General features: G+C 44.0%; 1 protein-coding gene across 2 annotated transcripts; it reads right to left on the bottom strand.

Annotated features, from left to right (window-relative positions):
• Positions 1-39,201: 39,201 nt before the first annotated feature.
• Positions 39,202-46,436, bottom strand: LOC105035520 (NADPH-dependent aldehyde reductase-like protein, chloroplastic). Of its 2 annotated transcripts, none has more exons than XM_073250422.1 (2): positions 46,410-46,436; positions 39,202-40,265 (listed from the first exon to the last, which is right to left on the bottom strand). In XM_073250422.1, the coding sequence occupies exons 1-2, from the start codon at positions 46,434-46,436 to the stop codon at positions 39,507-39,509; spliced, it is 786 nt and encodes a 261-aa protein (XP_073106523.1). In that variant the 3' UTR covers positions 39,202-39,506. The 2 variants fall into 2 exon arrangements, with proteins under 2 accessions (XP_073106523.1, XP_029117803.1); XM_029261970.2 differs by lacking the exon at positions 46,410-46,436 and having other exon boundaries at positions 39,202-39,370; positions 39,502-40,392.
• Positions 46,437-72,089: the final 25,653 nt, after the last annotated feature.

Below are 72,089 nucleotides of genomic sequence, written 5' to 3'. Positions count from 1 at the left end.
AGTTCCCATAGCGCCGGATGGTAAGAGTCAGAGGATCATAGCCATTGATGTCCCCTTATTAATAAGGTCATTTGGGCTTGGCCTCCACCTTTCTACCATTGTTGCAGCATCTACTATTCTTGAAGTTTTCTTTCTAGATAGTAGCTTTAATGTCTTCTAACTACACTCTCGATAAGAAGTCCTTCGACTGGTTCATCCTTTAATTCTTCATCCTTGAAGTTGAGTTTTTTAGCTTCCTAGCCCTTAGCCTCTACCTTCACTTCGTATATCCGATAGTTATGTTACTTCCAAAGGTCTTTGTTTCTCTTCCTTTGACCTTATGGCCCTTTATAGACATAGGAAAGATAATAGTCTTGAACCAACTAGTTCTTCTTCTCCAAGAGGGCATAAGGTTGCTCCACAAAGAGTCTCTGATGAAGCTCCTCGTGGTCGGGGCTATGCATCTCTGGGATCCGACCATGAAGAGTCTCATCTTGTTGAATCTGACTTGCGAAAATTCTGAATTCAATATTTCATCTCTTCTTCCTTTAGGTTAGTTGCATCTAGTAAGGATGATAGGATTGCCATTCTCCTAAAAGGTTGTGTCACCTTTTATGAGGCACTCCTCTCTGATCTTTGATTTCTTCTTTATCCTTTCATCTATAACATATTAGATTATTATAAGATCCTTCCCACTCAAATAGCTCTGAATGGGATTCGATCTTTGATCGCCTTCATTTTAATTTATGACATCGTCAAGATTTCTCCTAGATGTTCATCTTTTAGGTCTTTATTTTCTTTGAAGCACCCTTACGACAAGGAGTGGTGGTACTTCTCCCCTCACCCGAAGTGTAAGATCATAGCTAGCCTACCATGTTCTATATATAGTGGAAAGAATAGGTACTTTTTTATGTCTTTAGATCAGCCTTAGGGCTTTAGGATCACCTAGGACAAGCCTCAACTCAAGCAGGACACTAGGAGGGATCCTCTCGAAGAGGATCTAGGAGACTATCAGAAATTGATTGATATCCATGTCTCCCAATTCAAGAACCTATTGATCGAGCGCGAACTGTACGACCAGCCATCAGCCACGTTGCTCCTCAATGTATGTTCTTGTTCTTCACACTTATTATTTTGTCTTTCCTCATTACAGGCTTCTAATTCTCTTTTTGCTTTACCATTGCAAAAATGAAGTTAACAATCGATGACATTGAAGCCATGCAAACGAGGGGCAAAAAGATATCAGGCTTGCACCTAGAGGCTGAGCCCTTAAAGAGGAAGAAATTGCTCCAAGGTCGGTGGCTTCTAACGTCTCTCAGACCAAAGTGGAGGTCATGATACCGATTGGTGCAGCTCTGAGACCTTCGAGGGGCGACTGACCTCCTTACGAACTTATTGCTTAGGAGACTGTGATGCTGATGAAGACATTGAGGAAGGACGCATCGGCATTGATGGACGGTCAACTTGCTAGTGGGCTGATGGATCTTCTCATTCTTCCAGTAAATCGAAAGCTAGGAAAGAATCTTTCAGTTGAGAATGCCATAGATGCTAGTTCAATTAGCATCATCGTGGTGAGTTCTTCCTCTCTTTTATTTTTTCCCCCTTCTTTTCTTCTTTTTTTGTAACTCGCATTCCTTATGCTGATGATGCACTCACTTATCCTCATTAGGGAAACCTTAGCGGAACATGATCATGCTAAGGCTTCTCTTGAGGAGAAGTTATGGACAGTTGAGGAGTTGAAGGCTACTTCCAAGAAGGCTGAAAAAGATAAGGTTCGATTGGAGGCTGACCTTAATGAAGCTCGGAGGGTAAAGTCTCGGGAGCAAGATGTCCAGAGGGAATAGTCGAAGAGGAGAAGTGACTTGGCCGATCATCGGCATTATAAGAAGAAAACCGATGCAGCCCTTCTTGCTATTGAGGAGAGGGTGAAGTGGGTGGCAGCTACAGTAGTAGAGTATAAAGCATCTGATGACTTCAAGTCCGAAGTCGCTGAGCGTGCCATCTCCTCCTATCACATCAGCTTTAAGAAGTGTCTTGAGAAGGTGAAGGAATTCTTTTTTGAGGTCGACATCAACCGCATCGTCCTATGGATGAGAGAGCCAGTGGATAACGAAGATGAGAGGATGAGGCTACTTCTCCCGAAGCAGCTACTCGTTCAGATCTCATCACTCTTGCAGAAGCGACGATCACCATGGATGTCGAGGCACTCGCTCCCAATCAGGCATAGGCAAAAGTTTGCTCTGAAGCCATTGCCGATGTCTCTTCTTCGGCTCTAGCTGGAGACTTCAAGGATAACTTACTCGAAGACCAGTTGAATCCAAAGGTTACTGCTGAAGCATAACCTTATGTACTCATCTTTTATTTTGTTTTCATCCTTTGTGACAAGCTTGTAGCAAAAGATCTGATAATGAAATAAAGTATTTTTCTTTTGAAGATTTTCATCTGATGTCCTTTACTTCTTTTATTATCTTTTTGATTATTCTATTCTTGCAACCTACTTGGAAGGCTTGTTCCTTTTGTGGAAATATGGTACACCTTGAAGATAGAAAAAGGTCTCAAAGGCAATTATCTTCGTGACCAAGATACGAGCACTTGCTGAGAACATGGGCTCGTTCTTTTGAGCATACAAAATGGGCTTCAATTGATGCATCACCAAGGTGAAGGAGTTCTTTCCCAACATTGATCCAGCATTCTTGACTTTGATGGATATCGATGTCGAGGAGCTATGCCATAAAGTTTGGAGTGCTTCTTCAAACGCATATTCCCACATCACCAAGACTTCTCTTAAAGTAGCTATCGCCATTAGCAGAACATTGGAGAGTCATGGCTACATTGAGGGACCAAGGACCAAAGCCCCTAAAGATTCGAGAAGGCCGCCCAAATATCCTGAAGGCTCCAATAGTCATAAGAGATCATCAGAGAGATCCAAGGAATGTAGGAGATCATAAGATGCTTTGTATATATTTTGTATCTCTTTTTTTAATGAAGAATGTAGCAGATGAATTTGTAAAGATAACTTCATCTATGAAATAATTTCTTCCATGATTTTTGTTTGCCACTTTTGTGTTTAATATTGAATCTTATTGACTCGAAATAAAATTGTCGTGCATGATGTAAAACATAGGCCAAAGTGACATCAATGAGAATCGAGGTGAATCATAATATTTAGCAACACATAAGTGTTTGAAATGAGGATTGCACTGCTAATTCATTTAATAAAACTCACTGATGATACACCCTTAGATTTTTAGAATTCCAAGTCCGAGGTATAGGAGTACCATCTAGTCCTTCAATTCCATATGATCCCGATCGAATCACATCAAAAATTCGATAGGATCCTTCCCAATTCGAAGCTAACTTGCCTTGCTCAATAGGTTTAGAGACCTCAAATTGATGAAGGACAAGATTACAACATCTGAAGGACTTCGACTTTACTCGAGAGTTGTAACAACAGGCCACCTTTTGCTAATAAGAAGCTATTCTGATCCGAGCTCGCTCCCTCACCTCTTCAAGAAAATTGAGATCGATGCAGAGATGATCCGAGTTTTTATGCTCATTGAAGCTCTCCACTCTAAGTGATGGTAAATCGATCTCAACTAGGATAACAGCTTCTATACCAAAGGCTAGCTTGAAGGATATTTCACCAATTGGTGTTCAAGGTGTTGTCCGATACGCTCGTAGCACACTGTATAGCTCATCTGCCCAAAATCTTTTGCCTTGATTTAACCACTTTTTCAATCCTTGAAGGATAGTTCAGTTGGTGACCTCGACTTCTCCATTAGATTGGGAATGTCTAATAGAAATGAATCGATGTTCAATATAAACTTTTAGGCAAAAATCTTTGAACTTCATATTATCGAACTAACAGTCGTTATCAATTATAATCATCCTTGGAAGCCCAAATCGGCATATTATTGACTTTCAAATGAAGTCTCTGACCTTCTATTTGGTAATTTGTGCCAAAGATTCAGCTTCCATCTATTTTATGAAATAATCAATTGTTACATGAAAAAATTTCTTTGATCTGATGCCATTGAGAATGGACTGAGGATGTCCCATCCCATATCGCAAAAGGCCACAAAGATGACATAGGGGTGAGCTGAGATGCCGGCTTCTACTAGATATTGGCATTCTTTTGACATCGATCGTACTTTTGAAGGAAGTCTTCCACATCTTTTTGCATTAAAGGCTAGTAATATCTTTGACAGAGCACCTTATAGGCTAATGATCTACCTCCTAAATGATTGCCACAGATACCTTCGAGCACTTTCTAAAGTACATAATCAACCTCAGATGGCCTTAGGCATCTAAATAATGACATTAAAAATGACTTCTTATATAACTGGTCAAGGCTTGCCATTTGATTCTTCTTGTCTCTTTATTAGCTGGAGTGGTACCGTTGGTTAAATATTCAATCAGTGGGTCCATCCAACTCGGCTCGTTATTGATCTGGTTGATGCTTGGAGCTTCTTCGATGCTTAGGATCTTTAGATGTTCAATGTAGATCTTCCATCCCAAATCAGTAAACTTTGAAGTGGCTAAGTGGGAAAGTACATCAGCTTGAGTATTCTCCGATCTCAGTATCCATTGAACATCAAGCTTTCTAAAGCTTATGGAGAGATCCTTTATCTTTTGTAGATATCTAAACATCATGGGATCCTTTGCTTCATACTCGCCTCACACTTGGTTCATGATAAGCTAAGAATCAGAGAACACCTTGACTTCTGCACCGAGCTCCTTAGTGATCTTCAGTCCCATGATGAATGCTTCGTACTCAGCTACATTAATTGTTGTACCGAAGTTCAATCCTAATGCATACTTGGCAACCACTCCATCGGGATTGGCCACAATTAAACCTGCACCACTTTCCTAAGAATTTGAGGCTCCATCCACATACAATATCCATTAGTTGTCTTCTATGTCAATCTCTGGTTCACAAGCATTTGTACTTGGCTTTTCTTCAAGGATCATGCATTTGATGATGAAATCTACCAGTACTTGTGCCTTTATTGCAGTACGGGATTGAAATTTCATGTCGAATTCTTCAAACTCGATTGCCCACTTTGTCAGATGACTAGACGTATCTAGTCTCCTCAGTCTTCAAGTGTTGATAGGTTAAAACAATTGTATAAGTTTGGAAGTACGATTGAAGATACTTGCTAGCGATGATGAGCACATAAACTAACTTCTTAGTTCTTGTATATCTGATTTTTGCATCTCTTAGGACTTTACTGGTATAATACATCGACTTTTGCACACCAGCTTCCTCTCGAACGAGAATTGAACTGATTGTCTGTGAGGTAATAGATAAGTATATATATAGTTTCTCACCTTAGATAGGCTTTGACAAGAGGGGTGCCGATGCCAAGTACTTCTTGAGATCTTCAAAAGTAGATCAGTATTCATCTAACCACTCAAAGTTCTTCATTTGCCTTATTATCTTGAAGAATGGGAGGCACTTTTCAATCGATCTAGATATAAATCGACTTAGTGCTGCTATCCTTCCAATCAAGCATTGAACTTTTCTTTTATTGGCCAGATGCTTCATTTCCACAAATGCTAGGATCTTCTCCGAATTTACTTCAATTCCTCACTAGGTCACCATGAAGGCTAAAAACCTTCCAAAGTTTACTCGGAATGCATACTTGCTTGGGTTCAACCTCATTTGGTAACACTTGAGCTCATTAATAGCCTCATTGAGATCGGCAATATGCTAATCATCTTCTATGCTTTTGACTAGCATATTATCTACATACACCTCCATGTTACAGTCAATCTATTCCTTAAAGATTTTGTTGATGAGGCACTGGTAGGTTGCACCTGCATTTTTCAATCTGAATGGCATCTCATAACAATATAGCCCTTATTCAGTTACAAAGGCTGTCTTTCTTCATCTTTTGGTGCCATGTGAATTTGGTTGTAATCTATGAATGCACCCATAAAACTTAAGAGCTTGTGGCCCAAAGTAGCATCTACCAATTAGTCTATTCTTGGCAAAAAGAAATATTTTTGGGGCAAGCTTTATTTAGATCAGTGTAATCAATGCAGATCCTCCATTTGCCACTAACTTTCTTTACCATGACCATGTTGGCAATCCATTCCAGATAATGTGCTTCTTGGATGAATCCTATCTTAAGGAGCTTATCAACTTCCTCTTCTATCACCTTTTGCCTTTCTGGAGCAAAGCTTTTCTTTTGCCGAATAGGATAATGATGAGGATCAACATTCAGTTTTTGTGATTACATTGGGGGAAATACCTAGTATATCAAACATCGACTAGGCGAACATATCAACATTTGTTCGAAGAAAGTCATTCCACTGCTTCTTGAGATATTTGGGACAGTTTGGTCGGGATCGCTTTCTACTTTTATCTTAATGAGCTGCTCCTCTGTTTCATCTCAGCTTTCATCCTTATCTTTTCTTAAATCCAACCCTTCAATTGGTTGAAGTCTATTTGGGCTTACTTCCTTAGACTGTTGCTATGAAGCACTGTCTAGCAACTACCTGATCCCCTCATTTCTCCAGTTCTATTCTTTGTTGGAAAATGGACAAGTAGATAGTATGTTGAGACAACAACTCTCAGAGCATTCAATCCAGATTGCCCTAGGATTACATTATATGCTGAGGGTATTCAAACCACAAGGAAGTTGAATAGCACAATTGCTTGCCAAGGTGGTTTTCTTGTGATTGCAGGCTATTCCATTTTCCCTTCTATAGCTATTGAGTCACTAGAGAATCCAACCAGCAGTGCATCAATTCCCTTGAGTCATTCTTTGGGCAATTTTATTCTTTGGAGTATATCGTAAAACAAAATATCGGTAGAGCTTCTATTATCAACGAAAATTCATTTTACATCATAATTTGCTATTGTCATTGAAACAACAATAACATCATTATGAGTTTGAACTCTGCCTACATCTTTGTTAGAAAATGAAATAACATCATTGGAGGAGAGGTTGCTTCTCCGATCGCTGCCTCTTCTGGGCAAATCCTTTAGCTTCTTCACCTCCTGCCCCTGCCACCTGCAAGCCCCCAGATCATGTTGATTATACCAGGCATCGGGTTGTTATTGAGATTGTCATCCACATTGGTGTTCTTTCGATGTGATCTCTACTCGAAACTTTTCTCGTTTCGAACATACTTCCCAAGGTATTCCCAGTGGATCAAATCTTTAATCTCATCCTTTAGCTGGCAACATTCTTCAATGTCATGGCCGTGATCTCGATGGAAGCAGTAGTATTTTTTTCTGTCCCTTTGGTTCGGTGGTGCCTTCATTTTTTCAGGCCTACGTATGTAGTCTTGGCCTTCGATCCACATTAAAATCTGAGCGCATGGGGCAAAAAGTGGAGTGCAGTCGTGGAAGCGCTACTGGCTACTGGGGACTCTTCATCCTCTTTTACTTCTAGAGGTGGATTTCTCCCCTTTCTTTCATGCTTCGCAATCTTCTTCACAGGCTCTCTTCTTCCCACCATTCTTCTCTCCTTCTTGCTAATGAAGGACTTTGCGCTCCTTAGCTTGTGCATATTTTCATGCTCAGACAAAGAGATTGGTGTAGTCCTTCAAAAAATTTTTATTGAGGAAGAAGATCAGGCATTCATCTTTGAGTCCCCACTTCATTGTTGACATAGCGACGGACACGTTGAAGTCACGAACTTCAAGTGTGACGACGTTAAAATGCACCATGTAATCTCTTAGTAATTTTTCTTCTCTTTGCTCAATAGAGAAGAGGCTATCATTGTTCTTCGACTATGGCCTTTGGTTGCCGTAGTGCATGACAGACTTCTTTCCCAACTATTTGAAAAAGTGGATCCATCCTCAAGGGAGACTGGAGAACCACTCTCTCGCACTCTTTTTGAGAATTGCTAGGAAGGCAAGGCAAAAGAGGACATCGAATGCCCCCTACAGCATCATGAGAACTTTGTATCCCTCTAGATGGTCGAATGGATTGATCGAGCCATTGTAAGGCTTGAATCAGTTCGCTCAGGATCTCTCGAGAGAATGGTGGCTGGGTGTTGAAGCTAAAGCCATCATTCTGTTGATCACTCCCCATCTAAAATTCACCAATACGGCATTCCAATTCTCGAACCTTTCTCTCGAGATCATCTTCACGTCGAGAATAATGTTGGTGTGGAGAGTGTGGAGAGAGGCTCAAAGTGGAGTCCTCTTTGGATGGCTCTGGTGATCAATATCTTCAATCATCTTTTCTTGAACTTCGATGGTGTTAAAGCAAGATGCATAGAGCCGGTTCAGCCAATCAAGATCGTCAGCATGAGGCTTGAACCAAATTTGTGTGCTAGTGTCCTCGTTCTGACCCTTATACATGGGTCCAACAACTATATTGAGATGAGGCTGCTAGAGAAACTTGTATCCTCATCGTGCCCTGCTGTAGTTACAGTACAACAGCTGTGAGCACTTGGACTTATTCAGTCAGAGCATCAATCAGGTCCGGATTCAGGATCATGAATTATCGGGAAGGCTGTTCCCCAATGGTTTGCGCATCATGTGCACTGTGCAGAGATGACTTTCGATACGATCAGGTTCTCGCCATCTTTTTTTTAAAATGGGGTAAGACCCTTCTTCTAACACCAATCCGTTGCTGCATCTCTCCAATAGCTCAGGCCGCTCATCTAGCTAGAGTGGGCAGACACCAGTTAGGATCCTAGTCATCTGCAAAGAAAGTCCGCGCACACCGAAGAAAGAGGTGAGGGTTTCTTCGATGGGGGACCCTCCGATGCTTTAGTTAGTGACAGTCAAAGAGGGAGAATAATAGAAGAAGATAATGAAAACAGTAGCAAGAGATAGTATTCAGAAAGTTCTCCCCTTTGGCATCCCCTTTCTCTTTTTACAGGAGAAGGTTTGTTAGGCGGTTAGCAACCACTCGAGCCAGAGTAGTGGGCTGTTGGCAGGTTGTTGGCGATTGGTTTCAGGGCCAGCTATCTATGCTGTTATAATCGAATGCTACCTCAGAAAAATCTGCACACCAATGACTTCTCATAGCTTCCGAACCATAGTATGGTTCGTAAAGAATCATAAAAGGATAGTATCCTACAAGCCAATCGCATAGATGATGCGATGGGACTGTTCTATGTTATCTCCATACTCATGTACATGACATTATTTATTGATAACTATAAAAAAGATATTATGTTTCATCATATGCTATATCTTATTTATGACATAATTAAGATTATGATGAACCTTATAGATTAGGATAATGATTTTAGGACCATGATAAGATCATGTTAGTGAGACCTAAAATCTTAATAGCCCTGATCTAAAGCTTTTCCCATCGTAGGATCTTATGTATGCTCGATGGAGAGGATAGTTGATCTCACAATCACTTATATGAAAATACTAATATGAGAATATAGGTGCTCATTGGAGAATAAGTTCACTGAACTGATCCATAGAGAGAACATCTGATGGAGTCTTACTAACATGTCAATAGATAATTCTCTGATGGAAGTGGTGTCAGTGACCTTTAGACCTAAGATCACTATGGTACCATACGTATATAGATCTATATCTTGATCTATTTTCTAACATGACTCTTTGAGACATGTGAGATGTTCTAGATATGGTGAAGTGTGCATAGAGATTGTGAGTGGTCAACAAAAAATCGATCACTTCTTATAAAAGGAAAGAATATCTTATGTGATCTCATAAGATAATGACTCAAAAAATTTTTGGCCAAAACAAAATAAAAATTAAAATTTCTAATGTTTCATAAATCGAATCATCATCATCATCAGATTGAGATACATGTGGATAGATATTAGGCTCAATATGATTTCATGCCCATAGCTTATCTAAAATATTGATTGATCGAATGATTGAATTGCACAGTAACTTTCTACTAAAGGATATTTTGGTTGTTCTATCAAAATTCTTCTAGATAGTCATGACACGTTGCTAGACATCAATCTTGACTTGTAGATTCTTATAAATTAAAGAGTTTAATTCAGTAATTAATTTAAAAAAAATTTAATTAATTATAATGCATGGGCTTAACATATCTTGGATCTAATTAATTAGAAGAGTTCTTATTAGATTAAGTTGACACAAGTCTGGACCTACTGCTGGCTAGATGTGAAACCCAATGAGTTACACATAAAAAAGAATTGATCGTGGAGTTATGATTAGGCATTGGAGGACCTAATTGGATTTAGTTTAAATCTTAGTTAGGGCCATACGCATGCTAGTACATGTAAAACCCTAACTAATCCCTCAAGAACTTTGATTAGTCAAAGATTGATTAATTAAAGATTTGATTTTGTCAAAGATTGACACAATCAAATCCTTATAACACAAACTCCTAACTAACTTTGATTGTGTCAAAGTTTGGTAACCAATAGGAATTTAAATGCCACCTATCTCTTTTCCTATTTAAGAGTTAATGCCCTCTTGTAAGATCTATCCAAAAAGGCCCATGCCCCTTGAGATTTCACGTGAAAGAGGCTTAATGCCTCATTTTTGTGCGCACATGAGAGGGTTTTGCATGAAGGTTTTAGACAAGATCCTCACGCCATAAATCCCATAATGCCTCCTTGTGACATCACACACTAAAGGGGTTTTCCTACCTTAGTGCCTCATGTCCAAGGGTTGGACACCCAAGAAAAGCAAGCCAAGAAGAGTTCTTGGCAGAGGAAGAAAGAAATCAAGAAAGATTCTTGGAAAAGAAAAAGGAGAGGGTATGCTGGATTCTTCGAAAAAGGATTCAAAAAAAGCCTGAAGGAGAGTCCTTGATTCATTTCTGTGTGGATCACTGTTGGAGGACATACACTTGGAGTCTTATGAATGTAAATCAAGAAACCTGCCAATCAGCGATTAATCAAGATCTTCTTGGAGATATCCTTTTTTTCTTAGATGTTTTATTTGCTATCTCTATCTATTTGATTGTGATCATCAAAATGATTTTGGATTCTAGGATTTGCATCAAAAGGCTTTCAATTGTTAAATCCATGAAAAAAAAATTAAATTCCCATATTCCACTGCAAATACGAATCTCAACAGTGGTATAAGAGTCATCCTTAATTGATTCAATCAAGTATTATGTTATTGTTGTGATATAGATTAGATCTAATTCATAATATATCACATTTGATTTTTCACATAATGTTTTAATTGTTGATTTATTGCATTTATGTCAAGAACAAAATGGTTCTATCAATGATCAAACCTTGGGATGAGATTCCATGACTTTAGGACTTGTATGACAAGTTTGGGCAGCATATTACCACCTGATTTTTCTATAGAATCGCTGCCTTGTGCATATGATGTGTGGGATATAGAGCTGTTGCATGTAATGCATGTGCCTAAGTACCAAGGCAGCCATGGCTGGCCACCTGAGATTGGGCAGGACATAGGGCTGTTGCATGTAATGCATGTGCCTAAGTACCAAGGCAGCCATGGCCTGTCACCTGAGATTGGGCAAAAGTCATGGTGAGGCATCTCACCATGGTTCATGATCAAGGCACATGGGCAGCTGCAATTTGATCCATTGAAAAGGTGCTTCAAACACAATTTAAGGTTTAGAATGAATTAATCTTGATAGAAATTCATTATCCTAATGAGATTAGGATTTATGATTAGAGATCAACTCAAATTCATATCCTAATTGGATTAGGATTCTTGCTGAATTAAAGTTGACCAAATTATCATTGTTCTAATTGGATTAGGATTTGAATCATAGTTGACTAAATCTTTGTAAACCTAATTGGATTAGGATTTGTTTAAGAGTTGGTTAACTTAAGTCAAAAGGTGACATGTGGCTGACCCATAATTGACATTGCATCAAAAGTTGAACCTATATGACAATTGAAAATTCTGATTGGGTCAAGAGTTGAATCCAAATCAAGATTTCATAATTATTGGCCCAAGAGTTGGACCAAAGACACATGTAAACCCTAGGTAGGTCTTGCGCCCAAAAAAATAACATCATAATTCTTAGTGACATATGCATGAATAATATCACAACTAGAATAACATAAGTAGCTTAATTTAATACTTTATATAATTATTATAAATTGCATGATAGATGGTTATGGATTAAAAATACTGATGTGATAGATGTATATGTGAATGTATCTATGATGACTGAATGTATAGATATATTTGCAATTATTGTAATTTTAAAATAGGGGTTGGATGCTCCTAATGCATTCATATTTCTGGCTATATTTTTCTTTTTCCTTCCTATACATTTTACAACTGCTGATTGGAGTTTTTACATATTAATATAAAAGGATAGAAATATTTATTTGTAAATAAATAGAATAAGTTTCTTTATATTTACGAATAAAGAAAGAAGATGGAGTATTCATCAAGTCTTCATGAAAATAAAGACAGGACTACCAGGCAGGTCAAGAGTAGGGAAGCATCAAGATCAACTATGAAATAGCCAAATCTATGGTGTTCCTAGGATAACACCCGTAATCCACCTAAGTAGCTCGAATAGATTACATTAGAGAAAAGTCCATAACCATCCATTTTAATTTATACTCTTGTAATGGTAGTTAGATGAATATTATGCTTGTGATGGATATATATATATTATGGATGTGCATGAGACCAGATAGACCAAAATCTCTTTCAAAATCATATTAAGTCACAATGACGAAGTGTTAAGAATATTACCCATACCTTAATGCTAAGTAATTGAGTATATCAAGATCTGTAATGAGTTTGTTGTACTATTCACAAGGCTTGCTATGAGGACTGATATGATATTAACTTAGTACATAATGATACTTATGGTATATTTGAATGATGTTGCCTTGTTGTGTGATCCATAAAGATGGTATTATTCAGATATGACTATATGAGAATGAAAGATATGACTTAATAAAAATATTGTAGTTTGTTATGCTATCTACAAGGCTATAACTGTTTTAGAGGTAAAAAAGATGTTGAAAGTTGCATAAGATGCAATTGGTAAGAATTACCTATCTTTGAACTCATAAAGATTTATTGTGCTATCCACAAAGCTTTTATGAAGAATTAAGATCTCAACCCCACTAAAAAACCTACTGATAGAGTTTCTTGTTTTCCATATTAAAGGGCAATGGAATTTGCCAATAAGTAGGAGATGCAATTAGATAAAAGACCTCATCTAATTGTGCATGCCATCATGAATAGTCTGTTAATGTATTATTCTTGTATATTATAGATTCATCTACATCATGACACTTCACTTACACTGCGTAGCATACTTGATGCCAACAAGCTGATCGAACCAAACTATGTGAACTAATTGCGGAATTTGAAAATAGTTCTTATTCGAGAGAAAATCTTCTATATCTTTCATACTTCTATCCCGATCTGATCGGGGATGATGCTACAGAGGAAAGAGCTGCTTTTTAAAATGTGATAAAATGACAGTACCACTGTCAAGTATATCTAGTAGCCTCATGAGCAATGAATTGCAAAGACAACATAAGAGCATCCTCAGTCCATACTTCTCAATCTAAAAGACTTATATGGAGAGCATAGGAGAACTGTTGGATATGAGATATCCAAGCAGTTGTTTCGTGCTAAGATGAGTGATGGCACATCTGTGCAAAACCACGTGCTCAAAATAATTGACTTGATCACACGATTAGATCAGTTGGGTCTTGTTATGGATGGTGAGCTAAGCTAAGATATATTCCTATAATCACTCCCAAAATATAGCATCTCCAAGGAGAGGAATGCGAAGAATGTCTCTGCCAAAAGTACCTATTTCTACTGCATCAAAGTTGGGTATTGAAAAACAAATTGCAAGAGCTGTCTTGCAATGTGAAGCAACAAAAGAATTCAAAGATTGCATCTGCTAAAGAATTGTATATGATACAAAAAAAATTTATTATTAAGTACGTCAGCTTCAGATTCTTAGGTATTAGATACCATATATAGTTTCCACTTATATAAATCGTTGCAGGGATTGTATAAAATGAGAAAGCTGGAAAGTGACTCTGAGCAGATTGGCGCTAGTGGAGAGTCCATCTAGGCCAAGTCTATAGAAACCTATATGTTAAAGTTGCCTTCGGGCAAAGTTATGTGATTAGTAGACTACTATCACATGCCTGAAATCATTAGAAACATTATTCCTATACTGTTGTTACTTGAACATAGTTCTGAAATAAAAGAGTAGACAAAGATTGCTCTATTTATCAGTCCAATGAATTTTATGGATATGTTGATAATGATCTCATATTTCAATCGCTCAATAATGATGTTTTTCATGTTGATGAAAATAAGAAAAGAAAGATATGAAGATCACATATCTCCAGCACTATCGACTTGGTCATATTGGTGGTCAAGAATAAACAAGTTATACAAAAAAAAAAGAAATTGAACCATATGATTTTGAATTATATGGAACTTGTAAATCTTGTCCTATGGAAAAGATGACCAAGACTCCATTTTGTTAGATATAGAGAAAAGACAAGTTATTAGGGCTCATACATATGAATATTTGTGGCCCAATGACAACACAGGCCAGAGATGAATACTCCTACATTTTTACTAATGATTTGTCAAGATTTGGATATATGTGTTTGCTGAAATAAAAGTCCAAAGCCTTTGATAAGTTCAAGGAGTAGCAAAGAATGGTTAAAAAATAAACTGATAAAAGTATTAAAGCTCTTTAATTTGATCGAGAGGATGAACACTTAACTAATGAATTTCTTAATCATCTTAAAGAAAAAGGAATCCTCTTTGAATGGACTCTTTATATACCACAATTAAATTTTATTGCGCAAAGAAAGAATCGTACTTTATTGAATATAGTGTGGTCCATAATGTACTTCACAAATCTTTCGATCTCATTCTAAGGATATACCTAAGAAATCGCTACATATGCTTTAAACAAATTATCATCTAAATCTATCTCTAATACACCATATGAGATATGAAAAGAAAAGAGACCGAGCCTCAAACATCTAAAAATATAAGGCTACCCTACTTATGTGAAAAGAGTTGATGGACATAAGCTCAGTGCAAGATCAAATAAGTACAGATTTGTAGATTATCCTAAGAAGGTATGTGATACTACTATCATTCTACTGAATAAAAAGTATTTGTCAGTGGGCATGCCACTTTCTTGAAAAAAGAGTTTATGTAATAAGGAACAGTGGGAGGATAGTTGAACTTGAAAAAATTCAAGACCTGCAAATAATCCCACAATAATTGTGGAGAGTCTACAAATTGATCCTCAATCAGAAGTGTCCATTGATGAGGCACAACCATAACACCTCCCCTCCGAAGGTCAAAATAGAGTACATGATATGAATTTATCATTGAGAATAACAACAAGCCACACATCATTGAGAATGATGATCTCATGATCTATTCAAAAATAGTAATGAGTAGTGATTCTAACAGTAGCTTAAGATTATAAAATCCGAAATAGACTCCATGTATACCAAGTATGGACTTTGGTTGATACGTCTGAGGGTGTGATCCCAAGAGGCTGCAAACGGACTCACATCCATTAGGATTTTGCTTACTATAGCTACATCTCTGTCCGAAAAATTTATCTCTAGTGGGAGGACAAATCAAATATGTAAGCTAAAGAGTTCTATCCATAGATTAAAGCAGGCATCGAGAAGTTGGAATATCCATTTTAATAAAACAGTCAAATCGTTTGGCTTTATCAAAAACGTAGATGAACCATGTATGTACAAAAAGACAAGTGGTAGTACTGTTATCTTTTTGATTTGGTATGTAAATGACATACTAATTGGAAATGTGTCTCAATATTACAATCGATCAAGGCTTGGCTATCACAGAAGCTTTCCATGAAAAATTTCGATGAAGCATCCTATATACTTGGTATAAACTATAAAGATCTATAGGGATAGATCTAAAGAGGATGCTAAACTTGTTCTAATCTAGGTATATAGATTTTATGTTGAAGGGGTTTAACATGGATGGATGTAAAAGAGTTTACTTACCCATAAATCATGGCATATATCTCTCTAAAAAGATATCTCCTAAAACACCAGAAAAGACAAAAAAAATGAGCACAATCCCTTATGGTTTGGTTGTGAGATCGATTATGTATACTATGCTATGTATCAAGCCTAGTTTTGCTTATACTTTAGGCATAACAAGTAGATTTCAGACAGATCCCGAAAAGGATCATTGAAAAGTCGTGAAAAATATTCTTAAATACTTAAAAAGTACTAGAAGAACAATGAGTTGGAAGACTTCCAAACAGCAGACTATAGCTAACTCAATTATTGAGGTGGAATACATTATTGCAAATAGAGTTGCTAAGGAAGAGCCTGATGGAGTTCATCATTGAGTTAGGTGTGGTTCCAAAGATTGAATATCTTATGCCACTTTATTATGATAAACTTGGGCTGTTTCTCAAATAAAAGAAGTAAGGTTTCACCAGAAATCCAAACACATTCTAAGACACTTCCACCTTATTTGTGATGTGATCATAAAGCGAGTAGACACCAAGAACATCATAAAGGACCCATTCACTAAGACCTTGTCACTGCAGTAGTTTGACCATCACCTTGATAGCATAAGCATTAGGTATAGGAGTGATTGACTTTAGTGCAAGTGAGAGCTTGAAAGAATAATACCTGATAAACCAATCACATTGATGATACGATGGGACTGTTCTATGTTATCTCCATACTCATGCACATGACATTATTTATTTGATAACAATAAGAGACATTATATTTCATCATATGCTATATCTTATTTATGACTTAATTAAGATTATGATAAACCTCATAAATTAAAATAATGATTTTAGGATCATGATGAGATTATGTCAGTGAGACCTAAAATCTTGATAGTTCTGATCTAAAATATTTTCAGTCGTAGGATTACTGAGTCGGGATCAATGATATCAGTAAGATTGGCACATCCTATATATACTCGATGAAGAAGATAACTGATCTCACAATTACTTGTGGGAACACTAATATGAAGATATGAATGCTCATTGGATAATGAGTTCACTGAATTGATCCACAGAGAAAAAATCTGATGAAATCTTCCTAACATGTCAATAGATGATTCTCTGATGGATGTGATGCAAGTGATCCTTAGACCTAAGATCATCATGGTACTTTGCATATATGGATCTATATCTTAATCCATTTTCTAGCATGATTCTTTGAGATATATATAGAAAATTCTGGATATGATGAAGTATGAATAAAGATTGTGAGTGGTCCACAAAGAATCGATCACTCCTTATAAAAGGAGAGAACATCCTATGTGATCTCATAGGATGATGACTTAAGAAATCTTTGGCTAAAGTAGGATGAAAATTAAAAAAAAAATTTAATGTTTAATCAACTGAGTCATCATCATCAGATTGAAATATATGTAGATAGATATTTGAACTTGACATGATTTCATGCCCATGGCTTATCTAGGATGTTAGTTGATCGAATGATTGAATTGCATGATAACTTTTCACAGAAGGATGTTTTGGTTGTTCCATCAAAATTTTACATCTTCTGAATAGTCATGACACATTGCTAGACATCAACTTGACTTGTAGGTTCTTATGAATTAAAGAGTTTAATTCAATAATTAATTTAGAAGAATTCTAATTAATTATAACACATGGGCTTAGCATGTCTTGAACCTAATTAATTAGAAGAGTTCTAATTCGATTAGGTTGACACAAGCCTAAGTCTACTGCTGGTTAGATGTGGAACCCAATGGATCACATACAAAGAAGAATTGATCATGAACCTATAATTGATCATGAACCTATGATTAGGCCTTGGAGAACCTAATTGGATTTAGTTGAAATCTTAGTTATGGCCATATGCATACTAATACATGTAAAACCCTAACTAATCACTCAAGAACTTTGATTGGTCAAAGATTGATTAATCAAAGGTTTGATTTTGTTCAAGGTTGACACAATCAAATCCTTAAAGCACATGGACTCTTAACTAACTTTGATTGTGTCAAAGTTTGAAAACCAATAGGAGTTTAAATGCCACTCATCTCTCTTCCTATTTCAGAGGAGTTAACGCCTCTTATAAGATCTATCCAAAAAGGCCCACGCCCCTTGAGATTTTACATGAAAGTGTTCACATGAAAGAAGCTTAACACCTCATTTTTGTGCACACAAGAAAGGGTTTTGCGTGAAGGTTTTAGACGCCCCAAGATCCTCATATCATAGATCCCATAATGCCTCCTTGTGACATCACACATTAAAGGGGTTTTCACGCCTTAGTGCCTCATGTCTAGGACACCTAAGAAAAGAAGGCCAAAAAGGATTCTTGGCAAAGGAAGAAAGAAACCAAGAGACATTCTTAGAAAAGAAAAAGAAGGAGAGGGTGTGCTGGATTCATTAAAAAATGATTCAAGAAAAGCTTGAGAGAGATTCCTTGATTCATTCCTATGTGGATCACTGTTGGAGGGCACACACCTGAGTGTCTTGTGAATGTAAATCAAAAAAACTGCCAATCAGCGATCAATCAAGATCTTCTCGAAGATATCCTTTTTTCCTTAGATATTTTATTTGCTATATCTATCTGTTTGATTGTAATCATCAAGATGATTTTAGGTTCGAGGTTTAGATCAAAAGACTTTCAATTGTTGAATCCATGATAAAAATTTTAAATTTTCACATTCCACTGTGGATCTGAATCCCAACAAATCGGAGCAAAGATGAGGTGAGATCCTCAAAGCACTAATGATGTAGACCTCGTCCAATTGCCAACCCCTTATGATCGACTACCAGCCGATGACATCAATATTGAGCAGAACATACATCACAGATTGTCCACATCAGAATACCAAGTGTTCACCATATCTTCGAAGGTTGGACATGTCATCAGATGGACCAAATATTGCTTAACAGAACTGATTCTCCAACTCTTGCCATGTGTAACAAACTGGTGTACTAGATAAAAGCCAATCTAGCCAGCAAGTAGGCAAAGAGCTTGAGCTGAAGGAAGTAGTAGTTTTACCTCACCACACTATATCAAAAATTATCCCATGTGGTCCATAGTAGATAGATTATCACCTCCATAAAAGCCATGAAAACCTGAAAACCTTGTATCCTCTTCAAAATTTATAAGCTTGATCACACCATTTAGGATTAGGCTTTCTATAAGTTGTCCTCACTACAGACTTATAATACTATCTAATAGATCCCTATTGAGATCGGTCAAGTGGACTAAATTTTACAAAAACTTGCCTTAGTGTGGAACATTAACTTGATGCTGAATTGGTTGAATCTATTGGCCTGAAGTTGGTTAATATAAGGGATTCTAATATAAATTATGTTCGGGACCTTCCTTGGGGTATGGAGATCTAGATACCAGTAGCAAATACCTCCAAAAGGGGGCGGCAAGGCTTGAAGGCACTAGGAATTAGGGGCAGCCAAGAAAATCCTAGGCACTAGGGTTTCTTCTTCTTCCTTGGTATTGATGGCTAGGGTTTTGTAAGAGAGATGCTAGGGTGTGTGTGAGAGAGAGAGAGAAGAGAGAGGGGGAGAAAGGCTCTTTTTCATTCCTCTTTTATCATTTGATCTAATTGCATGTATATATATACCTATACAAATAGATCAATCCTAGTCCAAAAAACTCCCATGGCTAACCCAATGTAATTGCACTCAACCCAAGCCTATGTACATCCATGACTCGACATGCTCTCACCCCTTTGGATCAAAATCTAGTTCAAACATGGATTAGCCTACTCAAGACCCAAATCTACTCGGCTTCAAGACCCTCAAGGCCCCAATTCCTAAGCCTTAAGACCGTGAAAGGCCGAACCTCCATCCTAAGATCAAACTAATCCAAGCCCTAAAAGCCAAACCGGTCCTAGACTCATAGAGCCAACACCATGGCTCCTCACCTGACCTCCCAAGATTTGAGAGCACTACATCTGAGCCTACAAATTATCGGTTCCACTTGAGGCTGCTCCCTTGCTGCAAAATTTTGCATATACATCTAATTTGGAGGTGGTAATAGCTATTACAATTGATATCCACCAACCCTTGGATTTTGAGGGATGTGCCACATGTACAAAATATAATATTGCCTCCTAGCCATTGTAGGTGGTGCTCAACTAACCCTTGGAACGGGAATTGATCCTCCCGTTATAACTCTTGTATTAGCAGTATTCCTCTTCCTACTTATCCTCATATCTACATGCCAGAGTTCCACCTAGGCTTCAAGGTCAGCCTGTTATTAGCCAAAGCATCAACAAAGATTGGCTCAGTCGGATCTGTAATATTCGTACTTATTGACGGATCATCTTGGACATCTTGATCTTTGGAAATGGAAGATTCACTAGTGCAATATTTAACCTTCCCCTCCTCATAAGACATGTATTTTTGAAGGTCATGTTTCTCCAATATATTGACACTCCTATTGGGATAAATACTCGGACATCCAATTTTAATAGGAACCCAACAATTTAACTCGGTATTTGGCCTACGATATCTCGAGATATCCCAATTAAGATGGCTACCCATGACTCGATCATTGATTTGGCAATTGATCGATTATGTTATTCAAATGTTAGCCGAGTATCTATGATTGTTTGAAGAAAAATAGTAACCCTCGACTCCGAAAAATTAGGAGTCGGAGAATAGTTGCTCGACGTGATCATTAACTGATCATAGCTGCTGAATCGTGAGCCAGAATAATCATCCATTTACAACCCACTACAGACTCATAACTCCCACGTTCCAGTATTGAAATCGACAAAAGTTATCAGATAACGGAAACTCCACCTTATACAAAAGGAGGTAAGACGGGGACCAAGGTAAGCTTTTTTTAGAGATACTAGCTAGCTCTCACATTTGTGATTCTTTTTTACTATTTTCTTAACTCTGACTGACTTAAGTATCGAAGGATACCTCGTCAGATAATCTCTGATAAGAAGACTTACCTTGCATATTCATATTTCGTTCAGGGCAAGGTGCACTTACTCGACCACCAACCGACTATCTCATCAAAATTTAGCAGCAACAGTTTGGCAGGCCAGATAGGGAGGCGACTGCTTCAACAAAGACCCTTAAGAAAAAAAAACATGGCAAAGATAATAGCTCAAAATACATCTAGTTCTGCTAGACGCTCTTTGTGGCATGAAGCAACCCCTGCACAACATACAGAGCCTAATGCTTCATGACCAGTGGTCATTACAGACCAACAATAATTTGCTGCCTTTGTGCAGCAAGTCAAGACTCTAACTGAAGTTGTTCACAATATCTAGCAGATTGCGGAGTAATGACAGCATCAACAACACTCAGAGAAGCCAACACCATAAATTGTGCCATCAAGGCATAGTTGTCGTGCCTCTCAACAACTTCATTGCATCATCCACCTACTCAGCACTCACATCGTGCCGACCATCAACCTGCCCAGCACTCGCATCACGTCGATTCTCGGCCTGTTCGACACTCATCATACTAATTCTGAAGAACAACGATCTCCTCCTTGACAAACTTCCAAAAAGGAGAAAAGGCCTCATTCTCCTTCAAGCTCATCAGGGGAAGACTCCACTCTGGGGTATTCTCGATATTATGATGAGCCTCAACGATGGTTGGACGATCGAAAGCTATGAAAAATCGATCGTCGACTCGCTCAACTTTAAGAAGACAATTGAGGCTCTTCCAACGGTCTCAAGTTCAATACTCATCCTCCATTCTCCTGAAGAATTTTAAACGAGCCAATCCTAACTCAATTCAAGATGCCATAGATGGAGCCCTACGACGGCTCCACCAACCTATTTGACTACCTAAAGAGCTACAAGGCTCTCATACTGATTCAGGAGACCTCCAATGCCCTCTTTTATTTGGCTTTCCCAATCACTCTCTGAAAGACTGCTCGAGCCTGGTACTGCAGACTTCAATCGGGAAGCATCCAACCTTTTGAGTAGTTCGAATAGTTGTTCGTGGCGCACTTCAGCACCAGCAGGAGAATGCTACAAAATTCTGACAGCTGCTTCTCCATCAAACAACAAGGGGAATCATTGAGGGATTATGTGGCACACTTTAATGCCACCATATTGGAGGTCCACGACCTCAACAAATCGATGGCCATCTCGACCATAAAAAGGAGACTTAGAAATTCCAAATTTACATATTCCCTGAATAAGTTTCCTAAATCTTATTCTAAACTTCTTGAGCGCGTGCAAAAGTACATACACATCGAGAAAAGTGCTACTGATTGGCACCAAACTGAAGGAAAAGGCCAAAAGAAACAGATGAAGAATGGATGTCCTACATTTCACCGACAAAGTCCGAAGCCAAAAATCTTCGACTATAGGTATAAGTCCTACACCCCCCTCTTTGCTCCTCATGCACAGATCCTTATTGAAATTGAAAGAGAGAATTACCTCTGACGATCACAACCGATGAAGGCACCAGCAACATCTCACAACAAGAGAAAATACTGTCGGTTTCATCACGATCATGGTCATGATACTGAGCAGTGCATCCAACTGAAGGATAAAATAGAAGTCCTGATTCGTCAGGGTTATCTCAGCAAACATCTACGTAACTGTCCAGCCCAACCACCTACTGACTAACAACCTCAGTCACAACTTGAGGAGAACAAGAATCAACCTATGGCAGAAGTGATCAACATGATTTTCGGAGAGATGCTGCCTGAGGATAGAATGCTTAGAGAACTCGAAGCATCAATGAGGATATAATGACATCTCTTTTTCTAATGAAGATCTTCAGTGAATCTAGACCCATGATGATGCTGCTATCGTTTCTATGATAATAGCAAATTATGATGTAAAACAAGTATTAGTCGATAATGAAAGTTCTACCGATGTGTTGTTTTATAATACTTTCCTCCAGATGCAATTATCTACTGATCAACTAAAATAAGTTAATACGCCTTTAGTTGAATGCTTAGGTGATTCGGTAACCATCGAACAATAACCTCGGCAAATAACCATCCTTCTTAACTTCCTCATAGTTTGAGTACCATCAGCCTACAATGTGATATTGGGACGACCTGGGCTAAATATACTTCAGACAATCGTTTCGACTTATCATCTTCTCGTATGATTTTTGATAAAAAATGGAGTTGGTGAAATGCGAGAAGACCAGCAATTAGCCCGACAATGTTATATGACAATAATCAAAGGAAAGAAGCCCTTAGAAATCCTTCCAATAGATGGGTTGGACCAACAAGAGGAAGAAAGCAGAGGAGAACCTACTGAACAGCTTATTTCAATCCCTCTCAGAGAAGAAGACCCAACAAAGACTATCCAAGTCAGCTCCCTACTGAGTGGACATCTTCGAAAAAAACTTGTGGCCTTCTTGCAAGAAAACACAAATATCATTGTGCAGTCGACCTTGAATATGCCAAGTATAGCTCCTGACATAATCATTCATAGATTAAATGTTAATCCAAAATGTAGGCCGATTTGTCAAAAGAAAAGTAATTTTGCTTCTAAAAGATAAAAAGCAATTGACGAAGAAGTTGATAAGTTGCTAGCTATGGACTTCATTTAGGAAACAAATTATCTGGAGTAGCTAGCAAATATGGTGATGGTCAAGAAAGCGAACGACAAGTGAAGAATATATATTGATTACACCGACATCAACAAAGCCTGTCCAAAAGATAGCTTTTCACTATTGAGAATCGACCAACTAGTAGATGCAATATCGGGCCATCAACTCTTAAGTTTTATGAATGCTTTCTCTGATGACAATCAAATTCGGATAGTGCCCGAAGATGAAAAAAAGATGGTGTTCATCACCGAAAAAGGCTTTGTACTGTTATAAAGTCATGCCTTTTGATCTAAAAAATACCAAGCAACCTATCCATGGCTGATCAATAAAGTTTTTAAAGACCAAATCAATCGAAATATGAAGATTTATGTCGATGACATCTCATGAAAAGCGATGAAGCCTCTCGACACATCGATGATTTAGAAGAAGCCTTCAACGCCCTGAGGAAGCACCAAATGAAGCTGAATCTGACCAAATATGCATTCAGAGTAATCTCGAAAAAATTTTTCGGCTTTGTGATAATAAAATGAGGAATAAAAGCTAATCCAGAGAAAATTAAAGTGATCCTCAACATAAAATCTCCAACTTCAAAGTAGGATATTCAAAAGGTAGTTGGACGTATTACGGCTCTCAGCCAATTTATCTCTAAGTCGGCGGAGCGATGTCTTTCATTCTTCAAAACACTCAGACAAATGAAAAACTTTAACTGGACAGATAAGTGCCAAAAAGCATTTGAAGACCTAAAAATGTACTTGAGGTCTCCTCCTTTATTGACAAAATCGAGCACAGGTGATAAATTGCTCATGTATTTGGCTACCTCTTCAAAGGCCGTGAGCTTGGTTTTAGTCTGAGTACAAAAACCTATCTATTACATTAGTAGAGTTCTATACAGTGTCGAGATGAGATATTCCAAGATCGAGAAGGTCGTCTGCACATTGATTATTATAGTACGACTTCGCCAGTATTTTCAAACTCACCCAATGGCAATTCTAACTGATCTTCCCTTGAAAGCCTTATTGCAATGACCAGATACCTTAAGAAAATGGATGAAATGGATGACAGAACTCAATGAGTTTGATATATCTTATATTCCTTGGTCCTCTATAAAAGCTCAAGTATTAGCCAACTTTATTATCGAATGTACACTTCCTAAGGTTAAAGTGATTCAAGAGCAACCTAAAGAACCAATCATTGAACCATAATGAATTCTACGTGTGGATGGAGCATTAAATTCGCAAGGCTATGGAGCAGATCTTATCTTGACCAACAATGGAGTTATCACCGAATATGCCCTTCGAATCGCTTTCAAGGCTTCGAATAACTAAGCCAAATATGAAGCCTTAATAGCCAGTTTGAAAGTAGCCAAGAGCTTAGAGACTAAAAGTCTTCACCAACTCGTAATTGATGACTAGATAAGTCCGAAAAGAATATAAGGCCCAAGACCCAACTCTTGCAAGATATCTGCACAAGCTCCAAACTTTGAAATCTAATTTCAAATACTTTGAGATATCCCACATTTCATAGTCGGAAAATGCTCGGGTAGACTCTTTGTCCCGATTCACAACATCTAGATACAATGAGTTAGGCAAAATTTTCATCGAACATCTCAATGTCCCAAGTATTGATAATCCACAAGAGGTTCATCAAGTCCAAATCAGTCATGAACCTAGTTGGGTTGACTCGTTTGTCGAGTATTTAATCAATGGGACCTTAACGACAAACCCTGTAGAAGCACAACAGATAAAGCAACTAGCACCTAAGTATGTGCTCATAAACGGGCAATTCTATAAAAGATCTTTTTTCCTACCCTTGCTCAAATGTCTTCGCCCTATCAAAGCTAATTATGCCCTCAGAGAAGTACATGAAGGAATCTATGGTAATCACCTCAGAGACAGATCATTATCTTATAAAATACTTCAGCAAGATTATTATTGGCCAACTATGCAAAAAAATACTGTTGAATTGGTGCAGAGTACGATCAATATCAAAGATTCACTAATATACAGAGATTATCTGCGAATCACTTAACTTCAATATCGACAGCTTGGCCTTTCGTCCAATGGGGAGTCGACATACTTGATCCATTTCCTCCCACGAGTGGGCAACAAAGATTCATCATCCTTGCTATCGACTATTTCATCAAGTAGGTGGAAGTAGAACCTCTGGCACAAATAGCCAAGAAGATGGATTTCTTATGGAAGTTGGTCATTTGCCATTTTAGCCTGCCTCGAATAATCATTACAGATAATGGCCGACAATTCAATAATATTAAATTTGAAGAGTTCAATACAAAATTCCATATCATTCACAGACTTATTTTGGGTGGACATCCATAATTAAATGAAAAAGCTGAACTAACCAATAGAACCATATTACAAGGCCTGAAGATAATGTTAAATCAAGCCAAAAGACAATGGACCGATGAATTATACAACATTCTATGGTCCTATCAAACAACATGGATCCCAATCGGAGAAACACCTTTCAACTTAGCATTTGGAATAGAAGCTATGATTCCACTAGAAATCGGCTTATCGTTGACAAGGGTAGAGCACTATGATGAATCAACTAATTCAAATCATGATGCGCTGACCTCAACTTGATCAAGGAAACATGAAGACAAGCTCAATTGAGGATGGCTTCGCATCAACACCGGGTGGTCCGATATTATAATTTTCGGATGAAATCTAAGATCTTCCAACTAGGAGATCTTATCCTCGAAAGAGCTGAAATCTCTAAGACGACCAAGCAAAGAAAATTATCATCGAATTAAGAAGGTCCTTATAAAATTTCTAAAGCACTCCGACCAAGAGCTTATAGAATCACGAACTTGGACAGCACTGAAATTTCTCAAACTTGGAATGCTGAGAATCTACGTATGCACTATCAGTAACTCCTCATAATAAATTTGTTTTCTACTATATTGTGCCTATAAGTTTGTATGAAAATTAACTATTTAGTAACTAACCGACAAACATGATCGATTAACACTCGGTCATACAAACAAATGTTCGACTGACACCCGATGAAATGTTGGTCTGCTAACACCCGATTAACAAAAGAGCTTATGCCCCAAAAAGAAATGATGATTGAGTTAATAAACTCATAAAAAACTATGGTTCAACATTCTTCGACGACCGACTTGGCTTTGCCGACAATTCTACTCAGAAAAATTTTCACCACTCAAGTTGTTCTTCAACGTATACCGATGATCTCACCAAGCAAAGAACAAATACAATGAGCAATTTTAAAGCACTTGTCCAAATCCTCGACAAAGATCAAACTTGCAAGATCCCCAAAGAGTAGGTCCTGTACAAGATAATCCACATCACCCTTGGGCCCTTCATTGGCCAACCATTTGTTGGTTGGTTGCATTCCATAAACAAAGGAGAAGCTTCGACAACTTGAACAAAACCTTCTTTAACTACCAGATGACTCGATGAAAAGGTAAACGAAAAGGCTCTTCACATAAAGAACTATTGATCCATTTAATGACCGTTAGAGAATTACCTTCCACCTGGTGCTTTGTACTTGAAAAGTACTATGTAAGTACCAAGCCATGCCGCATAAAGTTCCGCTTCAGGGACTAAGCATATCATCAACAGACTGTAGCTACCGCATGAACAACCTTTCCGCATAATCTTTGATAAGGAAACCTACATCAACTGAGGAACTACTGACCAACCTATCAAAATTGACCTTAAGCACTACAAGGGGATGGGATAGCAAACAAACAAAGATACATGAGACAAGGCAGGGTTCACACAAACCCTTGCTGCCACGCTAATAGGATCAATACTTTGAGCATAGAGAAATTTCCTGATCAATCCTTTGAGCATAGAGAATTACCTTCCACCTGGTGCTTTGTACTTGAAAAGTACTATGTAAGTACCAAGCCATGCCGCATAAAGTTCCGCTTCAGGGACTAAGCATATCATCAACAAACTGTAGCTGCCGCATGAACGACCTTTCCGCATAATCTTTGATAAGGAAACCTATATCAGCTGAGGAACTACTGACCAACCTATCAAAATTGACCTTAAGCACTACAAGGGGATGGGATAGCAAACAAACAAGGATACATGAGACAAGGCAGGGTTCACACAAACCCTTGCTGCCACGCTAATAGGATCAATCCTTTGAGCATAAAGAAATTCCCTGATCAATCCTTTGAGCATAGAGAAACTCCTTTGCTAGATAAATAGCCCTATTACAAAGATCATTGATTATTGAAACCGTTCCTTGGAATAAATCTATCATTCCTAGCAGTCCATAGGATCCATCCAGCATAAGCAAGCAAAGATTGTCTCTCAATCTAGTTTTCCTGCAGTAGGAACTGAATAGTTCATTGAGAGACAGTGTTGAGCAACATATCCTAGCTTGATGTGCAAGATTATTCCAAACAACTTTATCAAATGGACAAGTCAACAAACACTTGCTTCACATCCCCATCTGTGTCTCCATAAAGATCACAAAAGCACGATTATGCTGGATAAGGCCTCTTGCTTGTAAAATGACTTTGCAGGGGAGTCTATCCCACTTGGCATGCCACCATAAGAACCACATACCAAAGCCTTCGAAATCCATTAGGGCTCACCATTTAATTGATGATAATAGTCCTCGTAATTATATTATACACCTTCAAAATGATATTCAGAGCCTTGTTTTTTCCCAGGTTAATCGATCCATCCAGCATCCTTTGGGGAGTGGCATTTTAAAAATATCCTTTTTTTATTGAGGAAAAATGGTTGCAAGCTTCTGAATATGAGAATGTCCATGTATTTTACTCGGTCAACACATCAGCAACCTTTAATCCCTCAATGCAATTGTCCATGTTAATTCAGATAGGCGTAGAGTTCACAGCACGTGCAAATCCGGGGCTGATTAAGCAAATCAATATCCTGCCCATTGCTAATGGTCCATAAGAAACCCTCCTGAATAACTAAGCTTGCTAACACAGATTTCCAAATAGCCAAACTTACAGACCAACCCACACCATAATGACTCAGTATTAAGAACAAGACTACCATCAGCTTGGCGTTCATACAGACTGAGGCCGCCCGTCTTTTTGGTTTGCAGATCTTTCCCCAGGACATTAGATGCAACTTCCTTTTTTCCATACAATAACCTAGAGAAAGCATGTAAGTTCAGCTTTGATTCTGTCTCAAAATTCTCATTGCCACTGAACTTGCATGTTTCTTGAGATAGCACCTTCCAAGATGACCATCTGGTTATGGGATAGCACCTTCCAAGATGACCATTTGGTTATGGCGTTCTTAAGTCTTAACAACTAGTATAGAGCAGCTAGAATAAATCTCAGGTGTTCTCATAAACCAAAATTTTCCTACAAGTTTTTTCTCTAGATCATCTTTGCATATACAACATGTTGGGTACAAAATACCCACGGCCGAAGTTCTCAGCAGGGTTAGCCCTTGCGAGCTCCGCCCGAACTCCTACGGGAGCCGAGCTCCATTGCCAACTTCAACTGCCGGTAAGATCCGCCCGGACTCCCACGAGAGATGGGCTCTGTCCACAGCTCCAACCTCAAGAGGGACTCCGCCCGAACTCCTACGGGAGCCGAGCTCCATCGCCAACTTCAACTGCCGGTAAGATCCGCCCGGACTCCCACGGGAAATGGACTCTATCCACAGCTCCAACCTCAAGAGGGACTCCGCCCGGACTCCTACGGGAGCCGAGCTCCGTCGCCAACTTCAACCGCCGGTAAGATCCGTCCGGGCTCCCACGGGAGCCGGACTTCGCACCTAACTTCAACTGCAGAAAGACTCCGCCCGAACTTCTACGGGAGCCGGACTCCGTCTGCCACATCAACTCTGAGAGGACTCCGCCCGGTCTCCTACGGGAGCCGAGTTCCGTCCTCGACACCAACGGCTGCAGACAGACTTCGTCCGGACTCCTGCGGGAGCCGGACTCTGCCCACGACCCCAACTGCAAGTAGACTTCGTCCGGACTTCTACGGGTGCCGGACCTCGCTACCGACTCCAACCAAGCTCCGACCGACAAGTTTGGACCCCCTGACAGGCTGTATTAACGGCCATAATTCTGCTCCACTCCCTGCGGCGGACCCTACGCGACCCCATTACTCTCTGACAGGCTGTATTAACGGCCATGATTCTGCTCCACTCCCTGCGGCGGATCCTGTGCGATTCCACCACCCCCAGATGAGTCGCGACAGCGGACACCGCTCCGCTCCCCGTAACTGATCCCGCGTGGCAAGCCACGGCAATAGCCACGACCCCGCTCCACTACTCTCCGCAATAAATTCCTCCTGACTCTGGGCGGCCCACTACCAGACGGTTACAGGCGTCGCTATCAATCTGTTGCCCTCTCCGTCTATAAAAGGGAAACCCCAGATACGTTATTCGATAAGCTCTCATCTTTCATCTAAAAACTCTGCTAAATTCTCCGTTCGAGCACTCCATTCTTGTTGAGGCAGAGAACTGACTTGAGCGTCGGAGGGTCTTGCCGGAGCAACCCCACCTCCGGTTTAGACTTCCTTTGCAGGTCCCGGCGGCGACCGCGACTTCCTCGACTCCAGCTTCTCCGGCGCAAGCGGATTTTTGCACCAACAGGATTGGCGCTAGAGGAAGGGGTGTGTCTTCGCAATACCCTTGTTCTTAAAGGAGCGCTCAACGGATCCACCTCCGATCATCTTATCCGGCACCCACTCCTCCTTTCCTCATCTGATGCCTTCTCGCGAGGCATTCGCACAAATACCTCCGGCTATGGTCGCCGACAAGGAGTGGCCGGACGATCGGCCTCTATCGGATTCCGTCAACACCATTTCGGGGGGATCCCGACGGGAGGCAACCAACATACCGGCTGTATCCCCCAAGCGGCAAAAGGTTGAAGAACCCATAACCTTTACCGAGGAAGATACCCAGGGAGTCCAATTTCCTCATAACGACGCAGTCGTAGTTTCCTTGAATATAGCAAATTACGACATCCGTCGCATTCTTGTCGACAACGGAAGTTCGGCCGACATCTTGTTCTACGACGCTTTTTCAAGAATGTCCGCTCTTGGCGGTCATCTGAGGCCGATTTGCTCCCCCTGGTAGGGTTTACTGGTGACGCCGTTCCGACGGAAGGAATGATAGCTTTGACTGTGGCCACGGGTCAATATCCAAAGCAATCCAGGGCTCTGGTGAATTTCTTGATGGTGAAGGCGCCATCCGCCTACAATGCAATCCTTGGCCGACCCGGCCTCAATGCTCTCCGAGCTGTCGTTTCGACTTACCATTTGAAGTTGAAGTTTCCCACCAACCAAGGGATCGGAGAGGTCCGGGGAGACCAAGCCCTGGCCAGACACTGCTACAACATCGCCTTGCAAAGAAGCGATCAGGCTGACCCCTGTCCCATCGATGGATTGGATGCTCGCGATGACCTCACCGAAGAAAGGGGCGGCCCAATCGAAGATCTGGTACCAATCCCTTTGAATGATGGGAACGCGGAGCATGTGGCGCTAATTGGCTCCAACCTGGGGGAGGAGGTGCGGACGCGTCTTATTGATTTTCTACGAAGGAATGCGGACGTTTTCGCTTGGGTTCCAGCAGACATGTCGGGGATCGACACGGAAGTCATGGAGCATCATCTGGCCGTCGATCCAAAGCATCGACCGATGAAAGAAAAAATTCGGAGTCATGCCTCGGAGAGGCAGAAGGCGATAGCCGAAGAAGTGGATAAGCTCCTCAAGGCCGGATTCATTAAGGAAGTCAATTATCCCGATTGGATTTCCAATGTTGTTCTGGTCAAAAAAGCAAACGACAAGTGGAGGATGTGCATAGACTTCAAAAAGCTGAATAAGGCTTGTCCAAAGGACAGCTACCCCCTTCCCAGAATCGACCAACTGGTGGATGCGACCTCAGGCCATGAGCTCCTCACCTTTATGGACGCGTTCTCCGGCTATAATCAAATTAGAATGGCGTCGGAAGATGAAGAAAAGACAGCTTTCATCACTAATCGCGGCCTTTACTGTTACAGGGTCATGCCTTTCAGCCTCAAGAATGCGGGCGCAACCTACCAACGATTGGTGAACAAAATCTTCAAAGAGCAGATCGGCCGAAACATGGAGGTCTACGTGGACGATATGCTCGTAAAAAGCAAGTCTTCCAGAAATCATGTCGCCGACCTCGAGGAGACCTTTGACGCTCTCCGAAAGTATAGAATGAAGCTGAACCCAACTAAATGCGCTTTCAGAGTAACCTCAGGAAAGTTCCTGGGCTTCATGGTATCAGGGCGCGGGATTGAGGCCAATCCAGAGAAAATTCGCGCCATCCAGGAGATGACCGCCCCAAAGTCGATCAAAGAGGTTCAGCGCCTCACAGGGAGGATAGCGGCTCTTAATCGCTTCGTCGCGAGGTCGACCGAACGGTGCTTGCCCTTCTTTCAAACCCTCAAGCAGCCGAAGAACTTCTGTTGGACCCCGAGTGCCAACAGGCGTTCGAAGAGTTGAGAAGCTACCTTAGCTCACCCCCGCTGTTGGCAAAGCCTGAACCTGGGGAGGAACTATTTTTATACCTAGCAGTCTCTCCCATGGCCCTCGCGGCTGTCCTTGTCAAAGAAGAAACGAAAGTCCAGTGACCAGTCTACTACATTAGCCGCGCGCTGAGGGATGCCGAGACCAGGTACACCAAATTAGAAAAACTGACCTACGCCTTGTTGGTTGCAGCTCGAAGGCTCCGTCCCTACTTTCAAGGGCACACCATGACGCTACTCACCGATCAACCGATCAAGGCGGTTTTGCACCGGGCTGACACCTCCGGAAGAATGGCAAAATGGGCGATCGAGCTCACGAAATTCGACATCAACTACAGACCTAGACCAGCAGTAAGGGCCCAAATACTGGCAGATTTCATAGTAGAGTGCACCATCCCAGAGGAGGCCGAACCTGAGCAAAGCAAAGCTGACGACCTGAAGTCTCAACCGAACTCCCCCAACGAAGAGGCCAATCCCTCCGATCGCTTTTGGACCCTCTATGTGGACGGATCTTCCAACATGTCGGGCGCAGATGCAGGCCTGATCTTGGTCAGTCCAGAGGGAGTCATCGCGGAGTACGCTCTGTGTTTCGAGTTCCCCGCAACAAACAATGGAGCAGAATATGAAGCTCTGATCGCAGGACTACGGATCGCCAGAGAGCTGGGAATAAGTCAGCTCTAGGTGCACAGTGACTCTCAACTGGTGGTGGGGCAAGTCAGCGGGAGTTACGAAGCGCGGGAGGACAGTATGGCCAGATACCTTGAGAAGGTAAAGGAGCTCACCCCCGCCTTCAGCAGCTTCAACATTAGACAGATTCCAAGGCTGGAGAATACCAGAGCCGATCTTCTCTCCAAGCTGGCGACATCGGCTCCGACTGAATTGCCCAAAGGCATCCTCTTTGAAGTTCTAAAACACCCGAGTACAGAAGAATCGCGGCCCGTAATGGAGATCGACCACGAGCCCAGCGGGGTCGACCCATTGATAACCTATCTTAGAGATGGAGTTCTCCCCCAGGACGCGAAGGAGGCTCGGAAGCTCCGAAATCAAGCCTCCTGGTACAACCTTTATGAGGACAAATTGTACAAAAGATCATACTCCTTGCCCCTCTTGAAATGTCTCCGGCCCTCGGAAGCTGACTACGCCTTGTGGGAAGTACATGAGGGGATTTGCGGAAACCATTTGGGGGCTAGATCTTTATCCCACAAGCTGCTCCGCCAGGGATATTACTGGCCAACGATGCATCGTGATTCGATTGAATATGTCAAAAAGTGTGATCGATGCCAGAGATACGCCAACATCCAGAGACAGCCCACCATCGAGCTCGCACCCTTGAGTGCCCCATGGCCTTTTGCGCAATGGAGGATGGATATCCTTGGCCCTTTTCCCATGGCATCTGGGCAAAGGAAGTTCCTCCTCGTAGCGATCGACTACTTCACCAAATGGATTGAAGCCGAACCACTAGCAAAAATTACGGAAGCAAAAGTACAAGATTTCGTCTGGAAATCGATCGTGTGTAGGTTCGATCTGCCTAGAATCTTAATCACTGATAATGGACGACAATTTGCGAGAGCGAAATTTGTCGAATTCTGTGAAGATCTAAACATCTCCCACAACTTCACATCAGTAGCCCACCCCCAGGCGAACGGCGAAGCTGAGGTAACCAACAGAACCCTTTTGCACGGGATTAAGACAAGGCTTGAAAAAGCGAAGGGAACTTGGGCGGACGAACTTTATCATGTGTTGTGGGCGTATCGAACTACTCAGAGGCTACCTACGGGGGAGACCCCTTTCGCTTTAGCCTTCGATACGGAAGCCGTCATCCCCATCGAGCTTAAACTCCCGTCAGCGCGAGTCATGGCGTTCGACGAACATCAAAGTTCGCAAGGTCTTAGAGCCAACCTCGACCTACTGGAAGAAAGACGGGAGATAGCTCAGGTTCGGATGGCAGCCTACAGACAGAAGGTTGCTCGATATTACAACGCCCGGGTTAAGAACAAAGCCTTTGGAGCGGGAGATCTAGTGCTTCGATGAGCCGCTGTCTCGCAACCTCAGGACCGAGGGAAACTTGCCCCAAACTGGGAGGGACCGTATGAAGTCAAAGAAGTAGTCCGGCCCGGAACTTATTATCTTAAGAAACTCGGAGGAGCCGACCTCCCGCGACCGTGGAGCTCGAAAAACTTGCGGATGTACTACCAGTAACTTCATTTTAATTGAAAATCACATACCTATATGACCTTGGACAATGCAAACAAACTGTATCAAAAACAAAAGGGAAACCTCATCCCAACAAGGTCGAAGGCCCGATTCCATTTAGACCGGATGGGGGGAGAGGCCTTACAGCGCTCTAATGTGCCCCCACAGCCATGTCAGGAACAGAAGGAGAACCTCGTCCTGACATGAGCAAGGTCGAAGGTCCGGTTCCATTTAGACCGGATGGGGGGAGAGGCCCTACAACGCCCATATGCGCCCCCACAGCCCTGTTAGGGACAGGAGGAGAACCTCGTCCGAACTTGAGCAAGGTCGAAGCCCGGTTCTGTTTAGACCGGATGGGGGGAGAGGCCTTACAGCGTCCTAACATGCCCCCACAGCCATGTCAGGAACAGGAGGAGAACCTCGTCCTGACATGAGCAAAGTCAAAGGCCCGGTTCTTTTAGACTGGATGGGAGGAGAGGCCTTACAGCGCCCTAATGTGCCCCCACAGCCGTGTCAGGAACAGGAGGAGAACCTCATCCTGACATGAGCAAAGTCAAAGGTCCGGTTCTTTTAGACCGGATGGGGGGAGAGGCCTTATAGCGCCCTAACGCGCCCCCACAGCCGGGCCGGGAACGGGAGGAGAACCTCTCCCTGGCTCGAGCAAAATGGAAGGCCCGGACTCCTACGGGAGCCGGGCTCCGTCCGCGACGTCAAGGAAGACTCCACCCGGACTCCTACGGGAGCCGGGCTCCGTCCACGACGCCAAGGAAGACTCCACCCGGACTCCTACGGGAGCCGGTCTCCGTCCGCGACGCCAAGACTCCACCCGGACTCCTACGGGAGCCGGCTCCGTCCGCGACGCCAAGGAAGACTCCACCCGGACTCCTACGGGAGCCGAGCTCCGTCCGCGACGCCAAGGAAGACTCCACCTGAACTCCTACGGGAGCCGGGCTCCATCCGCGACGCCAAGGAAGACTCCACCCAGACTCCTACGGGAGCCGGGCTCCGTCCGCGACGCCAAGAAAGACTCCACCTGGACTCCTACGGGAGTCGGGCTCCGTCCGCGATGCCAAGGAAGACTCCACCCGGACTCCTACGGGAGCCGGGCTCCGTCCGCGACGTCAAGGAAGACTCACCGGACTCCTACGGGAGCCGGGCTCCGTCCGCTATGCCAAGGAAGACTCCACCCGGACTCCTACGGGAGTCGGACTCCGTCCGCTACGCCAAGGAAGACTCCACCCGGACTCCTACGGGAGCCGGCTCCGTCCGCTACGCCAAGGAAGACTCCACCCGGACTCCTACGGGAGTCGGCTCCGTCCGCTACGCCAAGGAAGACTCCACCCGGACTCCTACGGGAGCCGGCTCCGTCCGCGACGCCAAGGAAGACTCCACCCGGACTCCTACGGGAGCCGGGCTCCGTCCGCGACGCCAGGAAGACTCCACCCGACTCCTACGGAGCCGGCTCCGTCCCGCCAAGGACCCCCCCCCCCCCCCCCCCCCGAAGACTCCACCCGGACTCCTACGGGAGTCGGGCTCCGTCCCCGACGCCAAGAAGACTCCACCCGGACTCCTACGGAGCCGGGCTCCGTCCGCGACGCCAAGGAAGACTCCACCTAGACTCCTACGGGAGCCGGGCTCCGTCCGCGACGCCAAGGAAGACTCCACCTAGACTCCTACGGGAGCCGGGCTCCGTCCGCGACGCCAAGGAAGACTCCACCCGGACTCCTACGGGAGCCGGGCTCCGCCCACGACTCCAATCACAGGAGGGTTCCGTCCGGACTCCCACGGGAGCCGAACTTCGTCTTGACTTCAGCGGAGAAAAATTTCGAGCGAAAAGGAAAAAGAAAGGCAACGGACCATGACAGCTACGATTGGAAAACGGACAGCGGTCGAGGTACAGAAAACTCTGCCACCGCAAGGACTAGGGCTCCCATCGGGAGTCCCAGCTTTTGAGGAAGTTTTCGACACAAAATAGGACAACTTACTTAGGGTGACAGAAGCTCGGATCCCCGAATTCAAGCCCTAGGAGGGACCCCAGGCCCGAATGGCCCCAAGTGAGCCTGCAGCCATTGATGGAAAAATGACAACCGGGTATCTTCGAACGGCGTAAAAGTCGAAAAGGAGCTCGGCAAATAACAATCCAACACGAATAAAAGAGGTCGTCGATGACCTTAGGACGACGTGAAAAAGAAAAGAAGAAAAGGAGGAAGAGAGAAGAAAGAAGAATAAAGAAGTTCGACAGACGACTATTCAATGCAAGATGCAGACGAGGTAACAAAATCTCCTTTTCATTTTTCAACCAACAAGGTGTACGTTACAAGACCCGGTGGGCCAGAAAAAAAAATAAATACATCATCGACGACATCGAGAACACGGTTTGGAAAGGATACGCCGGAAGCCGCTTCAAGCTGCAAACTTCTCTTCCCATTTCATGTCCAGTGCGTGTGGCGGGCCTATCGTGTCCAGTGCGTGTGGCGGGCCTATCGGCTTTCGCCCTGCCTTGTTTCGCCCCACCTCCGAAGTCCCAACCTCAGGGGGAAAAGGATGGGATAGATTCTCGGGGGCGGTAAGGGCAACGGCAGCGGCGACGAAGACCTGTTTCAAGAAGAACCGGAGTCACCCTGGGGGCAACGGTGGCGCCAGAGATATGCGTCATCACCGAATACTCCGTGGTAGCCACCGTCTAAAACGCTCCGGTAAGGTCGGCATGCGCTACTTCCACCGCCCCCGCAACAAGTTTTACTACCCCACCATCGACCGCTTCTGGTCCCTCGGCCCCGACGGCATCAAAGATCCTGCCACAGCTTGTGACGACAGCTCTGCCCTCTTGACCAGTATCACCCCGCCTTGCTACTCCGAAATTCTCGGACAGAATACCTTTACCGACGGCCCCCGTTATTAAACCCCTGTTGTTGAAGGAATTCTTCCTTGAGCCCCCTTTGAAACGACGGGGATCCTCAGCGGCCACTTGATGACCGGAGAACTCACCGACCGCTGTTCTCCTCCTCGCCTTCCTCCAAGCCCTAGACATCCCTTCGAGGATGGCCTCCGGGGTGGAGGACATGACGTGGGAACCCCTTAGAGAAGAATCGAGGGACTGAAGATGGCAAGGACCGGTGCGGAGGAAGTGGCTGAGTAGCTAGGCTCTCAGGCGAAAGAAAGGTGCCGTCCTCTCGGCAGGATGAAGCCCCGAAGGAAGAGTAGGGGGTTTAAATAGCCAACGGATCTTAGCGCAGTTATGGCGGCGGGTGTCCCTAGGCCAACTGGTGCATGCCACGTGTCCCGCGTGTCCCACTCGCCGCTATCGAGGATTGACTGTTCGCAAATTTTCGTAGCGCGACGCTTGGGATCACATTCCGGCGGAAGTTCCGAAAAGACTCTTCAGGTCGTCTTAACCAGAAAAAGGGCTCTGACGTGCGCACATTAAATGCCAACATATCCAAGGGCGGTTATGCGCAGGATTCGAGGGGATAACTTCGGCCATGCCCATCTCTCTGTACTTCCTTCATTCGAAATTCAAACTCGAAAGTAGGGGGACTAGTGTTGGGTACAAAATACCCACGGCCGAAGTTCTTAGCGGGGTTAGCCCTTGCGAGCTCCGCCCGAACTCCTACGGGAGCCGAGCTCCATTGCCAACTTCAACTGCCGGTAAGATCCGCCCGGACTCCCACTGGAGATGGGCTCTGTCCACAGCTCCAACCTCAAGAGGGACTCCGTCCGAACTCCTACGGGAGCCGAGCTCCATCGCCAACTTCAACTGCCGGTAAGATCCGCCCGGACTCCCACGGGAAATGGGCTCTGTCCACAGCTCCAACCTCAAGAGGGACTCCGCTAGGACTCCTACGGGAGCCGAGCTCCGTCGCCAACTTCAACCGCCGGTAAGATCCGTCCGAGCTCCCACGGGAGCCGGACTTCGCACCTAACTTCAACTGCAGAAGGACTCCACCCGAACTTCTACGAGAGCCGGACTCTGTTCGCTACATCAACTCTGAGAGGACTCCGTCCAGTCTCCTACGGGAGCCGAGTTCCGTCCTCGACACCAACGGCTGCAGACAGACTTCGTCCGGACTCCTGTGGGAGCCGGACTCTGCCCACGACCCCAACTGCAAGTAGACTTCGTCCGGACTTCTACGGGTGCCGGACCTCGCTACCGACTCCAACCAAGCTCCGACCGACAAGTCTGAACCCCCTGACAGGCTGTATTAACGGCCATGATTCTGCTCCACTCCCTGCAGCGGACCCTACGCGACCCCATTACTCTCTGACAGGCTGTATTAACGGCCATGATTCTGCTCCACTCTCTGCGGCGGATCCTGTGCGATTCCACCACCCCCAGATGAGTCGCGACAGCGGACGCTGCTCCGCTCCCCGTAACTGATCCCGCGTGGTAAGCCACGGCAATAGCCACGACCTCGCTCCACTACTCTCCGCAATAAATTCCTCCTGACTCTGGGCGGCCCACTACCAGACGGTTACAGGCGTCGCTATCAATCTGTTGCCCTCTCCATCTATAAAAGGGAAACCCCAGATACGTTATTCGATAAGCTCTCATCTTTCATCTAAAAACTCTGCTAAATTCTCCGTTCGAGCACTCCATTCTTGTTGAGGCAGAGAACTGACTTGAGCGTCGGAGGGTCTTGCCGGAGCAACCCCACCTCCGGTTTAGACTTCTTTGCAGGTCCCGGCGGCGACCGCGACTTCCTCGACTCCAGCTTCTCCGGCGCAAGCGGATTTTTGCACCAACACAACATATGAGCAAATTTTATAGAATGAAAGCAAAACTAATGTAAAAATCTAAAACTATTTGAGTTATGTAAGATGAATATAACAAATAACATCAATAGGGCAGATTCAGATTTTAGAATCACAACACATACCTTGTAGATAGAAACATGATTGTGAAAGAAGCATGTATGAGCTCATGAATGGTTACAGGATCCTTCCTTCAACAGCTTGGTCAAGAAGATGAAATCCTCACATTGTCCCTTTTATCTCTCCATAGTTTCATTGAAGATAATAGACTAAAGTAAGAATATCATCTCACAAGATAAACATTCCCATCTAAAGTAGAATCAAAGTGCGTACGAATCCAAACCATCACAATCAAATATTTTAGCACGCGCATTGCACATGTCTGCCTACATATGTATCATAGATTGCCAACGAAACAACCCGACAACCCATACATATACAAAGTGCCACCACGACACACAAACTGTTCGACACAATGTCTCAAAGGACGATGACCTACATACCAACAATAATTAAGTAAACAGGCCTATAAGTATCACAGAGAGGAACTAAAAAACCACAGTACGAGGAACAAATGTAATAATTATAAATAAAGTGAAGACTGTCAATGTTATGAAGTCCCGTACTTAACCTAGACGTAGCCACCGTTCGCGCGGATGACCTGGCCGTTAACCCACTCGGCGGCGTCCGTAGCGAGGAAGCCCACGACCGGTGCGATGTCCTTGGTCTCCCCCAGCCGCCCCAGCGGGCACTCCTCCACCACCTTCCTCACCGCCTCCTCGCTCGTCCCGGCGAAGAAGAGATCCGTCGCCACCGGCCCTGGCGCCACGCTGTTCGCTGTGATCCTCGTTCCCTTCAGCTCCTTCGCCAAGATCCTCGTCATCGCCTCCACCGCCGCCTTCGACGCCGTGTACGCCGCGCACCCGGGCCGCAGCGCCCCCACCAGCGACGAGGACACCGTGATGATCCGCCCGCCGCCACCCTGCTGGAGTCGCTTGGCCGCCTCGCGGCAGCAAAGGAAGGCGCCGCGGGCATTGACGGCGAAGATGGCGTCCCAGTCCTCGACGGCGGTATCGGCGAGGGACGGGTACTTGGAGTCGATCACACCGGCGCACGCGACGAGGATGTGGGGTGCGGTGCCGAAGAAGGACTCGGCCCGGTCGAAGAGGGACTTGACGTTGTCCGGGTCGGAGACGTCGGCGCGGACGGCGACAGCACGAGGAGCGGACGAGGAGGAGGAAGAGTTAAGCTCCGTGGCGAGGAGGTCGGCGTGAGGGGAGGAGGAGGACGAGGCGTAGTTGAGGACGAGGCGGGCACCGAGGGAAGCGAGGTGGATGGCGATGGCGCGACCGATGCCGCGGGAGGCGCCTGTGACTATGGCCACACGGCCGTCGAGGGGGCGATCACCGGCCATCAGAAATTAGCGTTCTTGTGTTTCTTACCGACGGCAGTGTGCGGTCCTGGCGTTGGCAATTTTGTCCGATCCACCCGGTCCGAACAGGATGGATTTTTTTCGATTAAAATACTAATTAAACTCATATATATATATATATATATAATAAATACAATCTTATCATTTAAACACTTAAATATAAAGACCCACCACAAAACCTTACCCAATATCTAAGCTTACCTATTAGGCCGCTCCTAAGCCTCCCACCTGATCGAGACCCTTGTGGACGAAAAACAACCCCATGCCTCCCTCTCGGAGGCTCCCGTGGACGGAAAAAACAAAGGTAAGATCGCGAAAACATAGAAAAGTCAACCAAAGAAAAGGAAAGATGAAAAAAAAAAAAAAAAAATTTTTTTTCAAAAATTTTTTTTTATTTTATTTTTTTATTTTATTTTTTTTGAAGATCTATGAAGAAGGAGAGCACCTAAGAAAGATCAGAGAGTATTAGTGTAAGACTCCGAAGAAAAGAGGATGAGGTCATTGTTGAACTGAACTAGAGAGCTGCTAAGAGTTGGACCGATATAGACTACAAGTGGATCTAGAAAAGAAGTCCTAAAATCGATGGGGTACTCTCCAGTTTAGGATCCTTTGATATTTAAGTCAGTCGGGGCCTTGAGATAGTGGAAATAGAGAAAATGGAAGGCAAGGAGAGAAGTTTTGAGTGAAAAAAATAAGAATTTTAGGTTCGCTTCAGTAGGAGAAAGAGTTCAGTAGAGTCTGTACTATCTAAATTATGAACTATTTTGCAGAGGATACCATGCCCCTCTTTATATAAAAAGGGTTCGCTTAGACCGTTAGAAGGGTTGTTAGGAATTTGTTAAGCTGTTAGTTTGTTATAACAGAATGACTAGTTGTATGGAAATCGCAGGCTATTTGTCCATGTGGTGATTAGCTGCAGTATAGCTAGAAGACAATTGTTGTAGAGTTGGACAACAACTATAATGGAGCTATAGAGTAATTGTCTTTGTTCTAAGTCAGATTGATTCTCGACCAATGTCCCTTGTGGTAGATCAGACAAAAGCTAAGCTAATCATAATACTCTATTGAGATCAAATCCAGATCAATTCAAATCAGTACAAAATCGATCTGAGAGTTAAATCAAGTCGGTATTTTATCGATTTGATCCAAAAATCAATATGATTTTGGATGATTCTTTCTGATTCTATCACATGACTAAGGGCCGATTAAATGCATCAACACATGCCCCCCACTTTTCAAATCTAAAGTGAATTTTTTTTTTTTTACATCAAGTGTGGAAAGTAAGTCAAAAGATCTTATCTGGTCTCTACCATTAATAATAAATATGCCATTTGGCGGGTTGACGGTATTAATCTTTTAAGCATTCGAGACGGCATGTCCCTTTTCGAAAATATCTCATCAGATCCTCTAGCAATTATGAGAGTCTAGAGAATCAAAAACTCATTATTACCTGGAAGATCACATCGATATGGGCTAATTCTCTACTTGCCAGATGTCATCCTATTGTTGGCTATTTCAACTATTGTACGGATCAAGCCTACATGGCTTGATCGGAAAGAGGTGCATTGAAAGATATTTTTTCAGGATCACTGGATTACAGTCAAGTTGTTGGAGCATGATCCCGGCTCCTCCCACGGACCTTGGGTGCAGCGGAACCAGCAACGAACAAATCTGAAGACTTCTGGACTCGATCGAAGGCCCTTGACGAAATAAGTCTGGTTGCTGTCTTCTTCGTCAGCCTTTCGTTCCAGATGAAGAACGCCTCTAAGATCATCTCTAAAAAATTCAAGATCTGGTACCCAACTAGATCAGGCTTGGACCGAGGTCTTCCAATTCGTAGATCTCGAATTGGGGTGTTCTAGATAGGAAAGAAGATAGATAGGACCAGACCTTGCAGATCTGTCCTGCTGCAGCCTTTCCTATAGATCTGTTGATGGAGATCTCACCTATGCCTCAAACGACCTCAGATCAACTCCAGATCTGAGAGAAACTTGTACCAACCTCATAGCAAGAGATTTCAAGTCCTGGACCTGATGTTTGGGCGGCTGCAAGAGAGGGAGAGGCAATGTGGTTGGCGGCACAAAGGGGGAGGGGCTCAAAATCCTAGTGCCTCCCCTGCTTTTCCTGCCTTCTATGGACCTGGCGGCAAGAAACCCTAGGGTTTCTTGCTCCTGGGGTGTAGAGAATAGCTGAAGAGAGAGGGAGAAGAGAGAGAGAGAGACTTGGGAGAAAAAATTTTCGTATTCCTTGGCTTAATCAAATCTATACAGTGCATGTATATATAAACACAGGGTCAAGTGATCCAAACCCAAAACTCCCTTGACCAACTCTATGGGAGATTAGGTTAACCCAAGCCCATGTACACCCATGATTCGACCTAATCTCACCTATCCTGGGCCCAGACCTGGCCCATAAAGAGTTGGTCTCTTGAGGCCCACATAACCTAAACCTCTCAACACATCTCTGAAAGCTGTCCCATGGAAGTACCTTCGTAAGTGCATCAGCTGGGTTTTCCTTGGTGTGTACCTTTACCAGCTCCACCTCGCCATCCTCCACAAGCTCCCTGATCCGATGATACCGAATGTCGATGTGCTTTATCCTTGCATGATAGACTAAGTTCTGTGCTAATAGAAGTATACTCTGGCTGTCACAGTGCACTCTAATGGCCTCCTGAGTAAGGTCCATCTCCGTCAACAAATCGTTCAGCCAAATTGCCTCCTTAGCTGCTTCTGTCAGCCCGATGTACTCTGCTTCTATAGTGGATAGGGCCGTGATAGGCTACAGACTCGATCTCCAAGAAATAGGACCTCCATACAGGCTAAAGATGAAGCCTGTCGTAGACCTCCGGGTATCCACATCTCCACCTAAGTCTGCATCTACATAACCGCCAATCAGCCCCTGAGCCTTCCTGGATATGTCAGAGTATCCCACTGCACCTCCTCGCTGTTTGTAGCAGATGCCAACTCCAACTGAACCCGTCAGATATCTGAATATCCACTTCAGAGCTCTCCAGTGCTCCTTGCCAGGCTGCACCATGAACCTGCTAACCTGACTCACTGCATGAGCGATGTCTGGCCTACAAAAGACCATCGCATACATCAAGCTCCCAACTCCTGAAGCATAAGGAACCATCTCCATCTCCTGAGCCTCCACCTCAGTCTATGGCGCCATGGTCTTCGAGAGTCTAAAGTGACCGGCAAGTGGCAGCTCCACCGACTTTGCTCCCTTCATCCCGAACCTCTCTAAGACCTTCTGTATGTAGTCCCCCTGAGATAGATGCAGCACCCTCCGGGCTCGATCTCTGAAAATCTCCATGCCTAGGATCTTCCTTGCAGGGCCCAAATCGTTCATCTCAAACTCCCGAGATAAGGATGCCTTCAGATCCTGCACAACCTTCCTACTCTTGCATGCTATAAGCATGTCATCCACATACAAGAGTAGAAACACCCTAGAACCATCCTCAAGAGACTGAACATAAACACAGGGATCAAACTCGCACCTAAAAAGTCCAATGCTGCGCACATAGGAGTCAAACCGCTTGTACCATTGTCTCGACGACTGCTTCAGCCCATACAGTGACTTCTGCAACAAACAAACCTTTCTCTCTGATCCTGGATCCTGAAATCGGGTGGCTACTCCATGTAAATCCTCTTCTCCAAATGCGCATGGAGGAACGCCGTCTTGACATCCATCTGCTCCAGCTCTAAATCCTGAGCTGCTACAATGCTCAGCAACACTCTGATGGAAGTATGTCTGACGATGGGAGAGAAGACCTCACTGAAGTCTATGCCTTCCTTCTGGGAGTATCCCTTGGTCACTAACCTCATCTTGAATCTGATACCTCCCTGCTCTGAAGGCCCTTCCTTCGACTGTAGACCCATTTGCAGCCAATGGGCCTCTTCCCCTGTGGCAACTACACCAATCGCCACGTCTAGTTCTGATGGAGAGACTGCATCTCCTCGGACATCGTCTGGACCCACCGCTCTCTGTCCTGGCTCTCAATAGCCTCCTGATACGTATATGGGTCTCCATTCACTGTCACCAGGATATATGACAGCATCTCCTCAAAGCCATATCGGTCTGGTTGCCTGATGGTCCTCTTGGGCTTGTGTAGGGCAACACCGATATCAGTCCTCGATCCAGCTCACTCCTGCTGGACCTCTCTGCCTCGATCATCCGTTCGAGTCCTCTCCACCTGTGGAGACACCTTAGGTAGGTGCTCCACCTGAATGTCATGTCCTCCAGTAGTACCTGTAAGAGGCAAAATCAAAGAGGTAAGCTGTCCAGCAGCGCCCTGCTGGACCTCCTCCTACTCCTGCTGCTCCTCCATGCCTGCTCGCCTCCGTAGGACGACTCCTCATCAAAAGTCACATCTCGACTAATGATGACCTTCTTTTTCAAGGGATCCCACAGCTTGTATTCCTTAACTCCTCGCGGATAGCCTAGAAACACCATCTTGCGTGATATGGCATCTAGCTTGCTCCGCTCACCAGCTCCAATGTGCACATAGGCCGTGCACCCAAATACCCGTAGATGGCCCAGCCCAACTGTCCTCCCAGACCACATCTCCTCTGGAAGCCTGCCATCCAACCTGGTGTGAGGTGATCGATTGACCAAGTAACCCGCTGCGTCAACTGTGTCAACCCAAAATGCCTTTGGAAGCCCTGCCTGCAGCCTCATGCATCGTGCCTTTTTCAGAAGTGTTCTGTTCATCCTCTCAGCCACCCCATTCTGCTGTGGAGTCCCCTTAACTGAGAAGTGTCTCCTGATCCCACACTCCTCACAGTAGTCTTGGAACTCTCTGCTGGTGTACTCCCCACCATTGTCTGACCTCAGACACTTCATGCTCCTCCCCTGCTCCTTCTCCACCTCAGCTCTCCAGATCTTGAACTTGGTGAAGACCTTTGACTTCTCTCTCATGAAGTAAATCCAGAGTTTTCTTGAGAAATCATCAATCAGGGTCATGAAGTATCTAGCCCCATTCCTAGCTGAAACTGGGGCTGGTCCCCACACATCCATGTATACTAACTCCAGAGAGGCTGCACTGCGGGCTGTACTGATGTTGAACTGAACCCTCCTCTGCTTTCCCATCTGGCAAGGCTCACAGATCTCCCTTGTAGCACCATCTTCCAGATCAGAGATGAGTCCTCTCCTGCTCAACTCCCTCAGCCCCTTGTCACCCATGTGGCCTAGGCGGTAGTGCCACATCCTGTAAGCTCCCTGCTGGTCCTGTGTTGCAGCTGCTGTATCAGACTCTCCGATCACCACAGATCTCTCCATGCAATAGAGATGATTGTCCAACCTCCTGCCTCTCATCACCACCATAGCTTCATTGGAGATGTTTAATACTCCACTTCTAGCCCTACTGCTGAAGCTGTATCCACTGCGCTCCAAGTAGCCTAGTGACACCAGATTCTTTTCCAGCTCTGGGACTGCTTTACATTTGTCAGTGTCCTCATAATCCCTTCAAACATCCTCACCCTGACTGTCCCTATCCCAGCCACTTTGCAAGGATAATTGTCGCCTAGAGTCACTGATCCCTCATCTGTCTTGGTGTATGTCGCAAACCAAGACTTGTGTGGTGTGTAGTGATGTGAGCACGCAGAGTCTAGTGTCCACTCCTCTGTGTAATGCCTGTGACCATCTGATATCACAAGTAGATCATCCTCCACTTGCTATCCAGCAACTGCACTCACTGATTTTGAGCCACTTCTTTCTCCTTTCTTGCTCTTCCATAGTGGACACTCTCGCTTGAAATATCCAAACTCGTTGTACTTGAAGCATTTCATCTCTTTCTTTCCCTTCCTGGACTTGGACCGCCCCCTGGACTTGCTTCTACCACTGCCTCTACCTGTCCTCTCCCCTACTGCCAAACCCTCCTGGGGAGCTCGATCTCTGGTCAACTTTTCCCTTTGCTCATTAGACCTCAGCACTGAGACCATGTCCTCATATTCCAATCTCCTTGTCGTAGAAAAGTGCAGTCACCAAAGAGTCATATGATCCTGGCAGCAAACACAAAAGCAACAGGGACTTATCCTCCTCATCCAGCTTCACCCCGATATTCATCAACTGCGTGCACAACTGGTCGGAATCAGACTGCATCCGAAGACTGTACAACCTCTTCTTCATTATGAGCTTGTTGCACATATTCTTGCCCATATACATGGTGTGCAACTTCGACCAAAGACCCTTCGGGGTCTTTTCTTCCAGCACTGAATACAACGCCGCATCTGCCAAACATCCTCTGACCACCGAGCATGCTTTCTTCTCCAACGATGCCCACTGTCTATCTGTCATTCCCTCAGGCTTCTCATCCAAAGCCTGATCCAGATCTGCTTGCACCAGAAGATCCTCCACCTGGATTTTTCACATGAAAAAATTCTCCTTGCCATCAAACTTCTCGAAATCGACCTTCATATTGCTGTCCATGACTGGATCCAATCCAAACAAGCAATATAAAATCAAGAAGTGTAGAATATACCTTGATGGTACCTTGCTGAAAATTTTTAGCACTTGGGATGTTCAACTTCTCGCGCTTGGAACTACTTCCTCACCAATGTGGCTCTAATACCAACTATTGGAGCACGATCCCAGCTCCTCCCATGGACCTTGGGTGCAGCAGAACCAGCAACAAACAAATCTAGAGACTTCTGGACTCGATCGAAGGCCCTTGATGAAATCAGCCTGATTGCTGTCTTCTTCGTCAGCCTTTCGTTCCAGATGAAGAACACCTCTAAGATCACCTCTAAAAAATTCAAGATCTGGTACCCAACCAGATCAGGCCTGGACTGAGGTCTTTCAATTTATAGATCTTAAATTAGAGCATTCTAGATAGGGAAGAAGATAGATAGAACCAGACCTTGTAGATCTATCCTGCTGCAACCTTTCCTGTAGATCTGTTGATGGAGATCTCACCCGTGCCTCAAACGACCTCAGATCAACTCCTGATCTGAGAAGAACTTGTACCAACCTCGTAGCAAGAGATTTCAAGTCTTGGACCTAATGTTTGGGCAGCTGCAAGAGAGGGAGAGGCAATATGGTTGGCGGCACAAAGGGGGAGGGGCTCAAAATCCTAGCGCCTCCCCTACTTTTCCTACCTTCTATGGACCTGGCGGCAAGAAACCCTAGGGTTTCTTGCTCCTGGGGCATGGAGAATAGCTGAAGAGAGAGGGAGAAGAAAGAGAGAGACTTGGAAGAAAGAGTTTTCATATTCCTTGGCTTAATCAAACCTATACAGTGCATGTATATATAAACACAGGGTCAAGTGACCCAAACCCAAAACTCCCTTGACCAACTCTATGGGAGATTAGGTTAACCCAAACCTATGTACACCCATGACTCGACCTAATCTCACCTATCCTGGGCTCAGACCTGGCCCATAAAGAGTTGGTCCCTTGAGGCCCATATAACCTAGACCTCAAGAACTCGAAAGGCCCACAGCCTTTCAACCTAGGGCCCAACTAGCCCTAGAGCCTCCATGAAGCCCTCATGAATGATGGACCTTGGCCTTAGCCTTGGTCCCCTGGGCCTTGGGCACACCACCTGGATCACAACACAAGTAGCATCCATCTGATGGTGAACTTAGTTGATCTAAACCATTGATGCACTCTATAAATAGGCTCATATTCTATTTGAAAATTACTTTACTATTTTCTCTATATGGAAGCTCTATCGAATTTTTTCCAAAGCCTTCCCAACACCATCGAAATTGAAGAAGGAGATTTTTGGCATCACTGAAATCGAAAGAAGGGTCATCGACACTAGAGAAGAGTTCCTAGAGGCCTTTTTAGAATCTTTTTCCTATTCTTTAGTAGATTTCCTTGTTCCCAATCCTTTTTCCTTCTGCATCTTTTAGGTTTTTATGTCTCATCATCTTCTTTTTTATTTTCCTGGATAGCTTTCTCCTTCTTTCTTTTTGCTTATATTCCCCTTTCCACTTTATCTTTTTTTTTTTCAAAAAATATCTTTTGACAATAGTGAGATAAGTCGAAATGACAGAGTAACTTGATCAACCCAACCTCAAATCGAGTTCGAAGTGAAAACTCTACCTTGGACGATAGCTGAGGTCGGTACTTTAGGTCAGGAGGATCCAAAGTCTCCTATAAAGGAATTCTTGGATTACTTCGATCTTGATACTAAATAATCTATCCTAACTGATCTCGATTTTCAAGAACTTAGGGATAATACTTGATTCCTAAAAAATTTCAATTGATAGCTTGAGATTAGGATGATATGGTTACTGAATCTCCAGAAAATTGTATCATATTTTATGATGAGGTACTTCAGTTTGGACTTCAGTTTTTCTTACATCCCTTCATCAGTAATGTTTTAAACTTCTATAGACTTCATCCGACACAAGTAACTCTTAATGCCATTAGGATGATTACCGTTTTCATCATTTATTGTCAGTTTGCAGCCATAAAACTTAGGATTTCTATCTTCAGGGTGCTATTTGTCTTGAAAAAACATCCTTATGAAAAAGACTGGTGGTATTTTTTACCTTGGTCTAAGTATAAATTTGATTTTGACCTTCCTTCATCTATCCATAATTGAAAGAATCACTTATTTTTTGTTTCTTCTAGTGTCCCTTGGGGTTTCAATTGTAACTGGCATAAGCCTGAAGTCAACTGAAATTCGAACAATGAGATCTTGCTGGAGATGAGGAGGCTTTTATAGAACTATTGAATATGAAAGTATCCAAGCTAAATCAGCTAGTGACCGATCAGTTCCTTTTTGACACCGACATCAGTCAAGTCTCCCCTTAGGGTGAGTTCGATGTCAAATTCCATTTCTTCATTCATTTTTTTAACAAAATATATTTTTTTTATTACAGCAATCAGGAGGTTCGATTCCAAAAGATTGGCGGAGGTGAAGAAGAGGAAACAAGATTCAAGCAACTAACCTACCGCCAAAAGGAGCAAGGAGACTACAACAAGCTCCAGATTGGCTAATTCCCGATCTTCTCCAACCCAGTAACTCCGACAATGAATCCTGCCCCAATTTCTATTGCACCACCACAACTGATATCAAAGACTCAACATCAGCCTAATGCTGAGGTGTCTCATCCACCTAATAAAGATGTAACGATGCGGTCATGGTCAAGTTCTTCTCTAGTGCCACCTCCGGCATCGACAAAATCTGATCGGTCCGTAGGGCAACAACAATAGCCCACGAAGACCTTTATTTCTTCCACTTCGATCGAAAGAATTGACCTTGCCTAGGTATCTTTATTGGAGATGCCGAGACATGGTCGAGAAATATTTATTAAGATCTTGCTCTAGAGGGATCTGGACGTACGGAGGCGAGACTTTTCAATTGAACAAGTCATGAATTATGGTTTCAATGGCTTGCTAGATGTAAGTTTCTCTAACTTATCCTCTTTTTTCATGCTTTTTCATGTCGGTCACTTACCAATCTTATTTTTATTTTGTAGGTAATGCTAGATCTTAAGTTGGTGCACGAGAATTTGATCTACCTCTACGAGAATAAGAAGTCCTTACAAGAAGGACTTAAGGTTGAACAAGAGACCAGAAAAGTAGCCAAGGAGGCTAAGAAGACAGCTAAAGGGAAGGCTGCAAAGGAGGCCAAAAACTGCAAAGGGGTTGAAAAAACAACTCCAAAAGAAGATGAACTCAATAAAGGAGAAAAATCAATAGCTTTTGGACCTTCAGTGCAAAATAAATGGGTAAGAAGACAAGCTATAGAAGGAGATAGAGAAAATCTCCAAGCTTGAGACCAAATTGAAGGAGGTTGAATCAATAATTGAAAAGTGCGACTCAGCTCTTCTCTCATATCAGTGACAACTTGAGAGAGAGAAAGAGCATACTTCGAGGGCCATCGAAGACTTCAAGGCTTCGAATGCATTCCAAGATTAAGTCATAGAAGCTTCTTCGAGGGTATTTGACTTTAGCTTTTGAGCTGTAGAAATTTGGTCATGAAACTCTTTCCTGATCTATATTTGAGTAAAGTCACTGCCAAAGTGGCTATCGTAGTAGCATCCGAAGTTACTTTTAGATAGGCTAGTGAAATTGTCAACCAACCGATGTCAGATGCTACACTAACTTTTGAGGTGCCCCAACTAATTGCTGAAGTGGCTCCTCAATCTCAAACCATAGTTCCTCTTACCGAGGTCCTAGCTCCTTCTATTAGGATCTTAACAACTGTCGAGGTCCCAGTCATGGAAGTTATCTGAGTAGAATCTCCAGTGGCTGACAAAGATCTGGCTCTAGTCTTTACTCCTTCATTTGGGGGTCCTCAGGCTAATGATTGATTGATATATAATTTTTTTTTTAACTTTTGTATCATCCCGATGTGGACCTTTATAAATATTTTTTTACATCAATGAAAAAATTTCTCTAAGTGTGTGCATTTTGCTTTTTCACATCGGATCTCTTCGATTTCATTTAACCCAATCTGAGTATTGATAACTCAAAATCTTAAGAAATTTCTCTAAGTTATTTATAATGGATAATCACTTGACTTCAGTTAGATGAATCATAAAGATAATTCTAAATATTACTTGACCTCGATCGGATCAACCATAAAGCTGATGTGGCTTAACTTAATAAACAAACTGAAGTTGTTCTTTAATAATTAGATCGGTTGATTGGAAGAAAATTAGTCTTAATAACTGAAATATCCATTGTAGAGGTTTTAAGAATTATTTCTTGAATTCAGAATGATAGGTTGGGTCTCTTGTATGTAGAATTTCAACCTGTGATGCTTTCCCTTTTAAGGATATATTATTTTAGGATATGACCTCGATCATAAGTTTCTTTGATCCGATGTTACAAAGACCAATCTGGAGATCGGATGTCTCACTTGAACCATTTGTAAGGCCCAATTTGGTGATCGGATGTCTCACTTGAACCATTTGTGAGGTCCAATCCAGAGACTAGATGTCTCACATTGAGTTATCCTGATTTGGTTGGGATTCTCATGGCTTGAGTTTGGCTTTTCCTATTCTTATTTGGACAAATCAGATTTTTTTCTTGTCCTCATTTGGCCATACTTCATGGCCTCATTTGGACATATTTCACCCTTGTTTGGTCAGAAATCATGACTTCATTTGGATGAAATCTTCCATTTTATCCTCCTTTGACCAGACATCATGGCCTTGTTTGGATAGGTTGTCCTCGTTGGATTGGTTTGATATCAATCTGGTTTAGACATAATGTTTATTCATTATCATTCTCATTGGATTAGTTTTTACTGATATGATTTGGATAAGAAAATACTTCATAATACTTTCATAGAGATCCATCTTCATTGGGACAAAGATTGAAGACTTTATTGAAAGCCTTACTGATAATACATCTTAAGATTTTCAGTATTTCAAGTTCATAAAATAATTGAGCCAAATTCGTAGAATAATCGAGTGATGAATACTTGAATTAAGTTACTAGAGATGCATAATTCTATTTAATTATTTCTTATTTATTAAAATTTGATGCTCTTTAGTCTATTTTGTAAGTAATTAGGAGTTTGGATTCATACGATTCAAATTGAACTCAAATCGGATCAGATTCGAGTGAATTAGGTGATCAGCTCCCATTTCAGTGTGAACACGACTTAAAGATTAAGGATCAAGAAGCAACCTCTCCAATCAAGGATCCAGATTAGAAGATATATAAAACCAAGTGTGAATATGACTTAAATATCAAGGGTTCAGATTAAAAGATCGCTCTTCATGAAGATTGTTGGGTATAAAATACCCTCGACCGAAGTTCTTGGCGGGATTGACCCTCGTAAGTCTCTTCCGACTTTCGACTACTGTTGGTGAACTCCCATCGCTCCGCCCGGACTCCTACTGGAGCCGGACTCCGCCCACGACTTCGACCGCAAGTAGACTCCGCCCGGACTCCTAAGGGAGCCGGGCTCCGTCCTCAACTTCAACTGCTGGTAAGCCTTGTCCGGACTCCTACGGGAGCCGGACTTCGCCATTGACTTTAATTGCAGGAAGACTCCACCCGGACTCCTACGGGAGTCGGGCTTCGTCCTCGACTCCAACGGCTGCAGATAGACTTCGTCCGGACTCCTACGGGAGCCGGACTCCGCCCATGACTCCGACCGCAAGTAGACTCCGCCCGGACTCCTAAGGGAGCCGGGCTCCATCCTCAACTTCAACTGCTGGTAAGCCTTGTCCGGACTCCTACGGGAGCCGGACTTCGCCTTTGACTTAAATTGCAGGAAGACTCCACCCGGACTCCTAAGGGAGCCGGGCTCCGTCCTCAACTTCAACTGCTGGTAAGCCTTGTCCGGACTCCTACGGGAGCCGGACTTCGTCTTTGACTTTAATTGCAGGAAGACTCCACCCGGACTCCTACGGGAGCCAGACTTCATCCTCGACTCCAACGGTGGTAGACAGACTTCATCCGGACTCCTACGGGAGCCGGACTCCGCCCACGACTCTGACTGCAAGTAGACTCCGCCCGGACTCCTAAGGGAGCCAGGCTCCATCCTCAACTTCAACTGCTGGTAAGCCTTGTCCGGACTCCTACGGGAGTCGGACTTCGCCTTTGACTTTAATTGCAGGAAGACTCTACCCGGACTCCTACGGGAGCCGGGCTTCATCCTCGACTCCAACGGCTGCAGACAGACTTCGTCCGGACTCCTACGGGAGCCAGACTCCGCCCATGACTCCGACCGCAAGTAGACTCCGCCCGGACTCCTAAGGGAGCCGGGCTCCATCCTCAACTTCAACTGCTGGTAAGCCTTGTCCGGACTCCTACGGGAGTCGGACTTCGCCTTTGACTTTAATTGCAGGAAGACTCCACCCGGACTCCTACGGGAGCCGGGCTTCATCCTCGACTCCAACGGCTGCAGATAGACTTCGTCCGGACTCCTACGGGAGCCAGACTCCGCCCACGACTCTGACCACAAGTAGACTCCACCCGGACTCCTAAGGGAGCCAGGCTCCGTCCTCAACTTCAACTGCTGGTAAGCCTTGTCCGGACTCCTACGGGAGCCGGACTTCGCCTTTGACTTTAATTGCAGGAAGACTCCACCCGGACCCCTACGGGAGCCGGGCTTCATCCTCGACTCCAACGGCTGCAGACGGACTTCGTCCGGACTCCTACGGGAGCCGGACTCCACCCACGACCCCGACCGCAAGTAGACTCCGCCCGGACTCCTAGGGAGCCGGGCTCCATCCTCAACTTCAACTGCTGGTAAGCCTTGTCCGGACTCCTACGGGAGCCGGACTTCGCCTTTGACTTTAATTGCAGGAAGACTCCACCCGGACTCCTACGGGAGCCGGACTTCATTCTCGACTCCAACGGCTGCAGACAGACTTCGTCCGGACTCCTACGGGAGCCGGACTCCACCCACGACCCCAGCTGCAAGTAGACTTCGTCCGGACTCCTACGGAAGCCAGACTCCATCTTCTATTCCGACTGCGGGAAGACCTCGCCCAAACTCCTACGGGTATCGGACCTCGCTACCGACTCCAACCGAACTTCGACCGACAAGTCTGGACCCCCTGGTAGGCCACAGTAACAGACAACACTGCTCCACTCCCTGCGGCGGACCCTACGCAGCTCCATTATTCCCTGACAGGCCGTATTAACGACCACGATTCTGCTCCACTCCCTGCGGTGGATCCTATGCGATTCCACCACTCCCTGACGAGTCGCGATAGCGGACGCCGCTCCACTCCCCGTAATTGATTCCACGTGGTGAGCCACAGCGATAGCCATGATCCCACTCCACTACCCTCCGCAATAAATTCCTCCTGACTCTGGGCGGCCCACTACCAGATGGTTACAGGCGTCGCTATCAATTTGTTGCCCCTTCCGTCTATAAAAGGGGAACCCCAGATACGTTATTCTATAAGCTCTCATTTTTACCTAAAAACTCTGCTAAAATTTTCGTTCGAGCACTCCATTCTTGTTGAGGCAGAGAACTGACTTGAGCGTCGGAGGGTCTTGCCGGAGCAACCCCACCTCCGGTTTAGACTTCTTTTGCAGGTCCCGACGGCGACCGCGACTCCCTCGACTCCAGCTTCTCCGGCGCAAGCGAATTTTTGCACCAACAGGATTGGCGCTAGAGGAAGGGGCTGTGTCTTCACAGTATCCTTGTTCTTAAAGGAGCACTCAACGGAGCCGCCTCCAGTCATCTTCTCCGGCACCCACTCCTCCTTTCCCCCACTGGATCCTCGCCTGATGCCTTCTCGCGAAGCATCCGCACAGCTACCCACGGCCTCCGCAGCCATATCTCGGACCCCGATCTCGCCTTTGGTTTCCCAGGCCCCGCATCCTCTGGCTATGGTCGCCGGCATGGAGTGGCCGGGCGATCGGCCTCCGACGGATTCCGCCAACACCATCTCGGAGGATCCCGGCAAGAAACGACCAACATACCGGCTGTATCCCCCAAGCGGCAAAAGACTGAAGAGCCCATAACCTTTACCGAAGAAGACACTCAGGGAGTCCAATTCCCTCATAACGACGCGGTCGTAGTTTCCTTGAATATAGCAAATTACGACGTCCGTCGTATTCTTATCGACAATGGAAGTTCGGCCGACATCTTGTTCTACGATGCCTTTTCAAGAATGTCCACCCTTGACAGCCATCTGAGGCCGATTAGCTCCCCTTTGGTAGGGTTTACCGGTGACACCGTTCCGATGGAAGGAATAATAACTTTGACTGTGGCCGCAGGTCAATATCCAAGACAATCCAGGGCCCTGGTGAATTTTTTGGTGGTGAAGGCGCCATTAGCCTACAATGCAATCCTCGACCGACCTGGCCTCAATGCTCTCCGAGCCATCATATCGACCTACCATTTGAAGTTGAAGTTCCCCACCAACCAGGGGATCAGAGAGGTCCAGGGAGACCAAGCCCTGGCCAGACACTGCTACAATATAGCCTTGCAAAAAAGGATCAATCTGACCCCTGTCCCGTCGATGGACTGGATGCTCGCGATGACCTCACCAAAGAAAGGGGCGCCCCAATCGAAGATCTGGTACCAATCCCTTTGAATGACGGGAATGTGGAGCATGTAGCGATGATTGGCTCCAACCTAGGGGAGAAGGTGCGGACGCATCTCATTGATTTTCTATGAAGGAATGCAGATATTTTCGCTTGGGTTCCAGTAGACATGCCGGGGATTGACACGGAGGTCATGATGCAGCATCTGGCCGTCGATCCAAAGTATCGACCGACGAAAGAAAAAATTCGGAGTCACGCTCCAGAGAGGCAGAAGGCGATAGCCGAGGAAGTGGATAAGCTCCTTAAAATTGGATTCATTAAGGAAGTCAATTATCCTGAGTGGATTTCCAACGTTGTCCTTGTCAAAAAAGCAAACGGCAAGTGGAGGATGTACATAGACTTCAAAAAGCTGAATAAGGCCTATCCGAAGGACAGCTATCCCCTTCCCAGAATCGATCAACTGGTGGATGCACCTCGGACCATGAGCTCCTCACCTTCATGGATGCATTCTCCGGCTAAAATCAAATTAGAATGGCACTGGAAGACGAAGAAAAGACAGCATTCATCACTAATCGTGGCCTTTACTGTTACAGGGTCATGCCTTTCAGCCTCAAGAATGCGGGCGCAACCTACCAACGATTGGTGAATAAAATCTTCAAGGAGCAGATCGACCGTAACATGGAGGTCTACGTGGATGATATGCTCGTAAAAAGCAAATCTTCCAGAGATCATGTTGCCGACCTCGAGGAGACCTTCGACGCTCTCTGGAAATATAGAATGAAGCTGAATCCAACTAAATGCACTTTCGGAGTAACCTCAGGAAAGTTCCTGGGCTTCATGGTATCAGGGCACGGGATCGAGGCCAATCCAGAGAAAATTTGCCCCATCCAGGAGATGGCCGCCCCAAAGTCGATAAAAGAAGTTCAGCGCCTCACGGGGAGAATAGAGGCCCTTAATCACTTCGTCGCAAGGTCGGCCGAACAGTGCTTGCCCTTCTTTCGAACCCTCAAGCAGCCGAAGAACTTCTGTTGGACCTCCGAGTGCCAATAGGCGTTCGAAGAATTGAGGAGCTACCTTGGCTCACCCCCGCTGTTAGCAAAGTCTGAGCCTGGGGAGGAGCTATTTTTATACCTGGCGGTCTCTCCCATGGCCCTCACGGCCGTCCTTGTCAAAGAAGAAGTGAAAGTCCAGCGGCCAATCTACTACGTTAGCCACGCATTGAGGGACGCCGAGACCAGGTACACCAAATTAGAAAAACTGACTTACGCCTTATTGATTGCAGCCCGGAGGCTCCGACCCTACTTTCAAGGGCACACCGTGACGCTACTCACCAATCAACCAATCAAGGCGGTTTTGCACCAGGCGGATACCTCTGGGAGGATGGCAAAATGGGCGATCGAGCTCATGAAATTCGACATCAACATCGACCCAGGCCAGCGGTGAAGGCCCAAATACTGACAGATTTCATAGTAGAGTGTACCATCCCAGAGGAGGCTGAACCTGAACAAAGCAAAGTTGACGACTTGAAGTCCCAACCGAACTCCCCCGAAGAAAAGGTCGATCCCTCTGATCGCTTTTGGGACCTCTATGTGGACGGATCTTCCAACATGTCAGGCGCAGGTGCAGGCCTGATCTTGATCAGTCCGGAGGGAGTCATCACGGAATACGCTCTACATTTTGAGTTTCCCGCAACAAACAATGGAGCGGAATACGAAGCTTTGATCGCAGGACTAAGGATCGCCAAAGAGCTGGGAATAGGTCAGCTCCAGGTGCACAGTGATTCTCAACTAGTGGTGGGACAAGTCAGCGGGAGTTACGAAGCGCGGGAGGACAGTATGGCCAAATACCTTGAGAAGGTAAAAAAGCTCACTCCCGCCTTTAGTAGCTTCAACATTAGACAGATTCCAAGATTGAAAAATACCAGGGCTGACCTTCTCTCCAAGCTGGCGATGTCGGCTTCGGCCGAATTATCCAAAGGCGTTCTCTTTGAAGTTCTAAAGCACCCGAGTACAGAAGAATCGCGGCCCGTGATGGAGATTGACCACGAACCCAGTTGGATCGACCCACTGATAATCTATCTCAGAGATGGAGTTCTCCCCCAGGATGCGAAAGAAGCTCGAAAGCTCTAAAATCAAGCCTCCCGATACATCCTTTATGAGGGCAAGTTGTACAAGAGATCATACTCCTTGCCCCTCTTAAAATATCTCCGGCCCTCGAAAGCTGACCACGCCTTGTGGGAAGTACATTAAGGAATTTGCAGAAACCATTTGGGGGCTAGATCTTTATCCCACAAGTTGCTCCGCCAAGGATATTACTGGCCAACAATGCATCATGATTCGATTGAATATGTCAAAAAGTGTGATCGATGCCAGAGATACGCCAACGTCCAGAGACAGCCCGCCACCGGGCTCACACCCTTGAGTGCCCCATGGCCTTTTGCACAATGGGGGATGGACATTCTCGACCCCTTTCCCATGGCGTTTGGGCAAAGGAAGTTCCTCCTTGTAGCGATCGACTACTTCACCAAATGGGTTGAAGCTGAACCACTAGCGAAAATCACAGAAGCAAAAGTGCAAGATTTCATCTGGAAGTCGATCGTGTGTAGGTTCGGTCTGCCTAGAACCCTAATTACTGATAATGGATGATAATTCGCTGGAGCAAAATTCACCGAATTCTGTGAAGATCTAAACATCTCCCACAACTTCACATCAGTAGCCCATCCCCAGGCGAATAGCGAAGCTGAGGTGACTAATCGAACCCTTTTGCAGGGGATCAAGATAAGGCTCGAAAAAGCGAAGGGAACTTGGACGGACGAACTTTAGCCTTCGGTACGGAGGCCGTCATCCCAATCGAGCTTAAACCTCCATCGGTACGAGTCGTGGCATTCGACGAACATCAAAATTTGCAAAGTCTTAGAGCCAACCTCGACCTACTGGAAGAAAGATGGGAGACAGCTCAGGTTCGAATGGCAGCCTACAGACAGAAAGTTGCTCGATATTACAATGCCCGGGTTAAGAACAAAGCCTTTAGAGCAGGAGATCTAGTGCTTCGATGAGCCGCTGTCTCGCAACCTCAGGATCAGGGGAATCTCGCCCCAAACTGGGAAGGACCGTATGAAGTCAAAGAAGTAGTCCGACCTGGAACTTATTATCTTAAGGAACTCGGAGGAGCCGACCTCCCGCGACCGTGGAGCTCGAAAAACTTACGGATGTACTACCAATAACTTCATTTTAATTGAAAGTTGCATACCTGTATGTCTTTGGACAATTCAAACAAACTGTATCAGAAATGAAAGGGAAACCTCGTCCCGACAAAGTCGAAGGCCTGGTTCCATTTAGACCGGATGGGGGGAGAGGCCCCGCAATGCCCATATGTGCCCCCACAGCCCTGGTAGGGACAGGAGGAAAATCTCGCCCTAACTTGAGCAAAGTCGAAGGCCCGATTTCATTTAGACTGGATGGGGGGAGAGGCCCCGCAATGCCCATATGTGCCCCCACAGCCCTGTTAGGGACAGGAGGAAAACCTTGCCCTAACTTGAGTAAAGTCGAAGGCCTAGTTCCATTTAGACCGGATGGGGGGAGAGGCCCTGCAACGCCCATATATGCCCCCACAGCCCTGTTAGGGACAGGAGGAAAACCTCGCCCTAACTTGAGCAAGGTCGAAGGTCCAGTTTCATTTAGACCGGATGGGGGGAGAGGCCTTGCAACGCCCATATGCGCCCCCACAGCCCTGCTAAGGACAGGAAGAAAACTTCGCCCTAGCTTGAGCAAAATCGAAGGCCCGGGCTCCTACGAGAGTCGGGCTCCGTCCGTGACTTCTACCGCAAGGAGGACTCCGTCCGGACTCCTACGGGAGCCGGACTCCATCACCAACTTCAACCGATGGTAAGTTCCGCCCGGACTCCTATGGGAGTCGGGCTCCGTCGCCAACTTCGAATGCTGATAAACCCCGTCCGGACTCCTACGGGAGTCAGACTTCGCACCTTACTTTAATTGCAGGAAGACTCCGCCCAGACTCTTACGGGAGCCGGGCTCCGTCTGCAACTCCAATCACAGGGAGGACTCCGCTCCGCCCAGACTCCTACGGGAGCCGGGCTTCGTCACCAACTTCAACTGCTGGTAATCTTCGTCCGGACTCCCACAGGAGCTAAACTTCACCCCGACTTCGCCTATGGGAACCGAACTCCCGTAGCCTTGCTGAGAGCGGAGGAAAAATTTCAAGCGAAAAAGAAAAAGGAAGGCGATGGGCCACATCAGCGACGATTGGAAAACAAACAGCATCCAAGGTGCAGAGAACCCTGTCACAGTAAGGATTGGGGCTCTCATCAGGAATCCCAGCTTTCAAGAAAGCTTTCTACGCAAATCCAAGGTAGGACAACTTTCTCGAGGTAACAGAAGCTCAGACCTCCGAGTTAAAGCCCCGAGGGAGACACCAAGCCCGAATAGCCCCCTGGTGAGTCTGCGGCCACTGACGGAAAGGATGGGTCGATATGACGGCAACCGAGTATCTTCGAACGACGCAAAAACTGAAAAAGAGCTCGGCAAACAATAATTCAACACGAATAAAAGAGCCACCGGTGACCTAAGGATGACGTCAAAAAAAAAAAAAGGGGGGAGAAGAAAGAAGAAGAAAAGATGAGAAAAGGAAGGAAGTTCGGCAGACAACAATTCATGAGGTAACAAAATCTCCTTCTTATTTTTCAACTAATAAGATGTACGTTACAAGACCCGGAGGGCCAGAAAAGAATACATTATTACAAGGCTCGAGACACGGCTTAGAAAGGATACACCGGAGGTCGCTTCAAGCTGCAAACTTCTCTTCCCATTTCTGTCCTTCCCAGCTGCGTTTTCCAGTACGTGTGGCAGACCTATCGGCTCTCACCCCGCCTTGTTTCGCTCCACCTCCAAAATCCCAACCCCAGGGGGAAAAGGATGGGATAGATTCCAGGGGGCAGTCAGGGCAACGGCAGCGGCGACGAAGACCTGTTTCAAGAAGAACCGGAGTCACCCCGGAGGTAGCGGCGGCGCCAGAGATATGCGCCATCACCAAATGCTCCATGACAACCGCCGTCCAAAGTGTTCCGGCAAGGTCGGCATGCGCTACTTCCACCGTCCCCGCAACAAGTTTTACTGCCCCACCGTCGACGCCGACCGCTTCTGGTCCCTCGACCCCGACGACATCAAGGATCCCGCCACAGCTTGTGACGACAGCTCTGCCCTCCTGACTGGTGTCACCCCATCTTGCTACTCTAAAATTCTCAGGCAGAACACCTTTACCGACGGTTCCCGTTATTAAACCCCTGTTGTTGAAGGAATTCTTCCTCAAGCCCCCTTTGAAGCGACGGGGACCTTCGACAGCCGCTCGATGACTGGAGAACTCGCAGACCGCTGTTTTCCTCCTTGCCTTCCTCCAAGCCCTTGGCATCCTCTTGAAAATGGCCTCTGGGGTGGAAGACCTGGCGGGGAAACCCCTTAGAGAGGAATCGGGGGCTGAGGATGGCAGAGAGATGGCAAAGACAGGCGTGGAGGACGCTCGGAGTTGGCAGGGGCACCGAGGGAGTGGCTGAGTAGCTAGGCTCTCAGACGAAAGAGAGGTGCCATCTTTTAGGCGGAGTAAAGCCCCGAAGGAAGGGTAGGGGGTTTAAATAGGCAGCGGATCTTAGCACGATTATGGTGGCGGGTGTCCCTAGACCTACCGGTGCTTACCACGTGTCCCGCGTGTCCCACTCGTCGCTATCGAGGATTGACTATTCGCAAATTTTCATGGCGCGACGCTTGGGATCACATCTCGGTGGGAGTTCCGAAAAGACTCTTCGGGTCACCCTAATCGAAAAAAGGGCCCTGGCATGCGCGCATTAAATACCGACATATCCGAGGGCGGTTGTGCCTGGACGTCAGGGGGGAACTTCGGCTGCGACAACCCCTCTGTACTTCCTTCATTCGAAATTCAAACTCGGAAGTGGGGGGACTGGTGTTGGGTATAAAATACCCTCGACCGAAGTTCTTGGCGGGATTGACCCTCGCAAGTCTCTTCCGACTTTCGACTACTGTTGGTGAACTCCCATCGCTCCGCCCGGACTCCTACGGGAGCCGGACTCCGCCCACGACTTCGACCGCAAGTAGACTCCGCCCGGACTCCTAAGGGAGCCGGGCTCCGTCCTTAACTTCAACTGCTGGTAAGCCTTGTCGGACTCCTACGGGAGCCGAACATCACCTTTGACTTTAATTGCAGGAAGACTCCACCCGGACTCCTATGGGAGCCGGGCTTCATCCTCGACTCCAACGGCTGCAGACAGACTTCGTCCGGACTCTTACGGGAGCCGGACTCCGCCCACGACTCCAACCGCAAGTAGACTCCGCCCGGACTCCTAAGTGAGCCGGGCTCCGTCCTCAACTTCAACTGCTGGTAAGCCTTGTTCGGACTCCTATGGTAGCCGGACTTCACCTTTGACTTTAATTGCAGGAAGACTCCACCCGGACTCCTAAGGGAGTCGGGCTCCGTCCTCAACTTTAACTACTGGTAAGCCTTGTTCGGACTCCTACGGGAGCCAGACTTCGCCTTTGACTTTAATTGCAGGAAGACTCCACCCGGACTCCTACGGGAGCCGGGCTTCATCCTCGACTCCAACGGCTGCAGTCAGACTTCGTCCGGACTCCTACGGGAGCCGGACTCCGCCCACAACTCTGACCGCAAGTAGACTCCGCCTGGACTCCTAAGGGAGCCAGGCTCCGTCCTTAACTTCAACTGCTGGTAAGCCTTGTCCGGACTCCTACGGGAGCCAGACTTCACCTTTGACTTTAATTGCAGGAAGACTCCACCCGGACTCCTATGGGAGCCGGACTTCGTCCTCGACTCCAACGGCTGCAGACAGATTTCGTCCGGACTTCTACAGGAGCCGGACTCCGCCCACGACTCTGACCGCAAGTAGACTCCGCCCGGACACCTAAGGGAGCCAGGCTCCATCCTCAACTTCAACTGCTGGTAAGCCTTGTCCGGACTCCTATGGGAGCCGGACTTCGCCTTTGACTTTAATTGCAGGAAGACTCCACCCGGACTCCTACGGGAGCCGGGCTTCATCCTCGACTCCAACGGCTGTAGACAGACTTCGTCCGGACTCCTACGGGAGCCGGACTCCGCCCACGACTCCGACCGCAAGTAGACTCTACCCGGACTCCTACGGGAGCCGGGCTCCATCCTCAACTTCAACTACTGGTAAGCCTTGTCCGGACTCCTACGGGAGCCGAACTTCGCCTTTGACTTTAATTGCAGGAAGACTCCACCCAGACCCCTACGGGTGCCGGGCTTCGTCCTCGACTCCAACGGCTGCAGACAGACTTCGTCCGGACTCCTACGGGAGCTGGACTCCGCCCACGACTCCGACCGCAAGTAGACTCCGCCCGGACTCCTAAGGGAGCCGGGCTCCGTCCTCAACTTCAACTGCTAGTAAGCCTTGTCCGGACTCCTATGGGAGCCGGACTTCGCCTTTGACTTTAATTGCAGGAAGACTCCACCCGGACTCCTACGGGAGTCGGACTTCGTCCTCGACTCCAACGGCTGCAGATAGACTTCGTCCGGACTCCTACGGGAGCCAGACTCCGCCCACGACCCCAACTGTAAGTAGACTTCGTCCGGACTCCTACGGAAGCCAGACTCCGTCTTCTATTCCGACTGCGGGAAGACCTCGCCCAAACTCCTACGGGTATCGGACCTCGCTACCGACTCCAACCGAACTTCGACCGACAAGTCTGGACCCCCTGGCAGGCCACAGTAATGGACAACACTGCTCCACTCCTTGCAGCGGACCCTATGCAGCTCCATTATTCCCTGACAGGCCGTATTAACGGCCACGATTCTGCTCCACTCCCTGCGGCAGATCCTATGCGATTCCACCACTCCCTGACGAGTCACGACAGCGGACGCCACTCCGCTCCCCGTAACTGATTCCACGTGGCGAGCCACGGTGATAGCCATGATCCCACTCCACTACCCTCCGCAATAAATTCCTCCTGACTCTGGGCGGCCCACTACCAGACGGTTACAGGCGTCGCTATCAATTTGTTGCCCCTTCCATCTATAAAAGGAGAACCCCAAATACGTTATTCTATAAGCTCTCATTTTTACCTAAAAATTCTGCTAAAATTTCCGTTCGAGCACTCCATTCTTGTTGAGGCAGAGAACTGACTTGAGCGTCGGAGGGTCTTGCCGGAGCAACCCCACCTCCGGTTTAGACTTCTTTTGCAGGTCCCGGCGGCGACCGCGACTCCCTCGACTCCAGCTTCTCCGGCGCAAGCGGATTTTTGCACCAACAAAGATCAAATGTGAACATAACTTATTGATCAACGGAGAGAAGCAAGATGCTTGATTTAAGGGTCCTTAGTCATGCTCCCACCTCTCTTTTCATGAAACCTTAATTGTCGCCCTGTATTCATCTCACAGTGAAACTTCTTAGGCATGCCCCATATCTCATGCTCCCTTCTCCTTTCTTTCTTACAGAAATCATGTCCTCTCTCTTCCTTTTATTACATGCCAAAATAAAAAAAGCCTATGCTCCTTTTCTTTCATGCACAAAACCCTAGTGCTGTCCAAGCCTCTCTGTTATGCACCAGCACTCTTTTCTTTCTTAACTCACATCTCCAAACCCTAAAAGACTACTCTCCACTCTATAAATAAGACTTCAAGGCCTCCTTTAAGGATCCATCAGCCTTCTCCATGCCAATAAGCCTTCCCCATGTTCAAATCCCCATGGCCTTAGATTCTACGCCATAGACCTTCTTCGCACCAACCGTATCTTTCTAGATTTTTAGCTGGCCATAGGTATAATCTTTTTCTCTCAAACTCTGCCATCCCAAACCTCCATCAGTCCCCTACAAATCATAAAAATCTCATATCCAAAAGTCTTCAAAAGGTCCTTCAAATCTTTCTCTCTTTCTAGCTCTACAATAGTAGCCTAAAAATTTCAGCAACCCACTTCTGTTAAAAAGGAAAGGGCAGATCACATGCATGTATTTTAAAACTATTTTGAAATTGTAGCAAAATAAAATAGATTAAATATTTTTATCATACATTAAATCAGATCTAAAATCTTTTCTAACATGGATCTAAGATATATGAAATCTAAAATTAATTTATGAGATCTGATCTCATATGTTATCGCAGGTGGAAGAGCTCTGTAGTCGATGATCAAAAACTTGATAGATTTTTGAAGTTGCGCAAATGTCCGGTCTCTACAAGTATTCACACAAGATCTGATCTAATTTGAGACTTGTCTATCTCTCCGAGGTGCTAGCTCCCTTACAGAGAAGATCTTTTGATGATTGGTTTGATCCTTCTTCAGATCTGAAAGATGATCTTCAGTTGAAGAAGCAGTGGAGGTAGAAGAAAGGCAACAGTAGCATAGCTTTCTTCCTTGGAGTCTCACGCCTTGTACCAATAGAGTTTTTCCTTCAAACTTGGAAGGGAGGATGCCAAAAAATCTCTTTCTCACTCTTGTGGTCAGCCAAATCTTGTTCTGATCTCAAAAGTCCTCTGGAGGTGTCCCAAAGGCAGATCCTTTTAAGGTGGCGCCTGATAGAGTCTTGATAGAGTCAAACTCTATCAAAAATTCAAATTAAATTTCAAATTCAAACCAAAATTTATCTCTATCCAAATGAAGAAATAAGTGATCGATCAAGAGGTAGAAAAATGTAAAAAATCTCACACAAATTTGAAATTTGCATGAGGAGAGAAGGGGCATGGATAATGGGTGGTGCATGGAAGAGTCCTTCATAAAATAGACTCTAGGGTTTTGGATTGACCCTCAAACCAAAAGTAATTTGGTTTAGACCTAAACACCTAATTGAATCTAATCTAATTAGGTCTATAATCAGTTTAAATTCTAATCCCATTAAGATTTAATTGAACCCAAATTTAGATCAAATTAGAAATTGATTCCATGGCAATTGAGTCATGTCATAACTCAATCAAACCAAATCCAATTCAAGTCAAACTAATTCTAATTCAATTAGACTTGATCTAAAATTTATTTCTTAATCAAATTGAGTCTAATTAGTAATTAAATTATTAATTAATCCTCTTACAACTTTTGCATTGGGTTAATTATCAATCGTATTAATAATTATATCCTTAACGATTCATAATCATCGATCAATCATCGGATCAGACAAAAAACTTTTTTGTGTGTGACCCCATAGGTTCTATTCTATCTAGTAGTGAGGCACATTATGATTTTTATCATAATATCATCAAAACTCTTTTTGATAAGTTGGAACAATTTCAATACAGCCCATCGAGAATCATCGATCATCAAGATAATACTCGTGGATCCTACAATCCACTAGTGATCTAGCAATATATAATGACAATCTAGTAGAATGAAAGTATGAATCTTTAGGTACAGTTATCATATGATTCAGTCTTTCTATCGAAAGTTTCGACTTGATGAAGGTCATGGATAACTCATCAAACCCCATTGTAGTCATATGCAAGATTGGCTCGACTTGAGTTCTCTTATAAATCTCATGGAAATTTCTTTCCAGAATTCACTCTTGCTTTAACCAAAGACTTACTGAACTTAGTCTCGTGAATCACATAGGACTATACCTTTTCTACTTAGATCGATAAATTCCATCTAAGTGCATCCTACTCTTAACAGTGAATCTGAACCCATCATAGCCAACATACGCAGCAAGGATCCAAATGGCTAGGGACCAAGTAGACGTGCAGTCAAACTATAGCAGTCTCACTGCAAATAGCCAATGCACCACAGGTCAAAGGACTAGTCATACTACTGTAGCATTGAGAATATCATTCATGAGTGAGTAGACATCTAAATAATTTTTTGTAATGATCACACTCAGTGCAAGTTATTCTCTAACAACCACCTGCATTATCACTCTAGTGTCACCACACTACAGACTCAAGACTCATCTGCCTATAAAGGAGATGATCATGCAACGATCTAACTGGATCGATTACTGTCCTCCGTGATGATCCTCTGATCGAAAGTATTTAGAAATTAACCACTAATAGTGTATGTCTCAAATTTTTAACACTTTGAGAATATATAAAATCATCTTTGTTAATTTTTAGGACAAATCATGGACACATAAATATGATTAAAAATAAGAATACCCTTTATTAATAATAAAAATTTTATAAGTTTAAATACAAGCCCTGGAAATACAAATGTGTCAGCTAATAATTAGCTTTCTAGGGCACACATCTAATAAACTCTTACTTGACCTAAAGCCAATTGGCCATAGACCTAAGATCCATCTTTTCAATGTGAGCTTTGGTCTTGTGCTGCTAAGAGACTTTGTCAATGAATCCACCATATTTTATACGGAGTCAACTCTCTGCACCTCGATGAACTACTTCTTGAGATATTCATGTATAATGTGGAATCATCGTTCAATATGTTTGGACTTCTGGTGAGATCTGAGCTCCTTAACAAGGGCTATGGTGCTGTTGTTGTCACAGTACAGTGAAATGGCATATGATGACATCACACCTAGCTCTGTAATAAATTTTTTAAATCAGAATGCTTCCTTAGCAGCTTCAGAGACGACGATGTACTCAGCTTCCATAGTTAAATCTATAATGACCGATTATTTGAAACTTTTTCAGCTAATCAATCCTCCATTACACAGAAAAATACACTTCGATGTAGACCTTTTATTATCGATATCAGACATAAAGTCTAAATCAGTGTATCCTTCCACTTTTAGCTCCGAACCTCCTCCAAAGATCAAGAATAAATCCTTAGTTCTTCTCAAGTACTTAAGGATATTCTTTACAGCTATCTAGTGCTCCTCACCTAGATTCGACTGATATCTACTCGTGACACTCACAGCGAAAGCTATATCAGGTCGCGTACATAGCATGGCATACGTGAGACTTCCTATAATCAAAGCATAAGGGATCTTGCTCATGCATTGGATCTTTTCAGGTGTGTCAGGACACATCTTTTTTGAAAAATGAATGTCATGTCTAAGAGGCAAGAGACCTCTCTTGGAGTTTTCTATGCTGAAACACTTCAGCACCTTCTCTATGTACATTTGCTGTAAGAGTTCTATCATTCTCTTAGATCTATCCCTATAGATCTTAATACCAAGAATGTAGGAAGCTTCTCCTAGGTCTTTCATAGAGAATTCTTTTGACAACCAAACTTTGACCGATGTCAGCATGAAAATATCATTTTCAATCAGAAAGATGTCATCCATGTATAATACAAGGAACATGATAGCTCGCATTGACTTTTTTGTACACACACAGCTCCTCATTTTTGATGAAATCAAATGATTTGATTATATCATTAAAATGAGTGTTCCAACTCTGGGATGCTAGCTTAAGTCCATAAATGGATCTTTGTAGCTTGCAGATTTTATGATCACTATCACTAGATGTAAAATCTATAGGCTACTCTATATAGATATCTTTCTCAAGATATCTATTTAGGAAGACAGTTTTCACATCCATCTACCAGATCTCATAATCATAATAGGCTACAATCGCAAGTAAAGTATGGAAGGATTTCAACATAGCCACTGGCAAAAAAGTCTCTTGATAGTCAATGCCTTCGCATTGACTATAATCTTTTGCCACCAGCCTTACCTTATAGGTCTCTACCTTACCATCCGACGTAATTTTTCTTTTGTAGATCTATTTACACCTAATAGGTAGAATACCTTCAGGTGGATCTACTAAGGATTATACTTGGTTGGAATGCATGGAGTCAATTTTTGACTTTATTGCTTCCATCCATTTCTCGAAGTCTATATCTAACATCGTCTCATCATAAGTTTTGAGATCATTTCTAGTATCCCTATCTCCCATAAGGAACACTTCCTCTAGATCCTCCGTAAGTATATCTAAGTATCTTTCCGAAAGATGGGAGATCCTATTTGATCTACGAGGTAGAGGAGGTACTAAATTTACTGGCTCATTACTGGATTCAGATTTTTGGACTCGATGTTCTTCAAAGACTTTCTCTTCGAACTCAATCTTCCTCCCACTACCTCTATCTTGGATAAACTCTTATTTCAAGAAGATGACATGATGGCTTACAATCACATTGTGATTCTCTAGAAGATAAAAATAGTATCCTATAGTTTTCTTTGGATATCCTATAAAATAAGCCCTAAGTGACCTAACCTCTAACTTGTCTACCTATTATCGTTTGACATGAGCTGGATATCTTCAAATCTTAAGGTACTCAAGAGATGGTTTCTTATCATGCTATAACTCATATGGTGTGGCAAGAATAGATTTAAAGAAAACCCAATTTAAGAGATAAATAGCAGAAAGGAATGCATGTCTCCATGAAAAGTTCGAAAGATCTGTGAAGCTCATCATGGATCGGACCATATCTAATAGGATCCGATTCTTCCTTTCAAATTTTCTGTTGAGTTGAGGCATCTCTGGAGGTATCCATTATAAGACTATACCATTATCCTTGAGATAGGTCCGAAATTTCTCACTAAGGTATTCTCCTCCTCGATCTGATCGAAGAACCTTTATGAATTTTCTGGTTTGCTTCTCTACTTCATATCTGAATTTTTTGAACTTTTCAAAGGCATTAGATTTATGATGCATCAGATACATGAAACCATACCGTGAGAAATCATCGGTAAAGGTTATGAAGTAGAGATAGCCACCTCTGGCCTGTACATCGAATGGATCACATATATTAGTGTGTACTAGGACTAATATCTCAGTGGCTCTTTCTCCATGTCCTACAAAAGATAGCTTAGCCATCTTTTCTTGAAGATATGACTCACAAATTGGATAAGACTCAGAAGTTAATGATCTGAGAAGGCTATCTTTCTCTAATTTGTTAAGTCTGTCCTCTCCAATATAGCCTAGCCTTAGGTGCCAAAGATACTTTTGGCTAATCCTATCTCTAAGTCTCTTAGACCCTATGGTATTCATAATTTGCTCGTTAACATTAATATTCACATCTTCATACAAATGATAAAGTCCATCCATTTAAAAGGCACGTACAATAATTTTATTTTCAAAATAAATTACACGAAAGTGTTTATTAAAATGAAAATTATAATTATTCTGTGCTAGCACAGATATAGAAACTAAATTTCTACTGGATCCAGGTATATAATAACAATCTTTTAAAAATAAACTAATTCCTAACGATAATCACAAAGGATAAATTCCGACGACTACAGCAGCAACTCTTGCCCCATTACCGATCTGGAGAGTAATCTCGCCTTCCATTAGCCCTCTAACTTCTTTCAGATCCTGTATGGAAGTACACAAGTGAGCACTAGAATTAGAATCTAGAACCCAACTAGAAGAAAAAAAAAATCGTTAGATTAGTTTCAATAACGAGCAACTCAGACGTACCTTCAGAAGGCGTGTCCATTTTTTGTTCTTTAAAGTGGCCAGGTATGCTGGAGAGTTTCTTTTCCAATGACCTTCGACATTGTAGTGAAAATATTTTCTTTTGTCGTTGGTCTTCTTTAGAGCTTGCTTCTTGGGTTTGCTACTAGTCTTTTGCTTCTTTACAGGCTTCTTCTTCTTCCAAGAAGACTTTCTCTTGGAGGAAGCCTACTCCATAGTTAGAACGGTACCCGTTAAACTTTTCAAGATACTTTTAGCTGTCACCAATATGTTCAGTAATTCAGACAAAGAGCTATTAATCTTATTTATATGGTAGTTCATGATGAACTGCCCATATGAATCAGGGAGGGATTGCAAGATCATATCCTATTGCAATTCCTTATCCATGTTTATGCCTAGCTTCTGAAGCTCCTCAATGTCCTTGATCATTGTCAAACAATGATCATGGACAGACTGTCCATCATGTATCTTTGCTCTGAAAAATCTTCACGAGATCTCAAAGTGATCTGTGTGACTCTACTCACTATACAACTCTTGCAGATGAGTCAGCATGTCTCTAGCAGTCTTCATGTCTTCATGCTATCGCTGAAGATTATTGGACATGGATGCAAGAATATAGCACTTCGTCTTATTGTCTTCATCTATCTACTTCTTAAGTATGGCTCGTTAATCAGGGGATAGACGAGCTGGCAACATAGGTGCATCCTAGTCGAGGATATGGTTCAACTTCTCAAAACTAAGGATGATTCTCAAATTTCAGAGCCAGTCCTTATAATTGGTTTCGGTCAACCTAGTGGTGTCAAGGCTTCGGGCTAATGGATTTAAACTCGACATGGTTAACTACAGAGAGAAATGATTTCTAATTAGATATTTTGAACTTGTAAATGTTTGTTATTAGAACTTTCATAAACAAACAAGGGCTCCCACTTTTTCTATGGATCTCCCACACTCCTCAGGTGGAGAAAATGGAAACCTATACGTGATCAGTTTCTAGTGGGCACTGCGGTCTCATTGATTTATGTGCATCTCACCTAACAGTTATTGGTAACACACAAACCAATGAGTGGATAACTCTTTGTCCATTGCTTCACTAAGCAAAATGCAGCTAGTTCGATCTCTAAGTCCTGTAACCTCACCTAACAGTTATTGATACATTTCTTAGTTAAGTCAGACCCATCGTACATTAGTAGGTGTAAAGCCATCATTAGGACCTTCACCTAATAGTTATTGAGCCTAACCCAATCTCTACCTCGGGGCATCTAATGCGATAGAGTGGTTGTACCTATCTGATGCAACCGAATCACTATGACTAGCTGAGAATGATCAATACCAGGTAGACACCCACATCTCTACAATGGTGGAAGATCGTTAGACTTAATATTAATTGAGAAGATTTAGGTTCAGATCTCATCCTTAATTAATCATATCAGATATGACTAATTTAGTGGCATGGGTTAGCTCGAATCATTAGCAACCTAAGTCAAGACTTAATCAACCATATTGGTCAGATAAGTGAGATCGATGGGAGGATATACCATTAACTCGATCTATGCGAGTACCTCCCAATTAAAGACCACCGATCGAATTGTCAAACTTACCTTAGATACCAATCGGTCAATAAGCATTGATCAGGTTAGCTAATTAATTCAGGCTCGAACCATAGAACCAAATTAGGTCTTTGGATTTGATCGACAACATGTGGCTGTTAGTCGGTCTGACCAAACTTACAACTATTTGGGTTAGACATGAGAGATTAGACCTAAACCTAACCAACTATTGATTCGATTTGATCAACCACTCAAACTAGACCTAATTGAGCTACCTAATCCATTAACCCATATTTTATGTAGTAAATTTTAGATCTCAAATTCTAAATTTTAGATCTTTAATTTCACATCTTAATTCTTAATTAAGTATATTATGATCGTGGGTTTAGTTTAGATGTTGAAACAATTTCAGGTCTAAACTACACTAGGTTTACATTTCAAATAAGGTGACATATAGCATTATTTTAGATCTAAATTAAAATCACATATCATATATAAAAAATCAGATCTGAAACTAATTAAGCATGTATCATATGCATGCAAAATTTAGATCTAAAGAAAGATCAAATATGATTGAAAACTATTTTAAAAAACTATTTATCAAAAATTAGATCTAGGTTTTTAGATCCATGATCTAAAATATCCATGCATCTCATACATGATTTAATAATTTTTGGATCTGAATAAAACTGAAATAAATTATTTAAATCAGAAACTAACTTTTAGATCTAAGATTAAAATTAGGTTAAATATGTCTCTTATAACCGAATGATCATAGAGATCAATCCAATCTAAATACTACACATAAGGAATACAGATCTATGCATCTTATACATGATTTAATAATCTCAGATCTGAATAAAATTGAAATAAATTATTTAAATTAGAAACTAACTTTCAGATCTAAGATTAAAATTAGATTAAATATGTCTCTTATGAAATCTGGCTCTGAT

The sequence above is a fragment of the Elaeis guineensis genome, unplaced genomic scaffold, assembly GCF_000442705.2.
Source record: "Elaeis guineensis isolate ETL-2024a unplaced genomic scaffold, EG11 Super_Scaffold_31900, whole genome shotgun sequence".
Lineage (NCBI taxonomy): Eukaryota > Viridiplantae > Streptophyta > Magnoliopsida > Arecales > Arecaceae > Elaeis > Elaeis guineensis.
The sequence above is the reverse complement of the archived record's forward strand: the minus strand, read 5'-3'. Positions and strand labels throughout refer to the sequence as shown.

What these genes read in the sequence shown, in the direction of transcription:
- LOC105035520 (XM_073250422.1), bottom strand. Translation starts at nt 46,436, where the DNA reads ATGAAGAAGAGGTTGTACAGTCTTCGG. An exon ending in AGAGGTTGTACAGTCTTCGG is followed by an intron (nt 40,266 to 46,409) that starts ATGCAGTCTGAT and finishes CGCCCCCTCGAC; the next exon opens with GGCCGTGTGGCCATAGTCAC.